Below are 72,089 nucleotides of genomic sequence, written 5' to 3'. Positions count from 1 at the left end.
GGAACATGGAAAACAGAGTGTTACACTGGAGTTGTTTGGCTTAAACACAAGGATCTCATTGGGAGATGATTTTCCCATCTTTCTACCCATCTTTCCCTAGTGTGCATTTTGTCTTAAGACTGGCTCCCCTGACAAGTGGAAAATGATTATCTGAGTTCATACCCCTGAGAAGGGTGGATTCTCCTTTTGAGACCTAAAAACATCTGCATATGTTCTGAGGACAGCAAGTGGGTCACCTACTAATTTTTACATAAATGAGAGAAATACAATTACTCTGTATCCAATGACAATGATGTTGAGCATCTCCTGACTGCAAGGCTGGTGATGATGAAACTAATGTTTGTGTGTCCAGAATAATTAGATTCATTTATGAGGGAAGAAGGAAACAAGAGATGCTGGTTGGGCAAAAACCAATATGCTACACACAATTTTCAGTGAGGACTTAAAGCACAGATTTGACTCAACAAGGGGGGCCATTTGTGAATATAGCAAATTATGACAGATTAGAATGGGCAAAGGGGTTCATTTTACTTGATATAAGATGCATTTCTAGCTGTATTTTTTTTTAATTTAAGAAAGCTTTAATCTACTGTATCTGTCACAGTTCAACTTGCTCTATTCTATCAACCAGTCTATGACTTATCTGATATATGTTATAATGGAAGAAATTAGGGAGGAGAAGGAAAACACATAGTCAGAAGACTATAGATAAAGGCCCACCCTTCTTAAAATATAACTGAACCTATTATCTAAATCATTCATTCCCAAAGTTTAGCTGTACACTAGTTTGAAGAAACAGGGAAACTTGAAAGTTAAGTCAACGGATTGGATTAAAAGGTCAGGGTTCAATGTCTACTTCCGTAGATGTATGGCTCTATAAGATTTGTGAAAACACTCAGTCTCCCTCAACGTCCTTGCACTGGTTTCCTAGGAGTTTCTTAACAGTGTACCACAAACCAACTGGTTTAAACAGTGGAAATGTGTTCTCTCACAATGTAGTTGCTGGGATTCTGGGCTTAAGGTATTGATAAGGGCTGTTTCCTTCAAGACTCTAGGGAAGCATCTATTCCAGGCTCCTCTCCCAGCTTCTGGTAGTTTGTTGGCTTCTGGTAGCATGATTCAAACCTTCAAATAGATTTCTCTATGTATATGTCTCTCTCCCAATTTTCCCCTTTTTCAAAGGATGCTAATCATACTGGATTTGGGGCTCATCTGACTCTGACATGACTTCATCTTAGCTAATTATATCTGCAACAATCCTACTTCTAAATGAGTTCACATTCTGAAGTACTGGGGTTATGTCTTCATATGAATTTGGGCTGGGAGCACAAATCCACTTAGAATACTCCTCTTCCTTTCCTGTGAAAGAAGTTTAAAGTCATCTAACTAATAGGAGTGTAGTAAAAATTAACTGGAGAGTTGTATATAAAGTTTTTTTTTTAACTTATAACTGCTTTTCAGTACACTTTAATGTTATTACCAAATGTATTCACTCTCATCTAATCCTTGAAGTAATTATGGTTTTCTTGCCTGCCATCTGCATTTAAGTCATACAAGCATTTATAATTACTCTTAATATGGTAAAAATATAGAAGTTTCAAAAAGTATATATCATCCATCTGTCCTTTGTTCTCTTGGGGTTTATTCCCTCCTGCCTACAGGTGGATCAAGTATGTCTGATGGGCATCGTTCCAACAAGCATGATCATCTTGTGTGAATGGTGGACCTGTTCAGAGAGAGCATCTCCAGTGGAAAGGGTGACTTACTCTTTATTCCCATCCAGCACTCACATCTCTTTCTTCCTCCCTTTTATTCACTTATTTTTGTCCTGCTTTTAGCCAATGGTGTCCCAGATGATGGGACTCTGCACTGGGTCTGTGACCAGCAGGAACTGAATCAATGCTGAGAACAGGTTCTAATAGCTGAGCGGGCAGCTTGCAGGTGGTAATGACTTTCAGTCACAATTTGTGCGAGGCTCAATGCCGTGCTTCAGCGCTCTAGTCCATTACCAATTTTCCTGCTCTCTCAGTCTATTACCAATTTAACTCCCCAAAGTTCCCTTTCGCACACTCCTTTTTGCTCTAGCTTTCTTTCTCATTCAATTACAGTGACTTTCGTCAGGGTCTGAATGGAAGTTCCATGTATCACAAGGCAAAATTAAGTTACTGTTCCAATGCCACCTGCGACTTCAGGCATTTAGATTGAAAAAGGTTTTGACCATTCTGTGGCCTTGCATCTTTATCACAGAAATGCAATATTTTGGTCAGCTTTTAAGCCACCTGATTTTATACTTCTCACTCAACAAAACAGGCAGAAGGATGGTGTAAGAAACACTTTGTGTGTTTCTAATAGTTGTACCTAATAATAATAATAATAATAATAATAATAATATTAATAGCAATCCCCTCCTTACCCAGCATCACCAATTAAAATGGAAATGTGATTAGAAATGTGAAATTAAAGACAATCATATAAATCAAGAGGCATGCATGTTTTCAATAGATGTACATTTTTATTATGAAGGGTAAAATCACCTCAAGCATTAATCCAAAAAACAATTTTCACCTAGTGGACACCTGTAGTTTGTGTACATAAGTGCTAATGGTCCCCACACATTTTGCAAGTTTATGGGTTATTCACACTTATCATGTAAGAAAAGAGTTATGTGAGGTTAAGTGGCCAACCCAAGTCCCATCACTGTAGATAGAGAAGCTAAATTTTGTTTTGAACTCCTGGCTGGCTTCCCTGGAGCCTCTGCTCTACCGCATGCTGATACGACCTGGCATCTCTACTTCTGGCTGTATTACAGAGGCACAGCACATACAACACATTTAATTCTACCTCATCACAGTACTTTCCAGCCAGGGCAAATGTGCATGTGTAAGAACCTTCAGTACTTTACTTGACATCTCTCCCCTTTAATTCATCCTGTTGTCTAGAAAGACTGGGCAAGGCAGGTCCAGATGAGATGACCGCATCCTGTGTCACTGTGAAACCAATGTGCTGCAAGCATCCATTCCAGCTCACCTTCCAAGAAGACCCAGAATAACCAAGCCAATTTTACCCTGTTTCTGACTCAGCCTCTGCCTGCCTCTCCCATTGACTGCACACATATTTTTTGTTCTTTTAGTGGTACATAAACTCAAATGCAAATACCATTACTGTATGTATGTATACATATATATTTATATTCTGTTATATTGCTTTTATAATAAATTAATATCCTTATGAAGCAAAATGTTAGTAATATTTTATGCCAAATCTGGGCTTTGGGGACTTTTGGAAAAAACGAGTACTTGAATATTGTTGTCCTATATTTTATCCTGAGAACTGATAAACTGTATTTTTTATTAATGATGGCACTTCTTCTCTAACCTCCCTGTTTTTTTTTTTTTAAGTATAATGTGATTTAAATCTATCCTTTAGCTAAAAATAATATGGGTGGTCGGCAAGAACAGACACAACCTTCTGGCCCCTATGAATTTTGACAGTCATGTGCTTATAAAATTTATTCAATATGAATTTAAAGCATTAGAAAGATTTTGACTTATAAGAATTTAAAGACTTTTCATGCTATTTTTTAATTAGCCTTTCCTAGTTAGTGGTAAAACAAACCCAAAGAGGGCTACAGAGGCTATCTAGGTGTATGCATCCTAAGGGCCCCTTGGCATGAGTTGCCATTTTCCAGTGATTATATGGAGCTGGAACATCCTTAGGAAGCCTTGAAAGGGACCAGTGAGTGGGGAAATGCTAACCACCTAGTTTCTTTCATAAGTATTTCTAAACAGGGGCTCCACAAAAGACTAATGTTCCTAGAATCATTAATTTTCTCCAGTGAGTGGCTCTCTTTTCAGGGAATCACATCTTCAATGATACTCAAGAGTTTACACGTAAGTAAGTCCTATGCATGCTCTAAAGCAAAAAATACAAAATCCACCAGGATTGGTTGGTTAAAATTGGAATATTTTCTTTTATTTGTATTTTGTGCTTCATGGATATTTTATCTAGTTCTCATGACACTACCTTGAAATAAGCCAAGGAACACTATAAATAACTTTCCAAAAACCAGAAAGTGAATGAATAGTTATCTTGGACTCCACTCTGCTTGATTCCAGAGCCCCAATTTTGTACTCTCTGCGTTATATAACTCAGTAGGCTGTCCAAAATTTTTAATGCCTTCATTGACTTAACTTTTGCAAATCATTTACATCACAAAGTACACTGTGGGGGCCACCATTTCAAATCCACAATGAGAAATGAAGGCAGAGTCTTGGAAGCAGAGAGTTCTGTCAAAGTCATCTAGGTGAACTCTTGCCTTAGAGAAAGCTCACCAAACCATTCCAGACACACTGTCAGGGAAGGAATTAACTGCTCTGCTAACTCCTCCTCTGCTTAACCATGCTTGCTACCCCCAGAGTTCCTCCTTACATCACTTGAATTCCCTCCAGCTGCAATTTATGCCCTTCTTCTCTTGTTCTTGCCTCATCAGAGAGGAAGAACAGCTGGTCACCATCCTCCATGTAATCACACTTGGGATAATGAAGGCAGTTATTGAGTCACCCTCCAACAATTCCAGCCCAAGTCTTGCTGCACAGACCTAGTTACTGGGGAACTGACAAGGAAAGCAAGCAGAGGGAAAGACACTCAAGCACATTCACATCCACTGGAAAACTTGAAGGCGTGAATATTGAATCTCATTATTTACTGCAGCTAACATTCTCTAATCACTTGAAATCTGTAGCCCGTTCCATGAAGGCCCAAGATATGAATTTTCATGCAAATTGTTTTATCTTAGTTTGAGGTAATTAAGTCAAGAAATCCAAGGTGAAGGAAAAAAAAAAGTTTGGACAGGGGCCAGCAAGATATTTGATCCAAGGCACATGTGTCTGAAATTAAATTTGGAAGTTCTGCTGTTCTGTCCTTAAATCATGATGGCAAATGAAGGGAAACCTTCTTTGTGCTAAGAAAGGGAATATGTAGGCTGCTGCCTTACGGGAATTACAGGGGACAAGGATAATTCCCAGAAACTACCCAGACTGACTGAAAGACTGGCCCAGTGGAGTGAGGGAACAAGAGTGGACAGCTCCCTATAATTACCTCGTTGGAGTTCCTGAGAGACTGCCCGTGTGCCCTGTGGACTTGGGCAGGTACAGTTGGTGGAGTGTGCAAGAAATAAGGCAAAGCCTAAATGGAGTGATTTTTAAAGGGAACCAACCCCCTTCAGAGAGAAATCAGATATATATCATTTCATTCACTGTAGCTTTAATTATTTTTTGATACCAATTAAAAGTTTTCTGAAACTAAGTGTCTATAATTTGAAAAATAATATTCTCTATTAATTAAGTCAACGGAATCCTGAAAACATGGTTTTGCAAGAATGGGACTCATATTAGGCTCCATTCTTGATTCTAGAAAAGTGGAACAGTGGTCAGATCCTTTATTAATTCATTTATCCTTATATCCAGTCATCCACCAATATGATAATAATAATGGTATCTACTCTTAGGGATGAACATATGTGAGTTGGCACATGAAGTTGTCTAAACTGAACAGGTGTTAAGTATTATTCCCCCTTATTATTATACAGAGAAAGATTCATAGGCATTGAGGAGGGCAACCAGGAGTACACAAAACTTGTGCTTAATGGAAAAAGTTCTTTTAGACAAGATCTCAGAACAGCAGCCATTTCCATGGTAAGTTTTTCAGAAGGACTGATGGGTTTCATAAAGGAGGTAATGATAACTATTTGGAGTTGGTTAGAGCACATAAAAAAATATTTTCTGGGCATTAACCCTTTTAAAAATATATTGATCAGTTAAATTGTACCCTGATCAGCATCCAAATACAAACTAGATTTTTAAACTATTTTGAATAGAAAATAATTTGATTTTCATTTGTTCCATCTGGAGACAGGTGGAATATGTCATTGGGTCACAGATGGCTATGAGTAAACAATAAAGACGTTGCAAAGAGTAAGATCAGTACTGCTGGTGTGAAAGTCTCAAGGAAAATTTCATTCATTAGATACAATTTTTTTAATATTTATTTTTTAGTTATAACTGAACACAACATCTTTATTTTATTTATTTGTTTTTAGGTGGTGCCGAGGATTGAACCCAGGGCCTTGCACATGCTACACGAGCGCTCTACTGTTGAGCTACAACCCCAGCCCCAGTTAGATACAATTTTTAAACAATAGATTCTGACCAAAATAAGACTAAGCTGTCTTAGTTGGTATGTATTTTACTAAAAACATAGAAGATAGACATATAGTGAGGTACCACTTAAACATTGTTGTATACATCTCAGAAGGTCCTTTGGGCATTTCCAATTAATGTTTCAAAGATTAAATATACAGAAGACACATTCACCAAAAAGAGTTGCTGCACAAGTCTATCGCCCTGAGGGGAAGTAAAATGTTTTACCTAAACCAAATATAAGCAACAGAAATGCAAATTATCCTGTGATTGTCTGTTTTAAGTCTTAGGAAAATGAAGGTTCTTTCATTCTTCAGCGGAGCTTCCAGGTATTTTCACTTTGCAGAGCCCCAGTAGGCATTGTGACTGAACAAGGGAAGTCTGCTGGACCAGGCAGGTCCACTTCCTGTAGAGGTGTGTGGCTGACTGTGATGGCTGACATAAGAGGGATACAGGCAGGGTGCTGGGTCAGGACAGTGCTTTGGGAAACAACTACTTTACTACTTGTAAAGATATTGGATGCAGTGATCAGGGAAAATCATCTGTATCCAATCTCCTTATGAAGAATTTTAGGATGGAAAGGGTAGGGAGGATGAGAGGAAAGAAAGAGGTTGGTTATTGGGTCACAGAAACACAGCTAGCTGAGAGGAGTAAATTCTATAGCATGGTAGGATGACTATAGTTAAAATAATTCAGGGTGTATTTCAAAGTAGCCTGAGGAAAGGATTTTTGAATGTTTCCCACACAAAGGAATGAAATGTTTTTGTGGTGTTGGTTATACTAATTGCCCTGATTTGATCATTACAGAATATATATGTATTGAAAGTTATATTACACACTGTAAGTATGTCTTTCTTTATTTAAAAATGACATAACTAGAGACTGTCTAAAGTATAAGTCCTACAATTCTCACCATGGTCGTGAGCATCTTGAGTTTCCTGCCTGTACAACTTCTTCTCCCACTGTTTCACTTTCTCTGTGGTCCAGACATTCTGATATTTTATGTCTCTTAGTCAAGCCATGATCATGCCTGGTACGTTTTGAATGTTTCCTTTGCTTCTTCTTTTTCCAGATCGTTAAACAACTGACTCTGCATGATAATTCAAATAGCAACTTGATTGATACTTCTCTCAACCATGGATCTAATGCTTTAATGGACCCTCTCAAAGCTTCGTCATCACTCTCTGCCTTATGACTCCATATAGTTTTTTCATAGAATTTGTTACATATTTTCTTTCTCTAATCACATTTTTAATAAAATCAATGAAAATAAAACTGATGAAAATGAATATTAAGAAGGATAAGATTATATAAGGAACCAATCAAACATGAATTAACAGATGAGTGAAGTCTAGTAGAGAAAGAAGAAAAGGCATGGGCAAGGATGGGAGAGAAAAGACGGAGGGAAAGGGGGGCTTGTGATATGAAATTGGTTTTTATACATATATGAGTTTGTTGGGATAAACCCAACTGTATATTCATAAAACTCTTATTAAAAATAAAAAATATCAAAGTCCAAAAAGAACAAAAATACTATGTGAAATTTACGTGAAAAACATTTACATTGACAAAAATTATTTCAGTGTAATAAAGTCAAAATATAAGACATAATTTAACTTCTCTATAGAGAGTAGATCAAAAATTAATTTGGTTTACTTGTTTGTTTCAGAAAACACATATATTACAAATTTATTTTATGTCTTGGCTTTTGATTAAATACCAAAGTCAAATATTTTATAGTCATAATGAAAATGAAAACAAGATAATCAATTAGTCATTTGCCCATAAATATTTGTTTCTCAAGTAAGAACCAATAATGATTTCATTTGATTTTGCTCTTAGGTTTCTTTTCTCCTAGCAATACATTCTCAAGACAGCAATATAAAATACATGTGTTAGAAACCTGTTTTTTTTAATTGTTTTTGTTCTATTTAGATATACATGACAGTAGAGTGTATTTTGACATATTATACACATGTGGAATATAACTTATTCTAATTAGGATCCCATTCTTGTGATTGAACATGACACAGATTTTCACTGATGGTGTACTCATATAAGAACATAGGAAAGTAATGTTTAATTCATGCCACTGTCTTTCCTAGGGAAAGAATAGTAGTTCAATGGATTAGAAAAAGGGGAATGTGGGAAGTGGGTAGAATAGGAATAAATACCTGTTTTAAAAGCTGCAGTACAAGCATCCCCAAGGGTGTCTGTAGAATAAGTACACCGAGTGTACATTACTTCATCTCAGGCACACATTATGTGTTTATTTCCTGCCCTACCCCCCAACCTTCCTCAGCAAATGCTCTTTATGAGAATAAGGCCTCCATGTTGATGCTCACTGCAGCCTTCCCAATACCATCAAAGTGCTTGGAAGAGTGACACCTCAATATTATTTTCTGGCGAAATGAGTTTTGTTTGTTGTGGTTTGCATGTGTGAAGAGCTTAACTGCATTTTAGGACAGTAGATGGTGTGATTGAGCTTTTGCTTAAGTCCCTTTCATTTTTATCTCTAAAATCAGAAGCCCAGAGCTTACAGAGATGGAAGCAGATTCATCATTCTGTGTTCATGAAGGTGGAAACCAACTGTACACGTCAGCTCTGGCTATTCTAGCTCAGGTAGCTGGTTCTTTTCTGAGCTATAACAGCACCATGATTCTAAGCAACCCTTGATCTTCTGAAGGTAGAACTCAAGGCAATCCTAGAGATCAGAGCTAGAGGAACAATTATAGATATGCAGATAATCCTGAAATTCTGGAGGAAAGCTTCACAAGGACACAGTTAAAGAGATTCACACTATTATTAAACCAATATTAGTAAAAATATATATGATAAAATAAATTTTAAATGCATTTTTTAAAATCTGCCAAACCTGCAGGTATAGGAAGCAAGTTGAACTAAAAATAAATAAATAAGTAAAAAGTAAAAGAAAAGACCAAATTGATACTGGCAGATAAGAGCTTTTGGTATATAATTCCTTTGAAGATCCAGAGACCATCTTACCAGTCCCTCTTGGTGTATCTAAGGGAAACCCAATGCTTTTAACTATATTATCTAACTAGATGTGATATTTTATTTTATAAAATTGACTTTTTTGAACATTAAATATGATCCAAATGAGAGTAAAAAATACTTACAGAAAGTAAAATTATATGTATCACATATACAATATAATACTACATGATCTTTCCTATTACCACAGTTTATTAATACTTGAAAAAATGTTTTATTTCACTGTTATTATACTGCAGTGATGTTGGGAAATAGTTCAATCACCATTTATCCCTTGATTAATTACTTAAAGTTAATTCATTCGATAGTTATTAAGCCTCTTGTATGGCAGTTACCAAGGAAAATCCTGGGCAGATATATCCTTATATAATCAAAAAGTTCATGTTCTTATTGAAGGAGACAGACATTAACTGTAGAAAATGGCATTAGATAGTGATAAATCCTCATAGAAAATAAAATGCCTGAAGTGACAATGACTGGGGAGGTAGAATGGTGCCCCTCAAGGTAAGATTGAGGCTTGGCCTCCCTGGAATTGAATTGATACTTGAAACCTGTAAAGAAGCAAGACAGAGTGTTCCAATCATAGATTCAGTAAACACAGTCTGCGAGGCGTACTGAGCTTGGCCTGGTCAAGGAGCTCAAGAACAAGGTGCCTGCAGCCTAGTGAGCAAAGAACAGAGCAGCTGCAGATGATGTTAGAAGTGGGGCAGAGGCCAGGCTGTGCTAAGTTTGTATCATTAGGCAGTTTAGGTTTTATTTTGAGTTATTGAGTGGTTTTAGCAAGGTAGAAATTTTACCTGATTCACTTTCTTCAGAATGTTGTTCTAATTAGATTATAGAATGATAAGATGGAAAGACCAGTCTTGGAGACCAACATGGGAGGTGTTCAGGTGAAGATGAAAGGGGATTCAACTGAAAAGTTGCAGTGACAATGGGGGCAGTACCTCTAGAATGTACTGAGTTCAAGTGCACGGAGATAAAGAGGATTAACTATTGGGTTCTGTCTTGCGCATCTGACTTGAGTTGAAGGTAATATCATGTTTTATATGCAAAAAAATGGAGAAAGAAGCAGCTTTGATAGTGAAAATCATCTTTATTAATCATCTTTATTCTTAATAAATTTAGGAGTAATCTTTTATAGTTTATGGATCATATATGTATGAAGCTTTTTTTCACCAGAATTAGCTAATTGTAAATCATAGAATATAGTTCGTATTGAAACCCATGAACTTGGATATGATCACCTAAGAAGGAGTAGAGAGAGTAGAAAAGTCATACCCAGGAACCACTTAGGAAATATGAAACATGTAGAGGTCAATTTAGAATAAGAATACACAAAAGTAATTCTGACCAGGTACTACCAGCTGGATAAAAAGGAGATCTTTGAGAATGTGTAACCACAGGAATTGAGAGAAGGCTTCAAATATATGGAAGTATTTATATCGGTGTGTAGAAATACTGGGGACAGAGATTTATACATTCTTATTTACATAGTTTGGAAGTCACTGTTGACCTGGTAGTGTATTTGGAGAGATCAACAACTTAGGTACACAAATCAAACTGCTCACTGAAATAGTCTTAGAAATAGAGAGAAAGGTTAGATTCATTAGCAAATAAAGGATAATGATTTGTATTCATAAATAAAATCTCAGAAGGAATGATACAAGCTGAACACAAGAATATCTGAAGGAAGTATTCAAATATAATTCCTCATTATGACTTCTCTTAGACGTAGGGACTATGTACAAAGCTCCTGGGGAACAGACCTGGTCATCTATTTCCTTTCTGATAGAGCTCAGAAATGTGGTCTTTACTTCCCATTCACGAGGAGCTGTGACTTCATGACACTTTCAATCCCTATTAGAGGGACAAAAGCTAAGCTGAGAAGGATATTAGGACAATAGGTCTAGAGCAGAATTTTCCGGGTCACCCAATCTAGTGGCATCTCTTTTAGCAGCATGTCTGAGGCCCTCAAAATCAAAAGAAACAATAACTGTGATCCAACAAGAATCTCCTTTATTTTCTAAGCAACACAGTGCTGGGAATGAATGACCCTTATATAATCAAAATAATCTAATTTGGCTTTTGAGCAATTTCCTCAAAACTGTCTTAGTTCAGATCAATTGTGTAAAGCATGCATATCTACTCAAAGCCCTTAATAGAGTAAATTTCTCTATTTTTTCCTAGCATTTAGCCCAAGGTTAGATATTTGATTTATAATATAACTAAATCAGCTAAGGGACTCCATATCTATCACTTTGTACATTAAGATAAGAAGAAACCACCTGTGGATATAAAATAAGCTTGATAATCTTTTGAAAGGGTCACCAGATAGAATATAGAATGCCATTTAAATTTGAATTTCAGATAAACAATTTATTTTTTGGAAAGTGTGTCCCAAATATTATATGGGATGTACTTAACTCTGAAGTATTATTTGATATTTATCTTTCATTCAAATTGAACTGTGTATCCTTTACTTTTATTCACTATACCTAGCAAGCCTACCCTGTAAATTACCCAGTATTAATATCTATATCTTCTGACATTTACTGTCTAGTGCTCATTTTACATAAGACTCTAGTATTATAATGTCCATCATTAACTTAAAACAAATAATGTATTTCAGTCCTAAAATAATAAATGAAAATGCACTTATTGAAAATTATATTAAAAAGGTATAGCAAATTATTAAAAATGTGGTATTGGATAGCATAATGTTTTGGTTTCAGGAAACCTTTAAACTTTAAATATTATTATAGACTTGAAGAACTTTTATTGCTCAATATCATTTATCAATATTTTCCACACTAGAAAATAAAACAGAATTTTCTTTAAGGGTATATGTATATTTTTAAGTATATATTTAGGACTGTGAATATAAGTAAGTGGTAGAGCATTTGCCTAGAATGTATGAAGCCCAAGGATATATCCACCGTACAAAAAACACACACGTGCACACACACACACACACACACACACACACACCTCTTTGTTTACATTCAAAATAATGAGACTTTTATATATTGATATAAATAGTGTAATTTTTATGGAAACAAGGAAAACACTAGGAAAAGAAATGGCATCATTTTAGATATTTGTAAATCCTGTTAAATGACTGCCTTTATGAGGGTTGAATCTTCTGATATATAATTAATATCTGTTTAAGAAAAGGAATAGAAACCAGAGCTCCACTCTCCACTCCTCCACTGCACACACCAAGGAAAAGCCACATATTAGCAGGAAGGTGACCACCCACAAGCCAGGAGGAGGAACTTCATCAGGAACCACACATTGGCACTTAGAACTCAAACCTGTCCTCCAGAATTGAGAAATAAACATTTGTTGTCCAAACCACCCAGCTTATAGTACTGTGGGAGAACATGCCATCCCAAAATATGCCTCCTTGGCACAAGGATTGGTGAGCTGAAGGCAATTAAGAAGGAGCAGGTGCAGAAGAACCCTGTGCTCTTGATTTGCCTAAAATAGGAATGCATTTTGAAATACAGAAGGTATCCCACCATCCTTTCATCCCTTTCTACCAAGAATAGCAAAGGTCAACTCCTGAAGACAATATTAGACCCTGCTGACCTGGAAATAACACCAGAAGAATCTACTATACTAATTAGATTTTCTCTGCCATGTATTTGCCTCCTCCCACCACCATTCCTGCAATTTGTCACATCCAAGGTCTCTAAAATTTTACTGCACTTTGTTAAGATGGTTAATAAAGTGGACTTGAAGTCACTTCTTTGAGACTTTTTTCTGTCATTAAGTATTTGAAAATATGCATATTAATAAAATTGTTTGTTTTTCTCTTATTCATCTGTCTTTGTTACAGGGGTCTATTCCAGCTCAATACTTATAAGGATTGAGAAAAAAAAAAAACCTATTTTTTCCCCTTTAGTATAATACCTCTAACCCTCAATAACAGCCTGATGTTGTAAGTACCACTGGTTTACTTGCTTCCTTTTTACAAAGGAGTAACTAAGACTGCCTTCTTCCTGTGGATGGAAACATCCCTGTTGTGTGAGATAGGAGTGTCTGAATCACTAAGAGCAGAACTGAGGGAACCTTGCCCAACCCTCCTGAACTGACTGGACTTACTCTTTTGAGGATGGTCACCTTTTTTTCCAGCAGTGCTTCAAATTCTAACCCTTTCTTTCCCCTCATTCTGTGGCTGTGCTGATCATACTGTTCTTGGCATGGCACCAGGGTGTTTGGAGCTTTTTGCCAAGGCTTTCTCCATTGTTTTAAGACACATCAGTTCTCTATAACATCATCCAGGCTTCCCTCCTTCCCCAAGGAGGGCTTTTCTATAGTACCTGTAACCCTACAGTCACAAAGGAAGAGGCTTCAGAAAACTATCACCCATCATTTTTATGTAAGGATTCCCAAAAGAGTAGCCTGGTTTCTTCCATTTTTACACTGTTAAGGAAGTTTATAAATTTCTTAATTTTTTTTTTATTTCTGTTACATTTGTATCTTCAGGTAGTATAAGGGTGGTGTGGGGGGAACAACTGTAGGCAGCATTAAGTACCTTTCACTTTATTATGAGTGAACACTAGCATGTCTATTCTAGCTGGAAAACTAAGCAAAATATGTAAATTAGATACTTTATAAAAATGGTTTTTATTTATAAATGAAACCTTAATGTGCAGATTTAATAACAGCTCTTTAAGGAATGAGTGCTATGCATATGGGAAAAAATCATCATCAATTTTGTTCAAATTATTTTTCACAATCCACTGCATCAGGACCACCTGCATGAGTATTGTGTTGTTGTTTAAAAAAAAAAAAAACATACATTCTTGGGTATAGATTGTGTTGGTCTAAGGTGGAGCTCATAATCTTGTCTATATTTTTAAATCTCCCTATGCCATTTGTAAGTAGAATATATCTTGAGTACCTCTAATCTAGATAATAACTTATTTCTATGTAATAATGACACAGAAGCCCTTGCATGACATTCTGTGTACCATGTACTAGTTTAGGCATTTCAAAATATAATTCATGCAATTCAGGACTTGCTACCTCATGTCCTGAACTTCACCATTTGAGACAGGAATAGAAGCCGGAAGATTACTCTGACATCTTCCTTCCACACTTTCACCCTAAATCAGATCATCAAACCTTGGAAGAATTTTCTGACCTTTTCCTGAAACGGAACATAAGACCTTCATACAAGGGTGGCTTCCCTATTCCAAGGGGGAAGGGGCATCTTTATCTCTGAGGTCACAAGGACATAGACAAAAATTTCCATAAGCAGGATTTGTGAAGTTCTCCCCAGTTCTTTACCATTCGATCATGGTGTTCAATTGTATTTTCCCACATCTATTTAGTTCTTAATCAAACCTAGCATAAAAATATACAGGTTGATCCCCATATTGGTCTCCATTTTCTAATTAACAATCCTGCGTCATGTAAAGCTTAATAACTATATATTTAACCCAAGATACGAAGGATAGATGATTCTTTTCTCTATAAAATCTTAACAGGTGAAGAAATTTCAAGAAAATCCAGGCAGACTAACTCCAGAGTCTGCTTTTAACCATTATGCCATTTTGCCTTTACCCACATGGAAAATGCTTAAATTAACAGATATGAACTATGGAATAACACAGACCATTGAAAAGCAATCTCAATGTCTCTTCTCACATTTTGAATCAAACTCTGTGCAAGATTCCCTGAATTTGGAACTCAAGCACTTAATGAATGTATGTTGATTCACCAAATACCTGAAACTGCAAGGATGCCTTCTAGATAATTCCCACAATGTTGGCTTTGGAGGGGTTAAGAGTAAAGGAAAAAATTCTAAGAGCCAAACCCATGATGCTGAAGACATATGTCCCATATACCAGTATGGGATATGACCACTCAGTGACCTGTCCAGCTCAGGATGGAGACATTAAATTTGTCCATGGCAAACCTTCCCTTCCTTTTAACTCTCTGGAGAGACATACACTACCTCACTCCTAACCAAGTTCAGGATACTGGAGCCACAGTGGTTTTTCCAGGCAAGGCGACAACATTTTTAGTTTCAACTACAAATATTTCGTAGTTGAACTGTTCTTAGGAGAGTAAACTAAAGGTAAAATAGAAAAAGAAAGAAAATTTGTCAAATAAACAAAATAAGAACCATCATTACCCTTGACTTTCTAATTTTAAAATATGAAGTAAATATAAATGTGGCCCATTTCTATCCTCTTGTTGGAGGGACTCTATTGTTCCAGCAGAGCAAAAGTAACCCACAGTTGGCAAAGGAAACTTGACTGTGGTAACTTGCTCCCATTTTCTAAACTCCACAAAATTCTATTGAATAAACAAGTAATTAAGTTATAAGGCTGAGTGCAGGCATAGACCATTTAAAACTTCTCCAGGAATATTCAGAGATTTTAGCTTTCAAGGAGAATTTACAATTGTTCTACCAGGAAGCTATCTTTTTGCTATAATTAAACCTGAAACAATGATAACTGAAAATGTGAGAATAATGGAATTTATACTAAAACTATGCAGTCTAAATCTAAGTTACCATATAGCAACTTGTGGAAACCAGACTGTCTTGGTCCACATCCAGTCTAGTTTCAGTTTCCTCATCTATAAAATTCAGATGATAATATTCTCTCTTTCAAAAAGGTCTGATACAGGTTAAACACATACACATGTGAAGCTCTTCAATAATGTTTGACTTAAAATAAAATGGTATATGCTATTAGTATATTACTCTTCATCAGAAAGATCTTAGCATACTCATCAAACACATAGAATCAAAAAATCATACAGGCTACTTGTAGAACAAAAATTCAAAAGTGGGAGCAGTCACTGTTGGCCTGAACAGTGATAAGCTTACTCTAAGTCATCTATAAAATGGAGAAAGATATGCCTTCTTTTCTGGCACCTTGAACTGTTGTGATAATCAAATGAAATGATGTTTGGGAAGATTTTATGGATTTATGATGCATGATAACTATGCAATTTCTCGGTGTTGTTATTACCATTGTAGGGGAAGACTCAAGGAGATAGCAGACCTTGAAGAATGAGTTAACAAAAGAGTTTTCCCCTTCAGGTGGAGGCAAGGTACTCAGTCATCTTTGCACTGTATCAGGGGGCATGCCACAATTTTCGTTCACTATTTACTATGATAAACATCAAAAGGAAAGAGAAAGAGAAAACTCACTCACCCAAATATGTATTCAAAAAGCTTTTCACTTATCCTACTGTTAGTATCCAGGACATGAAACTGTCACCTGCTGAATTACTGAATTGCCTATCAAATCCCTCAGGATTGTGGAAGCTGGTCCTCCATTTCAGTACCGGCCTCTGGGTGTTAACAGTGTAATCGATTGTCTTTGTAATAATCTCATCCCTACATTCTTCCCATTGTGAAAGGTCTCAAAATCCAAGGAAAACATTTAATGTATTCTCTTACAATACGTAAGGGAGTAATATACATAGTCATATACACACATGATACATATATGCGTGATTACATGTATATGATTTATGGAGATTTTTGTCAAATACCTGAAACTGCAAGGATGCATTCTAGATAATTCCCACAATGACACCTGTGGGGCTATTGAGAAGTAGTGGAACCTTTAAGAGGCTGTGCCTAGTTGGAGGAAGTAGGTCACTGGGTACATGACTTCAAAGAGGCTTTATGGACCCCAGTCCTTGCCTTTTCTCTCTTGCTTTCTGAATTCCACAAGTTGAGTATCTTTCTCTGTTACATGGTCTCATCACAGTGTTCTGCCTCCCCATAGGTCCAGAGACAGCAAGAACAAACAACCATGGACTGAATCCTCTGAAGATCTGAGCCAAATTGAACCTTTTCTCCTTATAAATGTATTATCTCAGGTATTTTTTCACAGAGGTGAAAACCTGACTAAGACAATCGCTATCACCATTATGATTACAATTTTTCTTTATAATGAAAATTTGAATTCCATTGTTTATTTTGATGTAAGATTTTATTTGCCATAACTCTCTGTGGTTGAGTAGTAAGGATTCTCTGTCAGGGGTTTTCTCTTGCTTCTTTGTTTTACCCTCAGTAGATTCTCAATTAAAATCATTAGGCTACCTGTACAATTGGAAAAATGAGAAATTATTCCCCATTTGATTCAAATGTATGAATTGTCAAGATCATTGTATTGTCATGTGTAACTAATAAAAAAAATCATTAGGCTATTTACTCAGTAAAGATTTTAAATTTCACAGATTTTTAAAATTGTTATTTGAAAGCTTTTTCCAAACTCATAGATACCTTAATGCATATGATGAGGAGTAAGGAACTAGGATCAAACCCAAATACAGATTGTTTAGAATTAGAGCTGGTGCTGATTTATCCAGCCATCCAATAGGCATGGCATGCATTTGCTGCATTTAATCACCCTGTAGCTTTTTAAAAGTTTGTTACCTTACTGTTCAGAAAAGACATTTCTGAATAACAAGAGATTATACTTGCTTTCTGTTGCTTTGTTCTGTACTCTATTTCTATGTTGGCTCATCAGGAAAAAAAAATGAAGAAAAAGTTGCATATTTTTTCTTTTTTCTTTTCTTTTCTTTCTTTTTTTTTTTTTTTTTTTTAAGGCCTTGAATAATCTGCTAGTGAGACAGCCAGAAATTTTCCTGGGTATAAAGTATTTTACAGATGTAGGGTGAATCCTTAAGAAAGTGAAGTTTACCACATCAACAGACTGCTTTTGGACAGTGTTGGATAGTAAACAGGCTTTGAAATCAGAAAATCTAAATTTAGCTACAAGGTCTGCTTTTGTTTTGCTTTCGAGGTTTCTTTTTCCCCCTCCATAACCACAGTTTCCCTAATTTCTCAAAAGAACAAATAAAAGATTCTAACATCATAGAGCTGTTTTAAGTTGTTATATGTGTATACCAAAATGACTTCTAAATTGTACAAAAGTTTAAAAGCTTTTATTTTCCTAAAGACAAAAGTTATCAGAAAACTTAACTGCACGACTTGACTTTGGAGGTTCTATGAAATGGTGAGTATCCGCCAGTGGTGTTTCTTACATGGGGAGGCATGATGTGTGTGTAAAGCTTAAAAGTTCAGTCTCTGGAGTTTTAAAAGACACAAATGTAGCATTTTGGGGACTCTGGTTTGAAACAGCAGTCTCCTGTTGGAACCCTGGCTGGCTTTGGAGACCACTTATTCTCCAATGGTTCCACTTGCACTACATTTGGAGATTTTAACAACTTCTATTCCTATCATGTTTGCTCAGTGAGGCAACAAGTAAGATTCAAGAGATATTCTATTCCCGAACACTTTAATGGTTTTATTGGGATGCTCATTCAGGATATGTGAATGAGCTAGGAAGATAAATCCAACATTTATGTTAGAATGCAATAACAGAATGCCTGATTATACAAAGATAGATAGAAACTTGCATGTACACTATTTTAATTAGGTCATGTATTTCATTATTCAGGAGCTTATGCTTGGTCATACTGAATGTCACATGTGTTAAAGGACATATATTGCCCCTTACTGTGGTATTGTTATATTTTGAATCCTTGTCCCTGATCATTTTCTGTTTTTTCTTCATTTCTACATTCCAAAGTAATAGTTTTGAGTCTAAAATACATCTTCTAATGTTCCTCAAAGATTCAGTATACATATTATCATCATATATACATTCAAAGTTGAATCAAAAACCGGGGTGGGGAAAAAAAAGGAGAGGGAAAGTTCAGATTGAGTCTGTTCCATTTGGTTAAATTCTCATTTTTGTTTTTTCATTTCTTATAAGTGACTTTGCCTTATATGGGAACAACTTTATATCTTAATGTGTTTGCATGAGTGTATGCATATTGTATGCAATTTCATTATCTCTGCTTTAAATATTTGGTATGAGATGAACACTACATTAAGTTTGATTTGTATGTTAACAGAGTAAAATTCCAGAAAATTGCATTCCTAAGTATTTGTAACTGATATGCAAAATAACATTAGCAATTTAATTTGAAACAACATCTGTTAATAAGTCCATCTATTCTTCTAGTTATCAGAGTAAGAAATACCTGTATGGTTACCAAAAAGACTGTATATAGCCTCTCATCTCCTGTAGCACATTTTTGCAATGTCATGCCCACAGAGCCCCGCAGAGGACCAGAGCAGACATGTGCTAATGTAAGAATTAGAAACATACTGTCTCTTTTGTTTCCCAATGAAATTAATGAGTACCAAATGAAAATTTCCATATCCTTAATCTTTATCATGCCAAGAGTCAGCTCTTGTCATTGTCCAGGTTTCTTTTTTAAACTTTTTTTGTAATGGGCAAACACATTGGCTATGAGGCTGAGAAAAATTTTTACAATACACAAGATGCCTGCTGTAGATGAATAGATCTTATAAAGAGCTGGGTTCTGCGGTCCTCCACATCAAAGCTGTGAGGTACTTCCAAAAATTTCGGTGCATTTTATGGTTATTCAGCAAATCTCTTCTCACAATAAATAGATCCCCCGTGCCGTTTATAAAGGCCGTGGCATTCATTTCATTCCATTTCACGGAGAAGGAGCAGCTTGTTGCATAGATGAAAAAGAAGTTAGCTCTGCTATCAGCTGCATTTTACCCTCCGTTTATGGGGTGATTGGAAATTTCATAGTAATGATCTCCTTTGGCTTATTTATTGTTGTTTTTTTTTTTGTCTATTGGGCAGCAATGTTCTTTTTTTCCCTCAAAGAGAACAATTTGAGGTAGTTGTTTGTTATGTATCATAGTATCATATACATGTTCTTTGTTTGAAATTTACTGCAAGCAAGACATCACTAAATTTTTTTCTTATATTCCCCCTCAATATTTTGCCCATAATAAATGATGTTTCCATTCCTTAATGGACATTATTTTCTAGCCTGTTACCTCTGGAGCTTTCTGTCATCCTAAAACTATCAGATAAATCCAAACTAGAATTTTTTATTTCATCTATCCTGTCATAATCTCTGATTCTGTACCCAGGTGTGTGTGTGTGTGTGTGTGTGTGTGTGTGTGTGTGTGCGCGCGCGCGCGTGTGCCTGTGTGTGTGTGAGAGTTTGGCAGTATTAAGAATAAAAATTCAAGACCAAACTTCTGACAAAATATTCCTCAAATGTTGCCAGTTGAGAGAATGGATAGTTGACCTTTAACAACAATAGTTTACCTCCAGATTTTTTAAAGATGCTCTCTGTCTTACTAAAGCAATTAAGATGGCCTGTTAAAGAATCCTGGCCCTAGACCATAACTCCTTGGCATGGCCTATTCTTTATCTGACCTTCTGTGGCTGCTAATAGCCCAACAGCAGTTACTGGTGCTATGGATTAAACCATGAGGATAAAATAATCTAACACTTGTGATCCCTCCATTTAAAACCTGTCAGGAATGATGCTAACTAACCAGCTGCTCTGCACATACAATTAACCTTGCTCGCTTAAGAGTCATATTTTCTCTTAAACATGGAAATAATTGCTTTAGGAATGCTTCTGAGTTAGACTTCTTTGGTGGACATATATTCCCTCTCTTTTATAATGTAAGAAGACTACTAAAAAAAAGTACAACTTCCTTCCAACATAGGCTTGCTACTTAGGCTCACACATAAACTGACATGTTATACCTACTACATTGCTATTCTCTCAGTACCACAAAGATTGAGGGATGCAGTGAAACTTCAAACTCATATTTTTCCCACAAGTTTTTGACTCCCCCAAATTATGGATTGTTCTGGAACAGCACTGAAATCTACCAGTTCAATAGAATTTTTTTTTCAATATAACTTTGAAAAAAATATTGACCAAATTTTTCCTTCAGGGCATAAGATGTCTGTTTTATTAGAATCTGTTAGGGATTTTGATTTTTGTTTTCTCTGCAAGCTTGGATTAATTCCAAGGAACAACTAAGTCACCATAGTGAGTATGGAAATTTCTTATTTACTGTTCAACATTGCAGAAAGACTTATTGATTTCAATGAGCAATTATACATTTCCAAACATATTTACATATTTTAAGGCATTTGTTTGATCATCTTTGTTGACAATCAGAGGGGGAAAACTCCTGATGTCTAGGGGTAAACTCTCATTTAAATTTTACCCATCAGATAGGTCATTCAAGTCCAACTTCCGCACAGCCCAGAGTTTCAAAGCAGAGTGCTTGCAGTGGCCTTCCCTTTGCCTCCTCTGCTCAAAGGAAGCTTTCAGTGCTAATGCTCCTCTGATTGGCCCAAACCAGTTTAACCTCTAGAGCACTTAGTATATCTGAAGTCCTTTTTCCGTCTCTGTCAGGAAGTCTCCACCACCTTCTGTCTGTGTCACTTAACTTTCTTCTGTCAACTTAGCCTTTCCTAAAATATAGACTTCACCGACCTGGTAACCAGGAAACATAGACCTAGCATGGTAAATTGCTATTTTCACTGCTGCCTCAACCTTTCCAGCTGAGACCCCGCCTCCCTGCCTTAGGACCTTCTGCCTGAAAGTCATGGGCTTGAGATGGTTTTGGAAGTTCAGGACTCTTACGGAATATAATGATATGATGCCCTCAAGTGGTAACATTTACTCTCCCAGAAAACTCAAAGTGCTTTACAACATGCATGTACCATTCATTCACTGGCCTCTTTGGCGGATCCTGACAGCTCATAAAAGCTAAGAGGAAGAAATGGAGAAGATGCTAAATGTACTTCAAAAAAGATAAAATGGAGAAGGATTATGCCACATGTCTCAAATTCCCATTTCTTAAAATATTGATTGGAACAGTTCTTGTGTACCGGTAGTTGGTAAGAGCGGCTGATTGTTTATGGCAATTGGTTTTATACACTTCCCAGAATTATGAGTCTTAAAAATTGCCATATTTCACAAGACCTAGATCCTACCAATTAACCACTTTGAACTTCTCATCTAAAAAATTATTCTATAATCCACATACAATAATCAGATGAACACAGTGATATGAGTATCATGTAGAATAGTAGAGATGCAAGAAAGAATCATTTTAATCCCATTCCATTACTCATGGCCCCAAGAGTATCTCAGAAAAGAGAAGCCAAAACTGATATTTGAAAACAGCCCAAAGCACTTGAATGACAGACTAACTTTAATGTGACAATGTGTAATAAATCCCTGAAGGAGCTAAAGATCAATGTTCCTAGGCTCTTGTGATCCTAGGCCCCAAGTCTTTCCCTCATCCTGTATTTCATCCTGATAAGTATATCTATTCTGGTTAAAACTACTGAAGCCTGCAGTCTCAGAGTCCTCCTTGAATCACACTTTCATTTTCTACTTAAATTTCTTGATTTACTGAGGGCCTCTTCAGTCTGTAACCTCCTTTCTACTGCCTTGGGACAGCCTTAGTTCAGGTCCTCAGCAGTTCACCTAACTCGTCTTTCCAAGCTTGGTCTCTCTTACTCTAAATGCAGAAAGTTATCTTTACCAAGTGCATCTATAGTCATTATTGGCCAAGAGAGGTCAGTTATTTCTTTCTTTTTTTTTTTTTCATTCCTAACAGGAACACAAAAGAACCCACTACTTTTCAAGTTATAGAAGATTCTTTAAGTTCCAGAACCACACCTGTAGCTTTTTCATTTCTTCCTTCCTCATTTTCTGTCTGTACTGATAACTTGGAAACCTTTCCATTTCCTTTCATTCCTCTGTTCCTCAGCAAAACCATTTTCTCAACTTTGGAATCCCCACCCACCCAACATATCCACTTTTGATGAATAAATTGCTCAAATTCTGCTATTAAATAGTCAGTCACTCTATTCTGCTTAAATTTCACTTCCCTTTGAAGTTCTCACTTCTCCAATTATTTATTTTTATTTATCATTTTTCTCCCAGTACATGACATACATCTTTTATGTAATCATATTATCATTTCTTGACTACATTGCTGTGTATTCCATTGACTATATACACTTGAAGTAAATGTGCTAAATAGATCCTATTTTATATGTGTCAACTTCAACATTACTGTATGTGGCAATAGGAAATTTTAAAAATACTTAATGTATGAATTATTTAATATAAAAATGAAATAATTAAATATTTTAAATATTCTAATGTATAAATATAGTATTGGGAAAATGGGTATCTCAATTGATGGCAAACAATATAATTTGAATTTTTTTTATATTTTATAAGTCATGAGTTATACATTGGAATTTGAAGCAGACTGAAGAACTTCAAAGTGAGGGATAAATTCTTGGATAAAAAGGATACATTGAGGATAAACCCCAAATGTTCAACAAATTCTACACATTCCTTTGGCTGATCTCTGAACTACCCCTGAGTGAGGAAAGGGCCAAGGACCTTCATCGGAAGCAGCAACTGAGATGGTGAAGTTACTAAGCAGAGATCTTTGTTATTACCCATAATAAGAGAGACAAGATTTTAGTCAAGCCAGATTAACTGCCTGCTATAACAAAAAGCAACACTCTTCAAAAGTTAAAAAGAGCTCAAATCACTATAATATATCATTCTTAATTTACAGCATCTGATCACAATTATTGGATTTGAAGAAAAAAAAAAGGAAAACAGGAAGAATTGAACCACGGTTATCAGAAGTAGATGTCCCAGATGTTTGAATTATCAGACAGACTGTGAGCAGTCATTATGATATATTCACAGTTTGAAAAGAAAAACAGTTAAAATTATTTATCAGCCAATTGCACCCAGGTAAATGTCTCCTTCTACCACATTGGTCTTGTAACCTCATATTTCCTTTGAGAAGCCCATCAAGATAAAATAATATGTGATGAATACAAAGTGTCTTCCATGTTATTCTTTCAGATGAGTGTATTAAGATGTATTCATTAAGTTAGAGGAAAATTAGTAAAGATGAAGAGTATGGCAGTAAACATTAAATACACATAGAACATGGCATACAGTAGGGGGTCCAGTTTGTATATTCAATCACTGTGGAATCACTAGATAAATAGATAATCACTAGATAATCACTAGATAATCAGTTTCCCCTTCATTATTAAAACTTATTGATAGTGACTATCAACAACATGGTGACAGTAAAGATTTTTGTCTCTTAAGGAATCAATTAATAGAGCAATGACTAAGATCTGTCAGGAAGTAAGAGACATGGTTGTATGAGTACCACAGTTTTGCCTTTCCTATTCTAGTTGCTGAACCATACACAAAAAGAATAGTAGAATGTCCTTTAATATCTATTTTCTAATGCAGAACAGATGACACATAAGGTACCAATCCTATTGTAATATATTTCTCCATCTCTCCCTGGCATATGGTGGAGAGAATAGTACATGAATTACCACTTACTGATGTTTACTCTGTGCCAGGCATTGTGTTAGACACATCATCAACTTTTGTTTACAATTTGTAAAATATAAATCATACAATTAAATAACGACATGTGATAATAATGAAGCACAGACATTTTAGACTATTTCTCTTCAATATTTCAACTAACTAGTGAGGAAATATGACCCAGGACAAAAGAGATGTTTAATTTTATGCACCAATTTGGCCAGAACACAGTTCCCAGATACTTGGGATACTATTCTGGAATTTTTGGTGAGGGTATTTTTGTATGAGATTAATGTTTAAACCAGTGGACTTTGAGTAAATTAGGTTGCACCTCCATTTGTGGACACTAATGTCTAGAACATTAATAGGTAATTCTCATCCAATCAGTCAAAGTCTTAACTACTACAAAAACAAGAGGAGATTCTGCCAACAGAGTGCCTTTAACTTTACTTGCAGCACGGGCTCTTCCTGTTCACCAGCAGACTGCCTTTGGTCTATGACTGTGACTCTTCCCTAGTTCTCCAGTCTATTGGCCTCCCCCTTAGATTTTGGACTTGCCAGGCCTCCAAAATCATGTACATAAATTCCTTAAAATAAGTCCCTTTATGTGTATGCATGTGTACACACACATATTATTGGTTCTATTTCTCTTCAGAAACCTGACACAGATTTTTCTTTTCTGATTATTATATAATCGTATGGCTCTTTAACTCTGCATTCATTTTAGACACAGTGGTACCAATCCTATTGTAATATATTTCTCCACCTCTCCCTGGCATATGGTGGAGAGAACAGTACATGAATTACAATGCATCCTTAAAGTTGGGGTGCTATGAAGAAAGGACAGCAAACAAAACATTCACTTGTTTGGCAATTTGTTACATGGCAACTTCCAGTTGGCATAAAACATCGTTCTGTGGGTCATGAGATGGGAATAGTCTCTCTATTTTGGGGGGCGGGAAGAGGGTTCTCTTAGACAGGCTATGGCTGGAGCTGGAATATCAGGTGGCTGGAATAGCTGAGCTGTGGGTGTGCGGGGGGTGGGCGTTGTTTCAAGGTCTCTCTTTGTAGTTGATTTGGGCTCCTTTTGGCATCCTCTCAGCTTGCAGGCCTTGAGCTGTGGTCTTAATAGATGGCATCTAAAAGTTTCAGGTGTGAGTATTCCAGGGACCAAATCTGAAGCTACATCATAATTTATAAGCTAGCTTCCCAAGTCATAAAATATCATTTCCTGTTGAACTTTATTGGTTGAAATGGTCAAAAAAGCACATCCCGTTTCAAAATTGTAGATCCCTACTTTTCAATGAGAGGAAAATAGAAAAAATTCTCAGACACATTGGAAAACTTGCATGTCCTTCTCTCTGTCCTTTCCTTCACCCTCCCCCTAACGGAAGATCCTTACTTGTCTCCCAAACTTAGTGAAGTTTTGCATCTCTGAAATCACTAAGGAGACCATATCCCCTTGCCTAATCAGTACTTCCCATAAGTGCTGGTCACCCAATTAGTACATCGTGCAAGCATTACATACTTAGTGAAGAACTTACTGTGTTCTTAGAACCTTGTAGGTGATATTTTTGGAGCAAATATCAACCAATATAAAACTGGTTTCCTGAGCACAAGAGCTTAGCATCTAATTGTAAAGTATATAGTTTCCCTTTCCTTTCTGAACCCTCATCTCTGTTTTAAAAACCTTAATAGTTGTGGGTGGCCTAGTGACTATTTCGTACTATGCCTGTGATTCTACACTAAATTGATACTCTCCAAACACAATTCCAAAAATGCTTCATGCCTGTAATTTTATTAATTTTGCTTCAGTGAGAAAAAAATGAGGTGGCATTAACTTCAAGATACCTAACAATTCTTTGTCATTCCACTCAACAGTATAACCCAAAAGGTAACTTTGGCAGCTTTAAATCTGGATACCATACAAATGAATAATAAAACAGATATGAGATTTTTATTTTCTTTTTCAGTAACTTCAGACTGAATAAACTATATTTTTGGTGATATCAAAGAAATCAGGCACATAAAGACTGAAAAGTTATCAGTACTCTTGCACCCTGTGGATGGAGGAAGTAAGCTGCTAGTCATGTCTGGGCAGACAATGTTTTAATACACTTCCATTCCTATGTTTTCTATAAAGCAAAGAATCCACAAATACTGAGGACATCTATATCCCTGCTGTGGCCAAGAAAGCCTATATGGGTGTCTTTTTAAGATTTGTGATCTCTGGCCTTCCCCTACCACCTAAGAGGAGAAACACTTGTGAAGGCCACAGTCCCTAGACAAAGGCCCAAACAAAACAATTTTTATTTAATCATAATATAAAAAACCATATCCTCTGTCTCACAACTACAACCATGCCAACGGGGCTCCAGTGTAATAACAATGAGCTACAAATGAACAAACACCAAGACATGGATTTCATTTAAGAAGTTCACAGGGATATCTGAAGACACCCAGGGAGAAAAACAAAATCAAAAGCAGCAAGGACACTTAAGAAAACTGCAGCTTCTGTCTCCTACAGGTATAGCAGGAAACAGCCCAACTCTCACCCAATTCACCCATGCTCTCACAGTGAAAGCTCATTTTTCTCAGCTCCTCTATCATAGGTCCAGCTTTCAGTGGAAAGCAGAAGAAGGCACACCAAGACCCTGGCCCCTGAGCAGAAAGCACTTCGGAGAAAAATCAAGGATCATTTTGTGAGAGTTGTCAAAATGAACAAATGGGCAAAAGTAGTTATAATAAATATGTGAAGACCTATAAGAATAAAAGGTAATAACTGCAAGGATAGATGAGTGCTGTAAACAGAGGTATGGATAGTGAAAGAATCAGAAGGAAAGCGCAGAAATAAACTGCAACATGAGTGAAGAATTCCTCAGAGAGGCTCATCAGCAACTGATCATGGTCAAAGAAGCAATGACATTGAAATGAAGCCAACAGGCACCTCTCAATCTGAAATGGGAGAACCAAAGAACAAAAACACACTGAGCAAAACACCCAAACTGCAAAGAGTGTATGATAACTCACTTGCAACTGGAATATCAGAAAGAGATAACAGAGCTGAAGACATTTTAAATAGCATGGCCAAAAATTGTTCAAACTGCTAATAGACACCAAAGTATAATCCAAAGTATAAGCTCAGAGAACAGTAACAGGATACATAACACATCCACAAAGACAGACAAAACAAAACAAAAGTATAAACAAATAAACTCTTAAGTAAGCATATGACGTTCATCCTGCAGAAAAACAGGGCAATGAGATAATTTAAAAAAAAAGAAAAAAAGCCAGAGGGCAAGGTTCGATGTGTGTGGGGGGGACACTTCACCTATAGATGAGAGGGGAAGAATTATATCATTGTCCTAAGAAACAATGCAAATTTTAAAAAAGAATAAAATTTAATATAAAAAGTGATGAAAGAAAAAATAACCAGTTTGAATGTTATATCTAGTGAAATAATCCTTCTTAAGTGAATTAGAAATAAAGAGATTCTTTGACAAACAAAAGATAGAGGAATGCATTAGACCTGCAGACCTGCCTTGCAAGACATGCTAAAATTTCTTTATAAAGAAGAAAAATTTATAAAGGACAGAAACATGAATCCATAAAAAGGAAATAATAGTGAAGGAACTGATAGTGTTAAAATTTAAAATAAACATATTTTTATTCTAACTTGATCTATGAGATAGCTGTTTAAAATAACAATAGGAACAATGTATTGGGTGATGACACCATGTGGATAGATAAAATGAATGACAGCAATGTCCTGTAATGGAAGGGAGGAACAGGGAGCACTATGTTACCTGCATTGCTTGTAAATGCTATCATGTTACTCAAAGGTGAATTTTGATTAAAAAAACTAATATTTTACACTTTTGTACAACCAGTAAAAAATATTTAAGAAGAAATGTAACTGAGGTGCAAACTGAGAAAATAAAATAGAACCCAAATTTTGAATTAGAGTCAGGTAGGAGAAGAGGAGGAAAGATTCCTTTATATATCAGTCAGGATGCATTACATGCCACCTGTTTTTATAAATAAAGCATATCATAAACAGAGTTAGGCTAATTCATTTATATTTGTCTATGCTGCTTTCTAGCTACTATGCTGAGTCGAGTGGTCACAACAGACCACATGGCTTGTGAAACCTCAAATATTTGTTATTAGGCCTCTGCAAGAATAGATGGTTCATCTCAAATAAATTTCAGAGCTCATATTCAGATTTCATTAACTGCCCCCCTAAAGATTGCCAATAGCTATTTATTCCAGGCTTCAATGCAGAATCTTTCACTGATTTAGTTCTTATTTCCTCTAATATCCTTCAATGTCTTCTATAATCTTGACGGTCCTGAAGAGGACAGGCCAGGGGCTTTGTAGAATTCCCTCCAATTTAGACTTAGAGTCATTCATGACCTTTGACAGGAATTTTGGAGGTGACATGTTAACCTCAGTGTAGCACATCACATGATTATTTTTCACAATATTGGAGATTTTAATGGTTTTTCACCTGAAAGCTTCTATTTTCCCACATATCTAATAGGCAATTTGTGGGGAAATATGACATTATGGAATGGTATCATAACTTGTCAAAGCATCAACCAACTAGTTTTTGAATCCAGTAATAATGTTCTAACTCCAGCATTGCTTCCATATTTTTATTTATTATTGTACTGGAAGAAAGATCCTTCTTCTTTTTTGATGTGTGTGTGTGTGTGTGTGTGTGTGTGTGTGTGTGTGAGACAGAGAGAGAGAGAGAGAGAGAGAGAGAGAGAGAGAGAGAGAGAGAGAGGGTCATAATAGACTTGAAGGGTTTAACTTGTTTTCAGTGACCTATACCAAATATTGACATCATTTTGATTTCCATATTTTCCCATATTGGGTAATAGGGACTCCTTGAAGCTGACTTCCGTGTCCTTTGCATAGGCTCTAATCATTCTTAGAGTATTTCTGGTATATTAACATGTTCCACACACCTGGCCTCCCTCCTGGATTTACCATTTTCCTCAAGGATTCTTAGTTGTTTTTTTTTTTAACTCCAAAGTGGGATTTAGAAACTAAGATGTGAGTACTAGGTTTTCAAATTGTTAGTGGTTTACCAAAATCTCTCAGCCACTCAAGATACGGAGATGGAAAGCACACACACTCACACTTACACACACAAACATATATGTCAGTATGTCAGTGCATATATATCCTCTTATACATGTGCATATATATGTCCATGTGCATTTGGGAAACATAAGTATATTTTGAAATTTTCAATTCCAACCCAAAACGTCTGGGCATATTTAGTCTTACTCATTCTTATATCAGAAACATCATTATTAAAATAGTTAGAAACTTAGCTCCTGTTATCTTTAAAATATTTATTTATCAAGTCAAAAATTAAATAGTCAAACTAAACCCTTAGCCATCCTAACAAAAAGAATGAGAGTGAAAACTCAAATTACTAAAATTCATGATGAAAAAGAAAATATCATGATAGACACTATGGAAATACAGAAGACAGAAACAATTTTGAAAATTTAAACTCCAGTAAAACATAAAAACTTGAAGACTCCAACAAATTTATAGAGGCATATGATTAACCCAAACTGAGTCGGGAGGGTGTAGACAATTAAAACAGATCAATTTCAAGCAAGGATATAGAAGTTTCCATTAAAAGCCTACCAACTAAGAAAATCCTGGGACCACACAAATTCACAGTCAAGTTCTACAAGACCTACAAAGAAGAATTAACACCAATACTCCTCAAATAATTCCATGAAATAGAAAAGGAGGGAACCCTTCCAAACTCATTCTATGAGGCTAATATCATCCTGTTACTAAAACCAGGCAGAGACACATCAAGGAAAGAACATTTCCGACCAATATCCCTGATGAATACAGAAGCAAAAATTCTGAATAAAATTCTGGCAAAGTGCATTCAAAAACATATTTTAAAAAATAGAGTGCCATGATCAAGTGAGGTTCATTTCTGAGATGCAAGTTTGGTTCAACCTACAGAAATCAATAAATGTAATCCATCACATCAATAAACTTAAAGATAAGTATCATATGATTATATCAATTGATGCAGAGAAAGCAATTGACAAAATACAGTGCCTTTGCATGTTCAAAACACTAGATAAACTAAGGATAATAGGAACATATCTCAACTTTGTAAAAGCTATCTATGCTAAACCCAAGGCTGACTTCATTCTAAATAGAGAAAAACTGGAACAAGTCAGGGATGCCCTCTTTCACCACTTCTGTTTGACATAGTCCTTGAAACTCTAGCCAAAGAAATTAGACAGATGAAAGAAATTAAAGAGATGCAAATAGGAAACAAGACTCAAACTACTCTTATTTGCCAATAACATGATTCTATACTTAGAGGGTCCAAAGAACTCCACCAGAAAACTTCTAGAATTAATAAATGAATTCAGCAAAGTAGCAGAAAATAAAATCAATACCCATAAATCAAATGCATTTCCATACAACAGTGATGAATCCTCTGAAAGAAAAATTAGGAAAATATTAGCAATCAATTTAACAAAAGAGGTGAAACACCTCTACAAGAAAAAACTATAGAACACTAAAAAAAGAAATAAAAGAATACCTTAGAAGATGTAAAGATCTTCCATGCTCTTGGATAGGGAGAATAAATATTGTCAAAATGGCCATAGTACCCAAAGCTCTATGAAGATTAAATTGTGATTCCAATTAAAACCCCAACCTCATTTTTTATAAAAATTGAAAAAGCAAACATGAAATTCCTTTGGCTAAGGAATAGTCAAAGTAATCTTTAGCAGAAAAAGTAAAGCAAGAGGCAACACAATACCAGACCTTAAACTATATTACAAAGATATAGTAAAAAAATAGCTTGTTATTGACACAAAAATAGATAAGTAGACCAATAGTCCAGAATAGAAGACACAGAGACAAACCCACATAAATAGTTATCTCATAATAGATAAAGGAACCCAAAATATATATTGGAAAAAAGATAGCCTCTTAAACAAATGGTGCTGGAAAAACTAGAAATCCATATGCAGCAAAATGAAAATTAATCCTTTTCTCTCACCATGCACAAAACTCAACTCAAAGTGGATCAAGGACCTAGGAATTAGTCTAGAGACCCTGTACTTAATACAAGAAAAATTAAGCTAAAAATCTTCATCATGGCAGATTAGGCCCCAACTTCCTTACAAGACTCCTAAAGTACAATAAATAAAATCAAGAATTAATAAATGGGATTATTCAAACTAAAAAGCTTCTTTCCAGCAAAAGAAACAATGAGGGAAAGAAAGAGCCTACATTTTGTGACCAAGTTTTTACCACACGCACATCAGATAGAGCACTAATCTCCAGGATATATAAAGATATAAAGGACTTTGAAACTTAACACCAAAAAACAAACAAAACAAAAAAAAAATCAACCCAATCAATAAATGGGTTAAGGAGCTGAACAGACACTTCTCAGAAGAAAATATACATTAAATCAACAAATATATGAAAAAATATTCAACATCTCTAGAAGTTAGATAAAAGCAAATTAAAACTACTCTAAGATTTCATCTCATGCCAGTCAGAATGGCAGTTATCAAGAATACAAACAACAATAAGTGTTGACAAGAATGTGAGGGAAAAGGTACACTCATGCATTGCTAGTGGGAATGCAAATTGGTGCAACCAATTTTTGTAGGAAAGCAGTATGGAGATTCCTTAGAAAACTTGAAATGGAACCACCATTTGACCCAGCTATCCCACTCCTCAGACTATATACCAAGGACTTAAAATCAGCATACTACGGTGACACAGCTGCTTCAATATTTAAAGCAGCACAATCCACAATAGCTAAACTGTGGAACCAACATAGCATTCCTTCAATAGATAAATGGATAAAGAAACTGTGGTATATATACAAAATGAAATATTACTCATCATTAAAAGAGAATAAAATTATGGCATTTGTAGGTAAATGGATGATGCTAGCATGAAAATATCATGCTAAGCGAAGTAAGCCAATCCCCAAAAACCAAAGGCCAAATGTTCTGAGAAGTGGATGCTGATCTATAAAGAGGGTGGGGTGTGTGGGAAGAATGTAAGACCTTTGATTGGGCCAAGGAGAGGGAAGGAAAGGGAGGAGATGATGGGAATAGGAAAGATGGTGGAATGAGATGAGCATCATTTCCCTAGGTACATGTATGACTGCACATGTGGTGTGACTGTACATTGTGTACAACCTAAGAAATGAAAAGTTGTGTTGCATTTGTGTACAATGAGGGCTGGAGATATAGCTCAGTTGGTAGAGTACTTGCCTTTCATGCACAAGACCTTGGGTCAATCACTAGCACCACAGGGGGAAAAAAAAAAAAAAGGAAGTCTATTTGTGTACGATGAATTGAAATGAATTGAAAAGCTCTCTGCTATCATGTATAACTGGTTGGAACTACTAAAAAAATAAATTAAAAAAATAAAAACAACAAGTGGCTCAAAAAACAAAACAAAACAAAAAATAGTTAAACTAACTTCTGAATCCCACATATGATATTATTGTAAAAGGAAAATCTAAAACCAATGTTTGATATTTGTATACAGTCCTTTTATTATGGGGAAGGTTAATTTACATACGCAAAACTCAACTTGATGGGTTTTGACTCCAATATAAGCATGCCACTGTCAAGTTGTACAACCTTTCTGCATACTGTTCCCCTTTGCAGTTAACAAATCCCTTGAGACAAATACTATTCTAATTTTGTTTTCACCACAGATTGTTTTTGCCTTATATGGAACTTCACATAAACAGATACATAAGGGATATTACTTTCTGTGTCTGTTTTTTTTTTTTTTTTTTACTAATCATAATGTTCAAATTCTTTTGTATTGTGACATGTATCATTATTTTGCTGCTTTTTTTCTTGATGAAATTATACTAATTATTTTTAAGTTGGTTCTCTTTGTTGCTTTTTATTTTATTGCTAAACATTACTTTATCATATGTATATACTACAATTTATCTATTCTTCTTGGGATAGAAAATAATTGTATGGCTGTCATTAGAATCCTATATCAATGGAGATGCAAAAAGAAGAGTTTCTAGACCTGTGTCTGTCACTAGTTGTCTTTTTTTTTTTTTCCTCAGATCCAACAGAGATGGAGAAAGGGACAAGGAGTACATTTATCTCCTCCTCCATATTTGATTCTAATTTGTTGGCACTTATGTTTGGCTTACCCTCTATTCTAGTTCAAACCCCAATATCACCTCAGAAACAAAATTGTTACCACACACAAATAAAAGTGAATGTTTCTAGAAAAAGCAATTTGCTGTTTAGTAAAATCACAGGAACTCAGCTTCTCACAGACTTAAACCTTTGAACACTTTCTTCTAAACGTACCCTGTCAACATTCCTATTTTCTAACTTTTATCACACTTTCAAAGGAGAATAAACTGTTCCTAGCAAGAAGGCTTAACATTGTGTTAACTAAACATAAACAGGTTTAAAATATTTACATTTTCAATGCACATTTTCTCTGGAACTTAGTGTAATATGAACTCTAAGCCCTCAGAGAGGAATGTAGCAGAGTTCTGCAGCACTTTCCGAACTTATTTGAACACAAAACTTTTCCTTTCCTCATTTATAGGGGGACCCACACACCCACAGATCAGGTTCTGTAGAATTTCTCTTGTAAAGGCTGCTTTATGCCAATCATGCCCTCCCGCTTAGTTATTCTACCTTCAGAAGTAGGATAACTTTCTCTCTGTTCCCTGATTCGATCTCTTTGCTTCCTGCTCTTTTCTAGTTATCTGGGATGTGGGATGCCACAGCTTTTCAGACTTGTCCAGGGTCAGAATTCTAAGCTCCTTTTTTTTCAGAAAATCATTTGCTCACCTGTGTCCCCACTACAGCTAACTGACCCTCTTTTCAAATGAGCCATTTTTCTGGGGTGCTTCCATTATCCCTACCTTCCACCCTGGCTCTCTACTTGTGTCTGCATAGCTGCTTTGTTCTCCTCTCTCAAAAGCTTTATTGACTGAGTATCCTCCTAGGCTCTACTTGTAAACCACATGGTCAATGAAATAATTTACCTTTTAGAGATTGAAATAAAATTGGGTCATGACATCATCTCAAACCAAGTAGGCAATCACATTCTCTTCCTCCAGATTTCTTTGACTATCCATAGTGATTGGATTTCCTGGGTCTGTGGAGTTCCAGATCTCACTCCTGCCTCATTTCTCGCAACTCTTCTTTTTGTGATGAAGGACAATAATTGCGATAGATGCATTCCCTTGATCCCTGCAGGTCACGGTTCAAGTATCAGACCTCTGACTGACTGCCACCATTTTCCAGTTGAATGCTTTTCTTAGACTTTATGCATCTTAAAATCTTTACGAACATGTAAAATGAAACAAAATGAAACAATAATTCACATAATGGCAAGCTGTCTCCTAAAATTCAAGTTCACTGGTGTCAGGGTCCATAGTGATCACACCTTATTATGATGGTGATATTGTAATTGCATCTCCTAAAATAGTACAATTGCTTCTTCAAAAATTGCAATATCCAAAATGTCTTTCATTTGGCATTTGGCTTATTAAATATAGAATAAATCTATTTAATCATGTTATTTAAACATAGTAAATATTAAGATTAGGATATTAGGTATTATTAAACAGTACTAAAATAATTGTTTTTATCAGTTATATTAAAGAGAAGAAAACTAATGAATTGTTAAGTATTTTCTCTTTTTCAGCACCCGTTGGCTGCATACATTTTCTTTGTGGTTTTAAATTGAAGCATGAAGGAGTCATTTGATAGAGTATCATGGTTAAATTATGATTCAGGAAAGCTCTTACTCACACAGTGGATTTTTATGAGTGTCTTAATTGTGGAGCTAATGCAAGCTATAGATTTATGCTGATTAAATCCAGATGGCTCACTCTCTTGGTCCTTAAAAGTTTAAATTGTCAGTTACTGATTCTCCTTTTCCTACTGTGTATTCTCAGTAACAATATCTTTCTTCCTTGTTTTGAAAAGATATTCTACTCTTTTTATTGCATTTGGTCTACATTGTGTGCAAGTTAATGTTTTAGTTAATGATTTTTTAAACTCATGGTAAAAGGACACATAAAGTATATATTGTAAATATTTGAAACTGCCCTGAACACCACAAGCTCTCATGTTTACAAAAAAAAATAGTAAGATTATATTCCCCATGTGGTTCAAACTAATTATTTAATTTAAAGAATAAGAAAATCAACTTACTAAGCAACCCAAAAGTGTCTGTGTTTGTGTTGACAACATTTAATAAAGTGGATTGAAAATAAATTCTCAATGCTTCAGCTAGTTTTAATTTTGAAAAGTGTATATGTAAAGACATGGAATAAAACAAACTTAAAAATGAAGAGGATCCACTACCTAAAATGAATTTTCTAGGCTGGGTGTGGTGGCACACGCCTGTAATCCCAGAACCTTGGGAGTCTGAGGCTGAAGAATTGTGAGTTCAAAGCCAGCCTCAGTAAAAGTGAGGCACTAAGCAACTCAATGAGACCCTGTCTTTAAATAAAGTAACAAATAGGGCTGGGGATGTGACTCAGTGGCCCAGTGCCCCTGAGTTCAAACACTGGTACCCCAAAAATTAAAAATTAAAAAATTAAAAAATATGCTTTGACTTATGAAAATTGAATTATTAAATATATAGTTCATTTTGCTAATTGAAATTTTAATTACTGCAAAACAGCTCTTTTTTCTAACAAAATTCTTTAATTTAACGTCCTCTGAAATTTATTTCAGTTGTGTAGTGTGCAAAGTTCAGTCCAGAGACTACAGAGGGGCTTGAGGGGCTAGACAAATCTTCTATTAAAATTTTGTGCTTTGAATATTATAACTTTAAATAACTTTGAAATATTTTAACAATATGAAGACTCTCTCAAGGCTTATATATGAAAGACACCTTCATGACAAATTAATAAAAAGAAAACTAGTACAGTGAAAAAAAATTAAAAAATCAAAGTAAAATGAATTGTCTGTCCCTAAGTGACTGCTGGGTGATAATACTGTGATAAGATGGTAAACTTTGACAAGACATGATGATGGGGACAGATTTACTATCACTAGTCACTAGTGTCTCTATCCTAACTAATGTGTGGAAGAGTCAGAACATGAGATTCTATTGGCAGTTAATACTACAAACAAAATGAAAATAAATAAATAAATACAGAGAGGATAGGTAAATGAGAAATTTGGTGAAAATGAAAACGTCACCTTTCCCCAGTCTAGAATTCTGATAAATAATTCTATAATACAATTGCCACTGTTGAGGATATCTCCCAGGATCCTAGGGACCCCACAGTAGACTAAGCCCTATTTTCTTCAACTGCCATATAATATCTTGCCAATTGCTTTTGCCCAAGTTGTTCCCTGCAATCCGAATAACCCACACTTCACAGTTTACATCCTGTCTCTCCTTTTGGTACCTGCCGTGTTCTTCAGAAAATCATTCCTATTTCCCACAGGAAGAAGACATTTTCCATGTTTTAACATCTCTAACTGGTCCATTCTCTAATGGAATGCAATGCACTCTGATTCATACTCTCACATTAGGTTTGCTTAGAGCAGCCGCATATCAGTTCTCACTATCATTGGAGTTATTGACGCACCCATTCCATCTCTGTTACCTGACAATAAGTTTCTCCAAATGGTTTCTGATCCTCATCATCTTTGTGGCAGTCATAGCACCAGAATGATTTTTCCAGATGGCAATTGCTCGTGTGTTTATGAAGTGCATAATGTTCTAGCCCCTTATGAAGGTCACCATGACCTCTGCTGAAGATCCACAGGGCATTCTCCTATTAAATCTATACAGTTAATCAAGGAAGGGAGGGAGCCCTATCCGTAATTCATAACCTTTTTCCATAAGAGCAATAGTCCACTAATTTGACATGATGTCAAAGATCATTTGAAAATAACAAAATTAAACTAAGTGCAGAGTGAAAGAATTTTTTAAAATAGTAGATTTTTTTATGAAAGGCCCACCATCTCAGTAAATTCACAGGTCAGAGTCTCTTTTATCTGCCAAGAAAAGGAGAAAGGTATGTAAACCTTTGATGAGATTAGGTTTAGAGAGAGTCATTTTTAATATAATTAAGAGGCAGTGCCAGGAATATTTGATATCATAATTGTCAGTTAGCATGAGGCTCCAATGATTATTCATTATTTATAATACATGTCTGTTTACATAATTATCCATAATATCTGTTTACATTAATTGTAGGCCTCTCATGAATTCCTGAAGGTGATTCTATTTCTTATTGCTTTACAATGTTCTGGGTATAAATATGTAGTATTTTGTTATGCTAAAATATGCATAAGAAGAAACTATTGTAAGGGAATAATTATCACCAGAAAAAAACAAGCTAAAGCTTGCAGTTTTTGCCATTTTCACTGAAGCAGAATACTCTAGGAAAGAAATATGCAGCTTGAACACCAGTATCTCACTCCAAGCCATGTTGTGAATCACAGTCCTCCTCTTGTTCCTATTTATATTTTTACTTCTATTACTTTACAGGCTTGGAATCCTGGAACACCAAAAATCCTCCCTGCTCAGTTCTGAAACAGAGAAAAGGAATAGTGCCTGTAATTTGCCAAATGCACCCTAAAATTACTACTATATTTCCCATTTTCAATTTCAATTAAAATTTTGTTTCCTTTTTAACCAGCACAGTGAAAAGTTATGCTGGTTAATCATGATAAATTATGTCAAGTGAATAAAGTTTTTTCTTCTTTCCTTATGCTCTAAATCTGAACTTTGTTCTTGGAATTTTTCATTTTGTGTGCAATGACAAAAATCCAGAGTTTGACATTCTTAAAAGTTGATGTGCAGAGGTAAAGTTGAAGGGCTAAGATGTAAAACACAGTAGACTTGGCTCTGCTTCAAGAGAAGGAAGGCAGAGTGTCAAAATGCTACCCAGTTGAAGACTCCTGTCCTCCTCTGTTCTGCCGTGTCATATTCTGCTTGTTGTGATTTACTTTGAATGATTCTGCAACATTTCTTTCCTCAATATTTTGTGACCTAACGTTTTTCTATTTTTGTCTTTCACTGAAATGATGTTACTGTACACTACTTGCTATGCTTTGAATATAAGGCATTTTATCTCATGCATTAACACAGGAGCTTTGGACCCCCTCCAGAGCTCCTGTGTTAATGCAGGAGGTAAAATGATTAGATAATGGGAGCCCTGACTATCTGTGCTGGCTTAAACAGACTAACAAGGTGGTGACTATGCGCAAGTGGCCATAACTAAAGGAGTTGGTCACTGGCAATATGCCCTGGAAGGGTTTATATTCCCCAAAGCCCCTCCCCGCTCTCTTTGCTTCTTGACTGACATGACCAAAAAGCTCTACCACACTCCTACGCCATGATGTTCTGCCTCATCTTGAGCCCAGAACAATGGAGAAGGCCGACCATGGGCTTACCTCCAAAGCCATAAGCCAATATAAACTTTTCTCTTCGGAATATTTCCTGTCAGGTATTTTGTTCAAAGAAATAGAAAGCTGACTAACACAGAAATTGGTACAAAGAAATGAGGTCATTGCTGTGACTAACCTGATGGGGTGATTCAGAAGCCTTTGAAAGTGGTTTGTGGGAGGATTTTTAAAAAGTTTGGGGATGCAAACTTTTAGAATGTTGTAAACAAAGCTTAACAGGCTATAATGATGGGCGCTCACAAAACCAGCATGCTGATGGAAAGGAGGACAGCAAGACTGTGCTCCTGATATTTCAGAGGGGAAGTAGAAGTCCATTGAGAATTGAACCAGAGCCCATTTATGTTACCTGTCAAAGAACTGTTCTATATTTTGCCCATGACCTGATATTTTGTGTGAGGCTGAATTTAATAGAGATGGACTAACTAATCTAGGAGAAGAAATTTCAAAGCCACACAGCATTCATGCTGTGGCATGGATTTTGGTATTGGCTTTTAGCCAGTTTTATGGTGAAACAGGAGGAAAAAAATCAGAGAAAAAAAATATTAAAAACTTGCAATTTGGCCAAAAAAGTGAGTGTAAAACTGGGATTAATGAAACTATGGTTGTTGAAGAGATTACAGTCACTAAGGAGATGTTAAATACTTTGCACAGAGACAATAGAAAAGATATCTTAAGTATATCTCAGGAACAGGCAAGACCACACCATCCATCAAAGAATCAAGGGTATAAAAGTAAAATTCCTTTGAAAAGAAGGTGTTGGGGTAGCCTACTTATGCAGGAGGGCCTAGGAAATAGTTTCACAAAGCTCAGCTATCTAGGCATTCAAGTTCCCAGGGAACTTACCTACTGCTACAGCTGGCAGCAGACATTGACATTGTCCATGTGGTTCCAGTTCTACAGGAATGCAGAATGCTGGATTTGGGGATGGTGGTCATGAAAGCTTTCACCAAGATTTCAAAGGGATGCCTGGGAGGCCAGGTAAAATGTAGCAGGCCAGAATCCTTGTGGGTTGCCCTGAGAGCAATGCATGAAGCTGTGAAGGTGAAGCTGAAACTGGAATGGAGATGCCAAGAATTAAGAGATGCCAGAAATGTGGACTGTCTGCCAAGGAAAGCTGCTGGCTGCAGAGAGTCAAGCTAATACAGAACCCAAGTGTATTGCAACTGGCAAGGCCAAAGGGCTGGGCTGTCCAAGCCCTTTACAGATCACATCTTGCTGCCATATGTCCCAGATGCTGAAAGTGGAGCTACAGTACCTGTTTGCCCAGCTGAGTTTCAATCTTGTATTTGTCTTATTGCTTCTTGCTATGTCCCTATTCTTCCCCTTTAGAATGGGACTATTTACTCTGTGTCACTGTATATTAGAGATGTGTAACTTGCTTTTGGCTTTAGCATGGGCTCATAGTTAAGAGATTGTGCATTTGAGTCTCAGAGGAGACTTTGGAATTGGACTTTGGGAAAATACTAGAACTATAAAGACTATGGAAACTCTTGGAGATGCACTGAATACATTACATTGTGAAATGTACCTGAACGTTTGGGAATCAAGGAGGAATGGTATGATTTGGATATAAAGTACCCCCAAAGAACTCTTGTGTTAATACAGGACTATTAAAATATGATAAGTCTACACCTAGTTTAAATGGACTAATTGAGTGGTAATTGTAGCAGACATGACCTGGATGAAGGAGATAAACCACTAGGCACATGCCCTGAAAGGGTTCATCTTCTCAGCAGCCCCTTCCCTTCTTCTTATTTGCTTCCTGGATGTCCTGAATGAAACAGCTTTCCTCCAACATGCTCTTCCACCATGATGTTCTGCCTCATCTTAGGCCCAGAGCAATGGAGTCAGTTAACCATGGACTGAATCTTTGAAATCATGAACCATAATAAACTTCTCTTTTTCTAAGTTGTTCTTGTCAGGCATTTTGGTCACAGCAATAAAAATCTAACACACAACTCCTTCATCTGTTGCCTCCACTAAATGACTCGTAGAAATGAAAAGTCTCTAGAATTTCCCCAACTTGATTCTTTTAGAATGGGCCATTCCCAAAGAGTCTACTGTTTCAACTGCATCTCTTTTCTTCTCCTGAATTTCTTCAGAAATTCATGCTGTAGGCTCATTTGCCTGGAATGGCCTAAAGTACTCGCATTTGCAGGAGAAGCCTGGAAATCTTGCAAGAATGTTCTTACCTTTTAACTTCCTGGTGCTTCCCATTTTCTATAACCTTTCAACCATAAATCCCTTAAGTGAGGAAAAGTAAGTGCATTTGTTTAGCAAACTTTCTCCCAGCCTAATTTTTCTAAAGCAGGATGAGAGGCACCTGACTTGTGTCCCCAACAGGAGCTTGAAAGTTCTTGCTCACTGGCCAGATAATGTTTTGTGGGATAACAAGATAATTATTTTTTCCTCTTCCTTCTATTTTTTGTCTTTCTCAAGAAAATACAATCCCAACAACATTCATTCTCCATTTTTCCTGATCTCTCATACATAGCTCTCACTGAGCAACTTTATTAATACCCACTTACTCCATCCTATGTCTTTGACTTCATCCATTTTTTTATAGAAATAAGACCAATTCCTCGTTAGGTTCAAACATAACCTGGAAACCATGAATTTGCCTTCAGAATCTTTCACAAAAGTATGGAATATTATTTTTGAAGTTTTTATCATTATGACAGTAATATTGGTGCTAACCAGAAGTCTCTTCATAATAAAATATAAATTTTATTGTTAATAATGTATATTTTGTAGAACATTTTTAATATTCATTTTATTTTATTTTTTATGTGGTACTGAGGATTAAACCCAGTGCCTCACACATGCTAGGCAAGCACTCTACCACTGAGCCACAACCCCAGTCCATATTTTGTAGAAATTTTTTTCTGCTAAAAAGGAAACAAGAATTAGGTAACATTATGTTGACCTTTTCTTTTTTCTCTCTCTCTCTTACACTTTCATTTTCTAACTTTTTTTGGTGATTTTTTCCCATAGTTCTCTTTATCTCCTTTCCCCTTCCTTTATTTGTAGTGTGTTCACTGAACACATATTTATCAAGCATTTTCTATGTTGTTAAATTTAATTTTTATTTTCTTCTTCAAACAACAATTAATTAACATTTCACAGGAAGCAAATATTTTGATATGATTTGAGGTGATGTGATTTTGATATGATAGAGTGATAAAGAAAATATACATGGGCCTGTTTTCAATGAGCTTCTAATTGCATGATGAAGACAGTCATTAAACAGACAACCAGCAACCACATATATGAATACATAAGTAATAACAGGTATTAGGGGAAAGACTAATAACTATGGGAAGATTTATTGCAAAGTAACTAATTAGAGATTATTTGTTCAGGGAAATCTCTATGAGAAGATGAAATGTGAACAGAATTATGAAGGACAACAAGTGGTCAGCTAGATAAGTATGTTCTAAGCCACTTGGACATCTTTCCACCAGGCACAGGGACTATTAAAATAAGAAAGATACTCTCTTGGGTTAAAATTATACAAAACTCTTCTCTTCTTTGCAGCACATTCAAATATCTAGATTTCCGAACTTAACTCTCCCCTTATGTTGGGCAACTCCCCACAGAATTCTAAATAGATGATTTCAAAGCTTATCAAATCAAATTCATCATCAATTTCCCCATATTATTCTCTCAAAACTTATGGGTAAACATAGGGATAGATTGACCATGTCTGCTACCTCTCTGAATCTTTTCATAAGAATATATTCTAAGGTATATGAAAAAGCAAAAATTAACAATAGATCTATGCATTAAAAACTAGCAATGAGCATATGTTCAATATGAATAAACCTTTTATCAGTGCGGTGAATGTTAATGGATTGAGAAACACATAATTCTACAAATGCCATATGCTTCAATACAACTCAGAACAGGATGTACTCTCAAAGAATTTAGAAAATGTTTTGCTTTTTTCTACTTCCCATTATGGCTAATTATGGAATACAGAGACCAGAAAATTGGATGCTGTTGAAGATAGAAGGAGTAGGTATTCCCTAAATTTCAGTTCTTGAGAAGATGACAAATGCATTTAACTCTTGTTCGTCCAGAGAACCTAACCCTGACATGAGGAACATGCCTTCCTTCACACAGCAGCTCCAGGGTAGCCAAGAATTTGTTGGGCATTGCGAGCTCAGAACTGGTGCACACAATCTGTGGAGTGTAGTGTCCTATCTGCTTCACTACACTGGCCTTCTGTCACTCAGCAGGTCAGCAGGCTGTCCCTCAGTGCCTTTGCACTGTCTGTGCCCATCAGCCTGAAATGCTTTGTGCCCATATATTTGCAGTCTTGTTTCCTGTCCCTGGTAAGAGCAATAGCCATTTCTGGACTGTGATCTACCTTTAGCAATCATTATAGTGTCTGCAAACTAATAAATATTTGTTAAATGTTTTCAAAGATAATTGAGTAGATATAAGATGGAAGAAAGTGTAGTTATTCATTAGACAGTGCAGGGTATTCAAGATCCTGTATAAGTAGTACCTACAAGTATCACAAATGAACATGACTGTTTTGTGTTGTTTTGTTTTTTAATCCATGAAAACTTGCAAGTCCTAAAATTCATAAAAGAGGATGCCCTGATAAAAATCATTTGCTTGAAAAGAAAGAAAAAACAAAACACAAATTCTTAAAAATGCTGGCTAAATGTTAAAATAATCTGCAAGCACATGTATTTAAAAACACATAAATTCAAAATAAGGGATCATGTAGACAAAAGAGATGAATAATTTAGAGAATGTAATCAGATTAATATATAAAAACAACATAAAAAAGAAATATACAATAGCAGACTGGAAATATATTTGTGGTCATTGAAGAAAAGAATTGGGATTATTAAAAACTGAAATAGCTATAAACGACAATATGAGATACTACAGATACTACAGATACTGCAGAAGCAAGATGAAAATAAACAAATAATTGCATAAAAGAGATAAAAGAACAGAGGAAAGATATTTACAAAAAGTAGAAGTTATAATAGCTGATATTTCTATAGTGTTAGACAATAATTAGTTTCTTTAATTATTATTGATATTTTAACTTTTACAATAAACCCTGAGAAGTTGGCACTATTGCTATACCCATTATCTGATGAGAATACTCAAGCACAGAGAGATGAATGTCCCAGGAGGTAAATCTTGCATAGGAAATCATTGCGTTTGTGTCACAGTACCCAAGACGGACCTATTCCACTAGATAGAATGTTAATACACGTAAGTTTCTTTTTGCCAATTCTATGGCCATTTAAAAATATGTCTTCTTAAAAACACATTTTCTGTATACTTATTATTTGTCTAATTTAAACTGGCAAATAGAGGTAATAGCCACAAATATCATTCCTAGTGCTGTGTTCCTTCCTGCACGTCCTTATAATTTTCATATTATTGTCTGTGTACTGCCAATCCTTTCATCTTAAACATTTCTAGAATCAAGTTGCTTCTAATATTTCTGTTTTATATAGTAAATACTTTCATTTTCTGATCCAATATTTTCTATCAAGGCCACGTGTGATCCACTCTGGTCATCTTATTTAAAAATATATGCTCTTCTTGGGGGACTTTCTGGCAGGAGAATTGAATAAATATAATTTCAGTTATAAGAATCACTCCTCTATTCTCTTGAAGAGAATTTTTATTTCTATTTTTCCTTAGAACTAAAGTATTTAATATCAAATGTTTGTTTTCAGCCAACAATGAATCTGTCAAACTATAATACAGAAAATACTTAAAAAGAGAATGAATGTGATATATTGTTTTGATCTGCTGAAGGTATCAGAAAGAAATCTAGAATAATTAAGAGATTAGCTATACTATAGAGTGAAAGAAACCTCTCTATTTGAATGCAATGAATATGGCGTTCTCTTTCTTGCTACTCTTTATTAACCCTAAAATAAACATTTTCACTCAAATGCGATCTTTCTGTCTTCTCAGTCTGGGATGTTTGCTGCCAGAATGATGTCTAGATAATTATTCAAATGTGAGGCAGGATTTTTTTGCATATGCATGTAGCTCTTACAGTTAAACTGTCTTTTTAGACACTCATCCACTAATTTGAATGCTACTGGAATCTAGAGAGTTTCATTATTAAGTTTCAAGGGAAATCTTACTATTCTTGTTCAATAATTAATCATGAAAAGAACAAACCCAGATAACTGATTCTTTATTTTAGAGAAAATTTCTATGAATTATAACATTCAATTGCCTTTAAAATGAAATAAATTAATTTATCCATTTATGCAAGTTTTTGAAGTAAAAGAAAAGGTCATATTAAAGAATTTAACTCATTATTCTGTCTTTGCACCAGTTTGATAATACCTGTGTCAGAGAAGAAAATCAATTTTATTTAATTTTTGAAATGCAATTTCTTCTATCTAAAAATATTGATGTTTACTTGAAAATTGTGAAAAGCTACCTGAATAATCAGAGGAATGGCAGCCTCCTGGGAACAGGAAAGAGTGAAGGAGAAAATCGTAGGTTAAGACATGTGGCTTCCCTAATCCTGATGTGTCCTTGACGTCTTGTTTCATTTATTCTTTTTCAGTATCCTTATTAAATGTAAGCTTCCTGATGACAAGGTATGTTTTGTTCTATTTTATCCCAAGTACAAAGCATAGTTCAGTGTAGTGGATAGTGCTTAGTCCACAGTAGGTACTTATCAAACAGTTGCTGAATGAGTGAATTTGCTTCAGACTTCCAGGAACCAGGGCTTGGAAATCACCCTTCACCACTCACTAATTGCATGGCTTTGGATGAATAGTTTGATCTTTCAGAGCCTTGTTAATTGAGGATGAAAATAGCTTACACTCAGAGCAGTGTGGAAATGGAAGTGACAGAGTGTCAAGTGCCTAACTCCAATCTGGGGGCTTGTTAGTTGTTGCTCACACTCTGCACATGCTTGCCACTGATTTTCAAAATGCATCACAGATGCAAAGAGTAAGACAACATGCACAGATGATGTCACGGAAAAGGATCACCATGTTACTGAGAGGCTGTCTCCTCTAGGGAATATATACTCCCCATGGATGGACAACATTTGTGGCTCACCTTAGTCAAGTAAAATCTCACTCATTTTCATTATATATATATATATATATATATATATATATATATATATATATATCCACAGTGGTACTTTTAAAATATATATATTATATTTATATATTTTTTAATATATATGTATGTGTGTGTATATATATATATATATATATATATATATTTTTTTTTTTTTTTTTTTTTTTTTTTAATTTTCTGAGGTACTAAACCCTGGCCCAGGAAAGTTCTCTGCTTTCATTCAGAGGGAATTAAGCTAGTCACAATCAAATCTTCCTCCATAAATAACCAATTTAAACCATTATCCCAATTAAATATCATTCTGAAAGCAATCTTAATCAATGTAGACTTGATAGACTTCCTGAAGAATTGCCTAATTAAACTCTCTAAAACATCAAATGATTCTGCCTAGTCAACCCAGTGAAGACAGGAAATAGAGGAGAGGAAATTTTGGAAATTAACCATCTGAGAGCATAAGAAGCAATGAGCGTGCATGCTGACTCACAGGCATGGCCAGAGCAGAGAGGTTACGCAAATGAAGCATTTTGTTTCCAAGAACTCAATATTTGAGGGTCATTTTAATGCCATTGTCAGTGTATTTAATTGACTGATGTCAAGACTCCTATGCCTAAACTTGATGTTTTATCTAAGCTGACACATAATTAATTGTATTAATTTGAGGTACTTATGAGGTACCATGTGATGTTTCAATACATGTATGCATTCTATAATGATCAGTGCTAGTATAGCCATCATCTCAAACACTCATGGTTTTGTTGAGGTGAAATAGAAATTCTTCTCTTCTAGCTATTTTTAAATACACTTTATCATTAACTGTATTCACCCTATGTGCAAGGAGAACACAATAGGGTGAATATAGTTTTTACATGGAATATAGAATTTATCACTTCTATCTAACCATAACTTTTTACCCACTTCTTCCATTAACCTAACCCTTACCTTCCTCAAAGCTTGATAATCATCATTCTACTTTCTACTTCTTCTAATTAGATTAAATTATTTTATCTTATTTCTCTGTCTGGCTTATTTCAATTAACATTATGTCATCTATGTTCAACCCAGTCAAGACAATGTTGGGATCTCATCTTTTTGTGATTGAATAGTGTTCTGTTGTGTAAACATACCATACTTTCTTTATCCATTCATCTATTGATGGACACTTTGCATGAAGCCTTTCTTTACAATGACTCTGACATGAGAACAGGAATTGCATGGTTCTATGTCTCAACTCCTCCCATTCCTGCTCTCTCATTTTTTTAAGATCCTGATTTTCTGTAAATACAGAGTTTTGCTTGCTTTTACATATTTCATATATATGGTCAGGAGGTTGTTTGCAACACAAGGATACCCTTTAAAGTGGTAGTATGTGGAGGCTGAAGTCTAGCCCAGGGTGCTTCCTGTTCATATTGGTTGTCTATGGAGTACTGTCCATTCAGAGTGAAAACTGTTATTAATTTACAACAAACATACAATCTCATTCTATATTTTCTGTATTAGTTTTCCTGGAGCTGCAAGAAAAAAAAATTATCATATACCAAGTGTTTTTAAAACAAAACAAAAAATATTCTTCCAGCTGCCTGCAGCTGCCCCATTTCTTATCCTCTGGCATTTTTCTCTGCACTTCATCTCCACATGGGCTTCTTCTCTGTGTGTCTGTAGCATCCTTTTGTCTTTCTAAGAACATTTATGGTGTCATTTGGAGTCTTTCTGCATAACTGAGGGTTATCAACCTCATCTTATGATCCTTAACTTAATTATATCAGCAATGACCTTTTTCCCCAATAAGGCCACATTTACCAGTTCCAGAGATTAAGTCTTGATATCCTTGGGTGGCCATCATTCAGTCTGCCTATGTCCACCTCAAACTGTTTCCAGGCATGAGCCTGTTCTTAATGATGCCATGATAGATGAGCAGTTTTTCAGACAAGATGTTTCAGACACAGGTAGGTCTTAACTGCTATTTGAGATAGGGGATATGAATGTTGTGCTGTCAAATTGGAACAAAATGTATATACCAAGGTTGTCCTATAGAACTTTAAAGATGACATAAATAAGGCAGGTGCTCCCACATTTAGGACTCCAGACTCTGTGTTGGGCTTTTCACACCACATGAGGAGGGACAATCCTTTGATGAACCATGGCAGTCCTTGTTATCACCTTAATTTTATACTGCTTAAGTGACTTAGCTCAATTTCTTTTCTTTCCTAGTCTTTCTTATCTTTGAGGACAGGACACCTGGAGGCCAGAAGACCCTCTTCAAGTCAGCTGGCTGAAACTGGTTGGATCTGTGAGGGCTGCCGGAGTGACCACTAGACAAGCTCTGACTTCATCACAATCCTGTCTGTACCTGCATGCCACCCCCAGCACCATGACAGTTGCCAATTGCCATGACAACAAGTAGAAAGAACCATAAAAAGAGCAAAAAGAGGTCAGGGTCTAATTCCTAGAAAATCTCCAGCCTTACAGAATAAACATGAATTTATTAGCCTGTCTTCTCTCCTCACTTCTTTAGCCCTGTATTTATAATCTTCCAGCCCTGAGCAGTTGGGAAGCTCACCTGTAAGCCTTTTTCCCTGCTTTTCCTTTCAGCCAAAAATAAACCTTCCTGCACTGCTCAATCTGCACTCAATTTTATTAGGTCCATAATTCCAAATGGGAAAAAGTACCCAGGTTGGGCTCAAAAATGGGTTACATCTGTTTGCAGAAAAAAAGAAAAAAAAAAAAAAGCTCTGTCACCTGATTCTGGTAATATATCAGTGTTTATATACCACATGGTTCTGATGAGCCATCTACAATCCAAAGGCTTACAATTTCCTACCAATAGGGGGAAGAGAAAACTTAATTCAGGGAAAGATACATCTGTCAGGAACAAGAAATTAGAAGCAACAATGCAGCTTTTTGTTATAAAACCCAAGTTTAGGGGGGAGAAGGTGGGAGAGGGTATTTAAGAGTGTAGGTTACCAACTGACAGATAATTATTCTACTGGGTAAATAAACATAGATTTGGTAGGAAAATTAGTAGAACACTATAGTTAAGGAGAATTCCAGCTTTATTCATCCTTATTAAATGAATATTTTTTATGTTAAAAATGAGGTTATTGTCATTGACTAGAATTTTGAAAATACAACAAAAACGTGTTAAAAAAGAAAAAAAATATAAACATTGAGATAGTCCCTGAATGTATTAACTACTATCTGTCCGAAATCACATTACCCTGATCCAAGTATTTATTACCTCTTATCTGGATTATGATTAATATATTATAGCTGGGCTCCCAGCCTTCTGTTATTCTCCTACCTATGACCAGTAAGGTATTTGCACAATTGAGAACATATTTTCCTTCAGTTCCTATCATCTAGATATAAAGCCAAGTTCTTTAACAAATTCCTTACTAAGCCAGAAGTTTTTCATCTTCCAACTGTATACTTCTCGTGAACTTCATACGCTTTAGCAGAAGCTGTAGAAACAATTTCTTGACAGAACAATGATGTCCTTCACTGTGTGACCTCTGAACTTCATTGTTTCTATTTTCCGAAACACTCTATTCACCGGCCACCCTCATTCCTTCCTTGTCCCCCTCACTTCTTACCCCTCCTCTTGGCCAGAACTAGCACATTACCTTCTCCTGGGAAACTCCAGAATCTGCAATTATATATTATGTGGGACTTTACGGCACCCCACACTTATCCAGCCATTGTCTTTGCATGGTATTGTATTTGCTGCTCACGTAGGCATAGCACATTCCACTACTTATAGACCCTCTAAAGAAAAGGATTGTTTCTCTCGTGTGACAATACTGGCAATGCTTATGGTGTGGACCAAATCAATTGATGTATATCAAAAGGACATTGAATGTTAGAAAACAAAAAATTCCTCTAAAAGACATAGCATATTAAAAGCAATGACCCTGGATTCATTTTGCTTGAGTTTGAATGTCAACTTTTTCAGTCATTAACTTTTGACCATAGAAAAACTACTTAATCTCTCTGTGCCTCAAGTGTCTCACATGTAAAATGATAATAGTGTATGACTGTATAAGTTGGCTTTTCATTGCTGTGAACAAATACTTAGGAAAAACAACCTAAAAAAGAAAAGATTTTATTATGGTTTATGGTTTCAGAGGTTTCAGTCCATGATGAATTAACCCCATTGTTTGGGGCCTGAAACAAGGCAGAACACCACAGTGAAATGCTGGGGAGAAGGAACCCAGTTAGCACATGGAGGCAGAATCAGAGAGAGAGTGAGAGAGTGAGAAATGGGCTAGGGACAAAATATAATCCCAAGAGCATGTCCACAAGGATCTACTCCTTCCAACTAGGCTTCACCTATTATAGTTTCCTCCACCTCCCAAAAATCCATTCATGTATAACTTCATCAATGGACTAATCCTTTGATGAGGTCAGATCTCTGATGATCTAATCCCTTCCTCTGAACCCCACCTCTGAACACTGATGTATTGGGAATCAGACTTTTAACAGATGAGTCTTTGGGGGATACTTCATATCAAAACCATAATGATGACAGATTACTAACGAAAGTAGCCACCAATAAGTGGGGTTCTTGTATAAGTGCATCTTCCTGAGTGCAGGTTGAGCCTATGAATTAATTCTAATCAATAGAATATGGCAAATTGGTAAGGTGCCATTCCATTGATTATGCTATGTTATGTGGCAACAGGGATAGGATGGCATTCCCATACTGCATCACATTAGTGTCTGTCTTAGCAGACTGCCTCGAGAAAGATCTCCTCGAAAACCTGAAGAATGCAATCAGCTATGTTGAAAATGGCAATGGAGAGAGACAGATGGCAGGGACCTACAGATGGCCCACGGGAGCTTAAGATGGCTTTTGAATGACAGTTGTAGAAACCAGGGCCATTAGTCATAAAGCCACAAGAAAGAAACTCTGCCACAATCTGAATAAGCTCGTTAAAGGGGAAGCAGAGTTGTTAGTACAACACTCTGTCTTGCCAAAGCCATCATCCAACCACATTTGCTGAGGGGTTATTCTCCAGACACTGTCCTAATCTGATAAGGAAGCTGAGTGAGGAGTTAGGGGAGTGAGAGAAAGAGGTGCTGTATTGAGGAGAATTCCTGGAGAAAACATTACTCTGGTCTTATGGCCTTTAATGATTGAATGAGTTCTACCCAAATTGTTGAGAAAAAAAAAAATCTGCTTTTATCAGAGCTTATTGGTCTATATGTTAATTACATCTAAAAAAATAACTTCACAACAACATCTAGAACAATGTTTAACCAAAAAGCTGGGCACCATAACCAACCTAAGTTGACAGATAAAATCAACCATCACACTTCCTACCCACTCAGCATTAAATTCTCTGTGTCTCTGTTTCCTCATCATTTAAAACGGAACGGATATTTGTTTCTACCATGTATAATTTTTGTGAAATGAAAGTGTTAAAATTTACAAAATACATGGAAGAGTCCTAGCATAGAAAACATGGTCCTTTAATATAGACTTTTATCAATTCTCGTGCTATCTGGTCCTGTATCTTGAGAGGTATTTCCTGTTTTGTCCTCTTTCATAGCTGAGATTATAAAGTCATTTCACTTCAAACAAAAATGCATATAATAAAAGCCATATGAGTAATTGTGATGATTAGGAATGGTTCATGTAAAACGTCATATGGCACAGAGTAAGCTCTTAGGAAAAAAAAAAAGACCCCCTGTGGCTGGCCTTTCAGCATGATGAGGGTACTAGGATATTTTTGTTTTTTTGTTTGTTTGTTTGTTTCTATTTTGTGGATATCTGTCGTATCCCAGAGAAGGAGGAAAGAGGAAATGCCTCTGACAGGAAATATAAAATTTAAAGGTCACAAGAATGATTCAAATATGGGAAACTGAAAGGAGCAGAAGCAATCTTGAGAATAAAACAAAAGAAACAGTATGAAAATCCCAGATCTTAATCATTTGCTCTGAATAGGATGGTGTAATTTAAAGTAGATTTATCTCATAGTCATCCATCAGCCAATGGAACAGAGAGATGAGAGGCAGGAGGCAGGGGGCAGAGTCACCTATACATGCTGCACGCCATTCTGCACCCCCACTCTCTCTCTTCACCTTCAAGACACTCTGTTTCTGCTCCTGTTTCTGAATCACCACATTATTCTACCAAATCTCCTGGCTAGACATTTAGAAGAGGGTATTGTTCGCCTGGATCTCTATGTTTACAGGTGTTAAAACCACCTGTAGGGACTTTAGTTGTCTCTGGACAGTAACCAGATCTTGACTTGTGACAATGAGATTTGGGACAGAGAATAAGAAAGAAGGAGGCATAGAACAGGTGATGGATAGCCTGACAAATTGAATGGCTTCTCTGCTTCATCAGGCCTGTGTCCACTTGTGGCTCTGGCATGGCCCCTTTGGGAAGGTTCATGTCCCCAAACTCTTTTTTCAGCCAACTATGATGTCAACAGCTCACCGTGGACTGCAAAGGAGTCAAGAAGCAGGACCTTGTTTGCCTCAGCCGTCTTTTTCTATTGTGAATTTCACATTTGTTATATTTGAGACTGATCTGTCCCTGGGCTTCATATGCAATAAATACTGAAGTTTGTTTTCTTTCTCTACTCCCAGCTTGTCTCATTTCTAAAAAGCTTGTGTAAAGCTGAAAGGAAACAAAACAAGTTTTCGATGAACTATGTCCATCCTTCAAAATGACTGTTTGTATTTCCACATCTGAATTAGCAAACTAGATAAAATTTGCCTCTAAAAATCCATCATCTCTGAAATTCCACAATCCTTCTTGATTGTTTAGTGCAGTAGAGTGAAAAGTGAAAATTCAGATTTCCTAGGAGAGTCATACAGCTTTGGATGACAATATTATTCTAAATAGCAGAGCTTTATGACTTCTCAACAGTTAATAAAAATACCCTGAAAAGGGTGAAATAAGGATATTAAACTCTGAAATATTTTAATTATATGTGCATATGTACGCAGTGTTTTCCTGTCTAAGGATCCATAATTTACATCAAAACTTCCAGGAATAGATACCTCACAAATACTAAATCACTGCTTTTAAATTTGAATTCTACCACAACCTCAAAGGAGAGAGCAGAATCTAAGCATATGAATAAAATCAGTCCTTGAAATAGCTACAACTACTCTTCTTACATGGTGCAGTCATAAAATTAAAGAATGCGTTTTGTCTTTTCATTAAACATAAAAGCTTTCAAGTGAACTACAGGCTGTTTTGATCCCTAATCAAAATATCATAATGCTTGCTGTAGAATGTAACATGTGCAAAGAATTCATCTTTGATGTGACACATACATGCTTCTTATTGTATGGAATTAATCTTTTTATATTCTTGGGGACTTCCTTATAATCTGGGATATTTCATCTACGATATTCTATAAAAATAGAGGAAATGGATGCCTATGATACTACATCAGGGATGGTGATTTACTCTTACTCTTTCTCTGTGCTTTTCCTACTCATAAGACACAGGCAGGTCCACGGTAAAAGCAAGTAAGTAAGTAGCTGACTTTCTAGATAGCTCCCAACCAGGTAAAGTTGCACACATCATGGGATGAACATCCATCCTTTAACAGTGCTGCATTTCTGGTATTTCTTACCAATTAATTATCAGTAAGTTGTGCCAAGTGTGAGAGGTAGATATAAAAATAAAAAGTGGGCATAGCATGCCTTTTACATGACATAGGATGGTATTAAGATGTGTGAGGGTATGTGCACACACATCTATTTCTAGTTTAAGAGTTTTCAACGGACAAGGGCAAAGCTCACCCTATTTATCTGTATAGTTCAGAGATGCTTAGTAACTCAAATACATAAGCATAACACTGGAATGCAGATGACATAATTTTCTTACCTACACATATGAATACACCACAGTGAATCTAACATTGTGTACATCCACAAAACTGAGACCTAATTAGAATAATATAAACTTCATGTTTGTATAAATTTATCAAAGTAGACTCTACTGTCATGTATAATTAAAAAGGGCAAGTAAAAAATTTTCTAAAAAATGAGTTTCAGAATTTTTGTAGATAAGTGAGGTTTTTCTATCACATTTTAATATTATAGGTTATTGCAACACATTTGAAATGGTATGATACATTAAATTGAGAAATTGATTCTAAGTGCTTAGTACATAATAATAATAATAATTTTAAAAACCACAATTGATTCCTTACCTTGGATTGGGCAACATAATTATATATCTTATATACACTTTCGCCTTCATTTTAAAAACTGTTCCAGAAAGTAGGCTAGAGTTATCTCGACTTTGTGAATGAAGATGCTTCAACTAAGAGAGATGAAAATTTGAAAGTGATCTCAGATCCTTATTGCTTTTGAATTTAGGAATCTGCAACTTCAAAATCTGTTTCTAACATTTGGCTATTCTTTCTCCTCAGAAATTTTAACAGCTCTCTCTTGAGAAGGGAAGAATGTATATTGGAGACTGGATTTATTACATAAGAGAGTAAAATAGAACACCAGGAAGTTCCATGAATGTTTACTATTATCAAATTATTATTTATTTACAAGTCCTCTAGAATATTATTGTAGACAGTATGAGATCTCCTGCATGCCAATCCCACCAGTCTGGTCATTGTGCTATTTTTGACAGACAACACACTATTTCCTCCTATGTTATTTTAAATTCATTTTGCAGTTGTTCATTTCCTTCAAACTAAAGAATACATGCATCCTACATAATAGGCTACAGAACCTTAAACATTTTTTCCACTGTGAATTTACATGTCAAACTTGAAATGCTTTAATTGTTAACTTATCTCAACATACCTTTTTAATTATCAAAACACTTTAATTCATCATGAAAACTTCTTCCTCCAGTTTTCACCTTTTAATAACTGCTTTTGCTTCTAAATTACAATTGTGGCTATAGGTTGTCCGAATATTATGAGGGGCTTCTGATCTACTATTTGGAAGCATAAAGGATTTTATACTCCATGCTCAAGCCCACACTCTTCTCCAAAATTGTTGTCTGACTTCCAAAATCTTTGATTATCTAATACAACTAACTGTCTCTCTTCTTTTGTGCTCTCATTAGTATTTCATTTTTCCAGGATATTATTCATTTACTAGGCAATGTAAAAATCAAACCTAAAATGTAGTTCAAAACAGCTCCAAACAATTTGTGGATTAAAGATAAAGAAAAACTCCATTTCAGTGAATTTCTGCATATCTGAGGCGCTCCCTACATTTTCCACCTTTACAGAACTGGACATGGAGTATTCCAACTGCCTGGTAACATGTATGTCTTCCTGACTAGATGTTAAGCACTTTGGAGGTCAGGGTCTGTATCGGTCCATCATGTATTCAAATTCCTGAGAAAGAAGGAGGTATTCACTAAGCAGTAAAAAGACCGAATGCATCCATGGCAACAAAACTTCAGGGCACATATTATTCTGTTTATGCAATATGCAAAGTATTCTGCTCATAATCATATAGATGTACTCCACAAAGCTGTATTAACCTCGACCATCTGGTCTAGGCCATTGTGACAGGTTTCTAATTGCACTTTTATCTCTATTGTTTCCCTTTCAGTTTTCAAAACAATAGAGTGTGTTCTAGCTCACTGCTTGAACACATCCACTTTCTACACAAAATCTTGCCTTCCCTATATCTTCAGAATCCTCACAACCTTATTCACCAGAATCTTCCCCCCAATCCCATATCTGTCCCATCATAAGACAGATTTCTACAAAGTGTTCTAAATAATCTAAGCATTGTCTACTCAGCCATGTAATCCCTTTCTCTCCTTATTTATTTCCCTTCTCACTTCTGCCTTTATTGTCTTCATATTTGTTTTAAGATTACCTTTCCCTTATAAACCATTTCAAATTTTTCTTCTTATACCAAGATTTCTGATAGTTCTCTCAAAATATCATATTCTAAGGAACAAAGACTCAGACAGACATTTTACCATTAGTGGAATTCCAACATAGAAACCTCACTAATCTTGCTGTTTGGACATTAGAGTGGGCATCAGACCCACTTAGAAGCATTAACTCTTTTACATGTCTGTTGGGTACCATGACAAAAATCATCCACTAGTCCAAACTTTCATCTTCTTATCTGTAAACTGAAAACAGAGATATTGTAAGAAATGAGAAAAACACCTTCTATGTATGTGTATATCTTTTTTTTTTTTTTTTTTTTTTTTTGGTACCAGGGAATGAATTCAGGGGCACTCAGTCACTGAGCCACATCTCTAGACCTTTTTTAGATTTTATTTAGAGACAGGGTCTGGCTGAGTTGCTTAGCACCTCACTTTTGCTGAGGCTGGCTTTGAACTTGCAATCCTCCAGCCTCAGCCTCCAGCGCCACTGGGATTACAGGCATGCAACACTACACCCATTTTTATATGTGTTTATCTTTAGTACTCCAATATCTGAGAGGCTCTAGTGGGGGAAATGAAATGAAAGTATTAACAGTCTATTAAGGGCTCAGTTGGTAGAGTGCTTGCCTTGCATGCACGAAGGCCCTGGGTTCAATCCCTAGTACCTGCCCCTATACACACATACAAAGAAGGGTGGAGATTTTCTCAATAGTTTTAACATAATACAGAATTTGTCTCTGGAATAACTACAAGTTCAATGATTTGAAAATATTTTTCAATCAAATACTCAAATTATAATTTTTGGCTTTATGAGGTCAAATATTCATATTATAAAATGTATCCAATAGTTTGCTCTGAAGGGATTAGAACATTGGAATGGTAACTCAATATTTTTGGCCCATTTCCAATTTTTTTGCTTTAATCCATGTATCTCTTAATGGTATGACCACACGTGAGAAGTGAAAAATAGGGGAAAAAAATTCAATTGCAGAAAGAAAAACAGGATTGAATGTGATCTTGTCTTGGGTTATTTATGTAACCTTTTACTAATTAGATATGTTTGAAAAAAGCACCATCACTTGCTTTTTTAAGATGACGGTTTCATTAAAAAGCCTTTCTGCTGAAACCTGGAATGCATTGCCAACATAAGCAGGTCAGAGTTCACAGTTGAAACTGCTCACGCAAAGCATGTCCCAAGCTACCAGAAAGAAATGGAGACAGTATTTGTGCATATGTCAACGTGTGTGTATGCCCATATATTCACACTTTAAATGGTGAGGTGAACAGGAGAAGGAAGAGCCAGAGGAAGAAAAGGATGTTAGAATGAGACCCAACTGTTGCAGAGTTCCACACCACTCCTGCAGTGATAAGGTGGTATAACCTCCAGACATTTAAGGCACCCTGAAGGGGCATAATCTTTGTAAAGAAAGTGAAAAACAAACCACATTTATCTTGGGTGATTTATCAGATTCATAATCATAAATCTCAAACCAGAAGACTCAGGGCATTTCTTTATCTTTTGAAGCAGCAAAACAGACCTTCTCTACCTTTTCTGTGTCTCCCAACTGAGATTGGGGGGCTGTCCTTATAGACAGGGATTTTCCTAGGAGATACAAGCCATAGCAGTGGGCCAGTGTGGGGTTTGGGGGCAGGGGCCTGCTAGAACAGCTGGCTTCCTCCTCTCTGTGTGTGTGGAATGCTGTGCATGATGAATGGTGTCCAGAAACTGTGGTGTTAGCATTGGGCATCTGACAAAGAATTGTCAGAATGTCTTTCACAAAGAATTCCAGCAGATTTCTTCATTGTTTTCTTTCTTTTTTTTTTCCCTCCTAGCTTTTGCTCCAGTAAATCAAAAGATGCAAAAAAATTGAAGCAGAATTTTCTATTATTTATTCCTTAAGTAATTTACTTATTTAGATCATTTTTATTGACTGTCCTTGATATCAGTAAATAAATATGCAAAATAGCTGCTGTCATTAAACTTACATTTTATGGTGAAAATAATTAGATACATTAAAATATGCTAATTTCCATGATAAAATACTGTGAAAAAATAAACTGAATAAGGGGATTAGGAAAAGGAGGGTGAGAATGATGGTTGGTTATTGAGATAAAGTAGTCAAGACAAGGCTATATGATATGGGAATATTTGTTCCAATTGCTGAACAGAATAAAGAAGGAAGTGAGTCAAGATTCATGGAGGATAAGAGTGTTTCACACAGAGGAAATGACAAGTGCAAAGTCCCTGGAACAAAAGCACATCTTGATGAAGTCGAAGTAACAGCAGACCAAGTTAGTAGAATCTTTATGTGTCCAGCAAAGCCTAGTATGAATGAGATGGGGAGGCATGTGGGGGCGGGAGAGTGGGGGGTGGGCATGGAGCAGAGTCATGAATTGATTCCTGCCTATTAAGGTCCAGAACAGGAATTGGGGAAAAAGTGGCCCCTGACATTCTTTAAAGAACCCTCAAGGTTTGGAACAGGGTAGGACAGAGACTATTGGTATTTTGATAGGAAAAAACATAGCAGCCAATGGATTGGATGTGGTGCACCATGACTTAAATAGAGGAATTAAGTTTGACTTTGAGTGTCATCAACTGGTGGTACAAATGTAGCCTTTGCTGAATGACTAAATATATTTTAACTTTTTAAATTTAAGTTTTAGTAATATCAAAACTTAGATGCAGAACTGAATTATTTAAATTATTTTTCTTAGGGAAATACTTATTTTGTTGAATAAACCTGTTCAACTCAGAAGAATGAAAACCACAGAAATTTCATTCAATTGATGTGACCTACAGGATATTCAGCCTCAGTTTTCTTTCTAAATTATTAACCAAACAATGTAGTATATTTAGCTTCTTTTGTGCTCTACTTTAAATAAAACCTCCTATTCATTAGATATGAATTAGAGTTGGCATTTGAAGATAAGAATAGAAAAGGGACAAAAAACACAGTTTGAAAACTTCATTGTAATGTTACCTATGTAAGTAGTGATTCTCAGCAAGGGACTTCTCTGTCCAAATATGGCTCATGGAGGTTATACTAATTGGTTTCTTTAGTCCCATCTATAAACATTGTAACTTCATTCAATTTGACCATGATAATGCTGTGGTTTTATTCAAGTAAATGTGATCCAGAGTGATCACTGAAATGCTCCAGAAAAGGTAGAAATTTTAGGACTGAATTCAGCTAAATATATGAAAGATGCAGGAAAGAAGGAAGTAAAGAAGGAATGGGAGAAAGAAAGATAAAGGAAAAATCTTTTTTCTGTCAAAAATATTTTAAAATATGCTTTTTCGAAATGAAAAGAATTTTGGAGATCAAGTCCAAGAAAGATATCCTTAATATAGACAGTCAAGGCCTGGGTTCCTTTGAACTTTAGCATATGAGTTTTATTCTCATGGTTGCAAATATCTATCTATAAATTTGTAGGTATTATGGTTTATATATGAAGTGCCCCCCCAAAGCTTATATGGAACACAATGCAAGAAAGTTTAGAGGTGCAATGATTGGGTTAAACTTTTTATGCTAATTAGTGTATTAATTAATCCATTGATAGGGATTAACTGGATGGTAACTATAGACAGGTGGGATGTGGCTGGAGAAAGTTACTCACTGGGGAATGCCATTGGTGTATATATTTGGTCCAGAATGAGGGCAGCACACCCCTCTTCCTGGCGCCATATTCTGAACCAATTTCCTTTGCCACACTCTCCTGCCATGATGGTCTGCCTCATTTCAGGCTCAGAGCAATGAAACCCGCTGTCCATAGATTGAGATCTCTGAAACTGTGAGTACGAAATAAAATATTCCTTCTCTAAAATTATTCTTGTCAAGTCTTTTGGTCCCAACAGTGAAAAAGCTAACTAAAACAGTGAGTGTCAAGAATGGTGAAGGGTAAAATGATAAGCAATATCTGTCCAAGTCTTCTGTCATGAAAACAAGAGTCTTACTCTAAAGCTCCATCCTGTAGAATTGTTTATATGTGAACATACAAAATTTGATCTCATAGTTACTATTAGCAACAGTAAATTTGTTTTTGTAGTTTTTGTTGTTATAACTGTTTTCTTTCTATTGTTTCACTTTTCATTGAACACCAATTCATATGCCAAAAATATATGCATGAAAAGTGCTGTTTATAAAAGAACAAATGCTATCTGTACCCAGATCAGACCCAGAGCATTGGCACACAAATACATTTTCTTGACTTTTCTCTGGACACTGTATCCTAAAGTGAAAATATGTTTTTTATGTGGGCACATTGCTAGTTGAGATGTCTTTAGAAATAAAGACACTGCAAGTCATATTTGAAGCAAACAGCTGTTGCCACAGATGTATAAGGGCTGAGTTACTGCTAGGGAAGGAAGACATGGGAAAAATATGATGACCCTATATACAACGGGATGAACTAAGAAAATGTACAATGGCCCAAACTCCTGTAAACGGACAAAGAAGCAGGTAAAAAATGAATAAATGGGGACGTTAGTAGAAAAATGTGGTTGCTTCCATTCAAATTTGCATCATAAAATGTGTGTCTTCAAGGGGATTGCATCAGGTTTGTCTCCAAAGACTTTCTGCATGTGTATTTTCTTATTTCAAAATATATACCCTGAAATAAGGTAATAATCAAAATGTGAAATAGTCCAGTAAGAAAATTATATATACTAAGGCTTGAAATCCAGCTCCATAACTTACTAGGTGAAGGTTTTATGGAATTTCAAATTCCTTATCAATAAAGTAGTAGTAATAGTGCCTACTTCATAGATGGGTATTGAGGTTTCACAGGATAAAATTGATATGACTAGAGAAAAAATTGTTAATCTGAGCATGTTTCCTCCAGTTGCCAAAGAGAATTGAATAATTTCCACATCAATTCTCACTCCCTTCCTTGGCTGTCACTGTGCCTCCTCAAGAAATGACATTCTTTCCTGCTGTTGAAAGGCAAAGATCTGCACTTAGAAATGGAATAAGAGGAACATTTAGAAGGGAAATAAGTATTAGAAGACAAAATAATCTATAACTTTATTCTGAGAAGGAATTTGAGGCTCCTGGAAACAAAGACTCATGTTAACATATGATGAAAGTATATTTTTTAAAAGGAAGGAAGAAATGCTTGTCTTTTTAAAAAAACATATTTAAGTGTCTTACATGTTTCTAAGATAAAGTGTATGAAAATGTATGTATATATAAACACACATACACACACACACACACACACACACACACACACACATATATATATATATATATATGCATATATTTAAGCTGGATTATGTTTCTTGGATGTCCATGGTCCTTTAAGATTAACTCTTACAGAGCCCTATTTTGAATGCTTAAAGAGATAAGAAGTAAAGGTCTTATCACAGGGACAGGTTTACAGCTGATGTTCAAAAATTAATATATTTCCCAAATAATGAACTCCATTCTCCTTGATTTATATTCTATAAAAGTGATTGTCAAGTAGCAATAATAGCAATGGTAGTAATAGTAAGTATATGTTGGGAAATTTCCAAAAGCTAGTCACCATTCACTTCCCCTCACACCAACCTTATAAGCAAGATAATAATTATCCATATTGTCTTCATGAGGAGATAGAGATTCAGAAAAGACCCAGTAAGCCAACAAATGTCACATATCTGGTAAGTAATATTAGTGAGATGTCAATGTTGGTACCTTGTCTCTTAATCATGGACTCTGAACTGCTATGCTATGGTTTGAGAAATGACTAGATATTGCAAAGCAGTTGTAATCTCCCAAGGTAACTACAGGTAGGGGATCAGGTCTCTAGATTTGTATATACAAGGAAGTTTATGAAAAATCATATTTTATAGCCTCGAAACACTTGCTAATTATAAAATTCATTCACCAAGAATCAGTCTAAATTATTTATGAAAGACAAATATTTGCAGCTCAGATCCTTTTTTCAACATTGGGTGGTAAACTATCTGGAGCATATGATTTGGCATTTAAATATAATTACCTTAGTATAAAGATGTTTTCACTTACTCTAATGAAGAAACAAAACCATAAATAATACAAAAATCTACAAGCATGTTGGACTTAAAAGCTGACTCCCTGGGCAGCTCTGGAAGATATAACACAGGACAGGGGTCAAATTGGATTAAGAAACAGAAAGCCAACCACTTGTATGATCAAAAGGTCTTGGCACTGTCCTGAGGACTTTAGCCAATGGCTACTTGCCTTTGGCTGCCCATTGCTTTGTGAATTAAATTACCTCTCAAAACTCTTCTCAGTTTTCTTATCTCAAATCAGAAGTGATTATCAATACTGAAAACATATTTTAGAAATACATGGAGATAAAAATATTTTTATGAGTGTGTGTTCCTTGTCTTTTTAAAATTATTTTCATTCACCTAATGTCTATTTCTAACCATTTGTTCCAAAGAATGGACATTCACAGACATGATAGCATTGTTTTAATTTTTTAACTGAAAGCTTTCAAGGAAAACAAAGATTTTCAATTATAAAAATTAAAATGGAAAATTTAAGGGGGAAAAAACAATTTGTTCATAGCTATCATTTATTGAGTAATTCAAAGGTGCCAGCAAAGGTCCATATTTACACTAGTCCCTGGCTCCAGTATAGTTTTCTGGAGGCCACAGGACATGTGATATCGTAACAGACTAGATACACAAGCAGATGTGAATCCTGCAACATTCTATTAAGAAAGATATTAAGGAGTTTTCCAAAAACTGCAAAATGCTGCTGTTCTCACTAGTTTTTGTTTGTTTGTTTTGGAGAATAGAGTTACTTTAATAAACAGATCTTACTTATATAAACTTGAAATGGGTTTGTAATAACTCTAAGTAAATTAGTAATACTTAAAATGTATTAGTTTTAATATCTACCATAGTATATTTTAATAGCTATGTCCTATATAAGCAAATATTTTTTAGGGTACAATAGATTTTAATAGAAAAAAGGGAACTTAGTTCCCCAAACCTGAGAACTACTGTTCTGAGTGACTCCAGTGAACATTTAATGGGGTCATTCTAGACCTGGGATGGCCCAAGAAACATGAAAACTCTCCAAAAACACAATTGTCAGGAGAATAAAATAGGGAATATAGAGCATAAAAATACAGCTGTGGCTCAATAACATAATCAAGTGATTTACAATTTTAAAAACCTAGATTTCACTTCCAGTTCTATTATTTTATTTCCTTGTTTTACTTAAGTTGTCCTTTGTCTTAGTTCTTTCATTTTTGGAAAAGACATTAAACTGTGACTACTTTTTAAAAAATTAATATAAAAATAATTGTTTTGGAGAATAATGGAGGCAAATAAGTAGCACATAATCCAATTGTGCTACTTCTAAACAGCTTGAATTCAGGGAACAAATTTCATCTCTCAACACCTCAGTTTCCACATCCACAAGAATATTGATATTAATAAAAATTACTGTTTCTATCTCAGAATTCACTGATGAGGTAAATATACTTGACATCACAATTGTCAATTGATTGTTATTATTATTTAATAAGTTATTGACAATGACAATAATATGTACTATTCTAATTAGATGTTGTTTTGGATAGAACCACCTCAAAATATGGAGGCTTAAAGCAGTAACATTCTGTTATAATTCACAATTCCAAGTTTTGTCCAGGACTCAGTTGGGTGATTTTTCTACTCTCCTGACTTGAGTTGGTTCATGTGTTTGAATGAGAGAGTGGCTATGGCAGGGACTGCATGTCCTCCTCTAGTTGGTCTCTCTCTTCACATGGCAGGCTCTCCTCCCTGGTCTTGTCATGTGACCATCTAGACCAGGAAGCCTTAGTCTGAGCTTCCTCTATGGGAGAAACTATGGATTGACTTTTGTAACTTCCTGTTGTGATTTAGATATTAAGTGTCCCCAAAATGCTCATATGTGCAAGAAAGGTTAGAGATGAAAAATGTCTGGATTATGGGAGATTTGACCTAATTAGTGCATTAGTCTCCTGATAGGGATTAACTGGGTGACAACTATAGGGAGGTAGAATGTGGCTGGAGGATTGGGTCACTGGGGAGTGACTTTGGGAGATATATTTGTCCTTGGTGGGAGGAGAAGGCTATCTTTCTCTGCTTTTATGTGGCCATGTCCTGAACTGCTCCTCTCTTCCACCATGATGTTCTGCCTCACTGTGGACCCAGAACAATGGAGCCAGCTGTCCATGAACTGAGATCTCTGAAACCATGAGCCCCAAATAAACCTCCCCTCCTCTAAAATTATTTTTATTGGGTCTTTTTGTTTCAGCATTGAAAAAGCTAACTAAAAAAGTCCTAACATTCATATTTTTAAAATTAAATCCCCATGTAATGGCATTAGAAGATGGGTCCACTGGGAGGTATTTAGGTCATAAGAGTTATTCTGTCTGAATGAGATTAGTGTCCTTTTAAGGGAAAGAAGACTGATATCTCCCTTCTTTCTTCCCTCTCCCCCTCCTTTTCTCCCTCTCCCCCCTGTCCCCGCCTCTCTTCCATGTAAGAAAATAGAGACAGTATCAGAATACAAGAGGATCTTCACCAGACACAGGATATGTTGACGCCTTGATTTTAAACATCACAGCTTCTGGAATGGTGAGAAATAGCTTCCATTTTTTAAACCACCTATTCTATATAATTTTTTTTCATACTTTTAATGATAGTAACCTGAACTAAAACAGTGGCTCAGAGTTTCAAGAGGAAAGCAGCAAAGGCAAGAGCTCAGAAATTCCAGAATTTGACTTTCTCTACATTCTACTGGTCAAAAGAGTCACAGGCTCAACAGGAGAGGATATGAGTCTTTCTCTCAAGGAGTGAAGAAGCATGCACAAATAAGAGTCATCTGGAGACCAGCTACCACAATTATAATTTATTTTAACAAATGTATGCAAATTATGTACAACTGCTACACACAATTGGGTGTTGGTAACTATTAAATCAGTGTTTCAAGATCTTTGCAGAGAGATTTACTGTCCAGATACCAGCTCTGAGAATATTAGTAGTTATACATTTAGAATATACTGTTAGTCGGTCCTGCATTGGAGGAACGGGAGCTCATGAGTCAATTGATGAAAGGAAATATGTTGGTCCATGAACTGTGATGAAAGGCAGGAACTTGAGTGAAAGGAAACCCAGGATTCAGCTCCTGGCTCTGCGTTGTCTTATTCTGTGACACCAAAGGCTGGTAATTTCTAAGACCGATTGAGTCACCTGTGTAAGTGCTGCAGGTGCTAGGGCTCCACAACACCCTCCTGGAGTCTGAAGTGGCTTACACAAAACAGCATAATTTGCTCAGCAATCTGCAGCCTGGACGGGACCCAGTGAGAAAAAGTTTTGTGCTTTTCCCACCGTCAGCTGGGATGGCTCAAAAGCCAGTGGCTGGAATATCTAAAGCTTTGTTCTCTCTGGACTTGAACAGCTGTGAGATGGAACAGCTGGAGTTCCTGAGCTAGTTTCTCAATGTCCATAGATTTAGGTTCAAGTGGCTGAATTTACTACACGGAGGTGCAGGGTTCTAAAGACCTAAGGGTGGGGAAGAGAGAGGGTCAGAAACTATAGAATTTATAGTGTTCTATTCATCACAAGTGAGTCAATTATTGCTGGTGTGAATTCAAGCAGTAGGGAATTATATCACATTTTTTTGTGAGAGAAATGTCAAAGAATTTGAAGACATGTCTTAAAACTTCACAGCTCAGAAAAGACGACATCTATCTTAACTAGTTTCCAACTCAATGTCACTAATAAATGTTCACTATACATTCATGTCCTTCTTCTCCTTACCTGGCTCACATTTTAGCATAGAAACTGCACTTCAACTCCCCCCATCACTGAAAAGATTCAGATAGTGTCATTTCAAGATCCTTTAGATCTTCCTGGAATCTTCCAGTGATCTACAAACAGATCCTTCACTGCTGGTTTAGGGATCTGCCTAATATCAACCTTCTCAGACAGTTCATGTAATCCTACAGAAGACATCACTTGAGGCAGATGAACCCCTGGTTCCTTTGCAGGGAAATCAGTCTCTCCCCTGCTGTCTGGCAGGACCTCAACTGGCTGCAGAAAGTGTGTTGGCTCCAGGATGTTTTCAATATTGAAATAAAACCAAAAGGAATAAGAAATGATGGTTCAGACCTGAACTAAGAATAAAAAGACATCAGAAACAATCATTGAGTTCTAAAGAATGTAAAGAGTCCAAAGTGGAGGCAAAGTATTAGTGAGTTGCTAGTTGAACAACTAGAACACTGCATAACTATGCAAACTAGGGGAATAGCTCATTCTTCCAGAGATTTTATCCTGTAACTGCTCTCTGCCTTAACTTGAAAGATTCAGCAATGAATCTTTCAAGATCCAGTTAAAATATCATCATCTTTAGTTTAATTGATGGTCTCAAGGTATAACACTTTTTTTTTGTTTTTACCTTTATAAGTATATATACAGCCTTTCTTTATCAAAACTTAAATACTTTATTTTCTTGTTAATTTTCTTCTACCAGGTTATCAGCCTCCTAGGACAAAAACATTCTACCTACAGTATTTAGTTCATTATCCCTTCTATGATACACACTGCATAAATACTTATTGGATGAAGGAGAAATGGCAATGCCAACACCATAAGTCCCTTTTAATTTTTTTATCATGCTGCAATAACAGCAAACAGGAAAACAAGAAACCGAATGCTCTTAAAACATTATTTTATCTTTTAATGCAATGTGGGTTTACATTAATTAATTTTATCAATGAATTTTGAAAACATAACAATGAAATTATCAGGTGAAAACGCCAAGCACTAGATATAATCCTATTTCTACTCTTCACTAGAAAAAAATAAGAGTCGAATAGTTGGCTTCATGAATTCCCTATTGTGATTACAGCATAGATAAAATATTTATAACTCTTCAGGGAAGAATTGGCCAGTATGGTGACAAGATTTGAAATTATGTCCTGTGTAACTATTGAAGGGCCCATGAGTTTGTTTTTGTTTGTTTGTTTGTTTTGTTTTGTTTTAAGAATGAAAAAAGCAAGATGTAAATGTCCAATGATAATGAATTTAATTGTGTAAAGGACAAGTGGAAGAGGTGGAAGAGGGTCCTAGTTTTTGGTTAGACTCAGAGAAAGAATACTTACAGAATTTAAATAGATAGAACTGAAAGAAGTCATAGAGAAATAATTAGAATTTAAGCTTTGGAACTGAACAGAAGAGTTTAAACTTTCAGTTCTGCTTTTTACTGGCAATTTTGTTTGGATACTGACTTAACATTTTTGAACCTCATGTTCCTCATTTCCAAAATGAATACTATAATATAAACCTCCTTTCTGAGGATATTTTGAAGGTTGGAATTAAGAAATGTATAGTATTCAAACAAATGCCTAGACCACAGTAAAGCCTTAATTGATGTGAGATGGGATATGCTAGACTTACAGTTGATTTTCTTTTTTCTTTTCTTTCTAAGTTTGAGAATTCAAACTGCAAAGGCAAGAACATGCACTTCTCAGATTCCCTGGCCATCATCTGTAAGAGAGCAGATTTTGGATGAATGATGGCTGAAGGCTCACATTTTCAAAACAACAGAGTATGACCAGTAAATGCATGAGATAAGGAAACATGTAAGAAGACAGACATGGATCCAAGGCAAAAGGAGAAGAAAAAAATTTTTAAGGATTACACACTACCATATACAAGTATCTTTGCTCAGGATTTGCTCATCATTTGTTGTTGAAGGAAACTTTCAAGTGCCAACAATTACTCTTTGCATTAAAAAAATTAGAAAAGCTGAGATTATGTGTTTTGTACAAATGATAGGAGTACAAATCAGACTCATCAACTGAACTGAAAGAACTCACACTGTAATTGAGAAGATTAAGAAATAGTAGGCCTTCTCTGAATTCATTCTTTCTAAACATTTATAATATACAGAATTAAAAAAATAAAAAGACTAATCTGGCAGTATAGTAACTGTCCGGATAGGAATAGGAATATCACTTCTCTGTCTCCAGATACATAATCTCCATTAATGTGCCCTTCACCTGTTAGCCTTCTTTGACAATTAGTCCATATTAGTGAAACATGCTGATTTATTTACAGTCAGAAGGAAAATACCATTTATCAAACATTTACTTTAAGTTCCATCTAGGCATAATGCTTTTGCAAGTTTGGTAAATTTCCTTTTCCAGAATATTCATTGTGGATATTCATTGCCAACAAAGATAATTTAATGTTCTCTAAGCTGCTAACTTCAAATTGGGACAATTGAAATGCCTGGCTTAGTTAGGATAAAACACTAAAATATAGCAACTCTGATACCCATGTTTTTCTCCTATGCCAGGAGGCAAACTGTCACAGTCAATATTCTTGAGAGTGGGGAAGGTAAAAATGCTGAAGGGATACTTGATGTACCTTTTTCTATTACCTTTTTCTATTGGGACAAGTAGGAAGATGATTCCACAAATTTGATCGGGTAATTACATTGTAAATTGTCAGAACACCAACTGTCTACACATAGGCACATGTATTCTCACTTGGAAAGATACTGTGTGGTCAAATAAATCTTTCTGGATTGGCAGGCAGTATGTATGAACTTGGACTCTGATTGCTATGTTACATGTGTAAATAATATTTCTGAGGGTCATTTTTTCCTATCTCTAAATGAAAAGCTTAGAAGAATAAATTTTGAAGATGCCTTTAAGCTAAAAAATGTTATTATTCTCTGTTCCTTAAATAACAAAACCAAGTTCAATGTATGGCATTTGAATTATGTGTTTTTTTTCTACAAAAGTGGGTGTTCGGCACTCTCAGACAATGGAAATGTCATTGACAAATAGAAACATTTCAGTTCTCTTGAGAATTCAGTTAAAACTCCAATTTTAGATTATACATTTTGAAGATAATTTTAACTAATTATATTTCCTTTAACTGAATATTTTGGCAGAAAACTTAACATGAAATTTAACTTGGAGTATTTTGAAATTAAGAGCAGGTGACACAATGTTTTCATACCTCAAAATAATTTTGATAGGTATTTTGGCACAATTTGCTCAAGAAATGGCTTTAACATTAGAGCAAGGGAATTGCTAACAGGAAGGTGTCCCCTAGGAGATATATTAAATAATTTCAGGCTTAACAATGTTGGAAGAGAAGTTGTTTTAGAGTATACTTATTTTAAAATGCAAAAAAAAGAACTTAAAGGTGTACCCTGGCACCTTCTATCCCAATGGAATTTAGGAATCACATATTATTTTATCCTTCCCCTTTTCTACCATGTCTTCAGAGTATCAGAAAACCCAGTGACTAGAAACCCCATCTCCATTTTTCAGTGTCTAAAGCCTAGCAGTCCTGTCGTAGGAGATTAGGCAGATCACGCTAACACAGCATTTCAAAATCCATTCCAGAGTCTGGATGTTTACTTCTGGAAAGGGATTGGTCAGTAAAATACCACAGCTGTCTTCTAAAATGCACCCGGGTGACTGAGAAAGGAAGTCCACACCCCTGTAAGCATTTCGTTAGAAATGTTTCAGTTAAGTTTATATCACATACATATTAACTCATATATACCATATCATGTAAATTTTATATCTACATATAAAACTGACAACATAGAAATTGACTCAAACTTGCTTGATCCATGGTTTTAAAAATGAAAACATTAATAAACAAAGTGTGTAAAAGTATTTTATGGTATGGGTAAATTTAAACTTAAATGAACAAACATCTTAATTCCCTTAGCTATCCTCATTTTTATAAGATTTATTTTAAATCTATTATGACTTAATTACAAAATACATTAAATAATGTCTTCCCTTCTAAATTTACTAATAATTTATTAATTTGATAAAGGCATAAGGTAGATCATTATAATTAATTAATTAAGCAATAGTTGTCTATTTTACTACAAGCTTTGCATTGGTAATCTACACACTAAGTATGCTGGGTTAGTCTGACTTTAAGCATTATGAAATTCATTATGGAGCTGAGCAGAGGGTAAGGATGTGCCTCTAAATTTGTATGGCCACTAGATATTTCCTAAAGTTAAATAAAACTTATACATGCAGTATAATTTTGAAATAGTTAAGCAGTAATTCATGAACTATTAATCCACTGGAGTTTTTGGAATGCATCAAAAAAGATCAGTGTACATACTTTGAGTTTATAGAAATTTATTGAAAAAAGTAAACCTTAATTTCAAGGAAGAACAGACTATAGATTAGCAGAAAGGAGGTGAGCAGACATCATGTGAACTGAATGAGGAGTGGAGCTGTAATCATCAGGGGGATATGTGGGGAATGATGACAGTTTAACCTGGTACATTTGCTCACACTTGTCATCTGCTCAAACTCATGACTCAGAAAGGATCAATAACAGCCACTTTCTTTTCTTTAGTTTTTCCTATGCTATTCCTAGAAACTTATGTGTCATAAAAACTAAGAATATTCTCTGTACAGTTAATATAAGTTACCTTTATCACTAACACAATAAACACACTCACTCAGATGTATACAAGCACACACATGTACACCACATCCACATAAACAAATTAGCTATTTGATTGATGTTCCCTGAATTTCTTCTCTGGTACATTTTTAGACTTGATATTTGTGACAGGCTTTATTCTTATGGTAGATAATTTTTTTTTCAGTCTCTGATAATAGAGTAGAAAGAACTCTTCCATGAAATGAGCTTAAGACCAAACTCTTCCACCTGACTACAAAACTTAGGCAAATCACTTAAACTCACCAAACTCAATCTTCATCTTTAAAATGGAGCCATAAAATGCTTTATGTCCTAAAATGAATGAATATCTTACAATGCTGTTAAGGATAAAATAGAGTGATATCCATAGAAATTAATGTTTAATGATAAACATTAAAATAGTAATGAAAACAACAAATTGCAGCTGATAACCAAACAAATGTGAAGAAATCCCCAAGTTAACACACCAATTATATGGTCATATGAGATAAACAACAGAGAAACTGCCTTGATTCTTTTATTATTTCGACACATTCTCTTTGCTTTAAGTAGAATCAGGTTGGTCCTCTAGTGTGTAAGCAACCAAGGTGCCAACACAGACAAGTTTATACAATCATACATGAAGTGGTGTCTATTTCCACAGGTATCATGGACATCATTGTCCTTAGGATCACATCTCCTATAACCCACCATTAAAAAAATATGGTCAATTTGGGCTGGGATTGTGGCTCAGTGGCAGAGCACTTGCCTCTCACATGTGAGGCACTGGGTTTGATCCTCAACACCACATAAAAATAAAAAAACAAAATAAAAATATTATATCCATCTTAAAAAAAAAAAAAAAAACTGGGCACAGTGTCGCATGCCTTTAATCTCAGTGGATTGAGAGGCTGAAGCAGGAGGAACTCAAATTCAAAGCCAGCCTCAGCAAATTAGAAAGACCTTAAGTAACTCAGTGAGACCCTGTCTTTAAATAAAATGACTAGGGATATGACTCAGAGTTTAAATGCCTCTGAGTTTAATCCCTGGTACCAAAAAAAAAAAAAAAAATGGTCCATTTATGTTCCCAGCTCATTCTACGTTAACTATCACCAATGAGAGGCATCATCTTCATCTGAATGTAGATTCAACTTTTGGAAACTTGTGAACATCAACTGTAGTAAATCCTGGCAAAAGACTGGAGAGTTTATACTGAACGATGGAATTTAGTGTTGAAAAATAAACTCAAAACAATTGTAGTATGTGTGTGTATTTGCATTAGGCTTAAAGAGTGGCTCAGAAGGAATTTTGAAATTGTTCTCAAGAAAAAAAAGTACTGGATTAATTATATTCCTATCATTGTTGTAGATATAAAATATCCCTGGACATGAGGAAAATGTTACATGATTGTTTTCAAAAATCAGATTTATTATATTAGCTTCATAACTCATGCAATTCTCCCATATTAACAGAATTGGGTGGGGGTGCATATTTTAAGTTACACAGACAAGTACTCTCACATGCACAAATTCTCAGTCATCTTTTTCTCTTATTTTCCCAAGATTTACCCTGATTCTTAGTTTTTGTACTCAAATAATATATGCTCAATGACACTGGGGAGCTGACAGGAAGGCGTACGAAAGACAAGAAGCAGTCAACATTCACCATCAGAGTCTTGTAATGACACAAATCAGTTTGTACAATCTCTGTTTATAATAAATCTGTAAACTGGATACTCTCCTCCTCTCCAGATTCCTCAGACACTCAGCCTACAAAGC

This window comes from Callospermophilus lateralis, chromosome 8, assembly GCF_048772815.1.
Source record: "Callospermophilus lateralis isolate mCalLat2 chromosome 8, mCalLat2.hap1, whole genome shotgun sequence".
Classification (NCBI taxonomy): domain Eukaryota; kingdom Metazoa; phylum Chordata; class Mammalia; order Rodentia; family Sciuridae; genus Callospermophilus; species Callospermophilus lateralis.
This window is presented reverse-complemented; position numbering follows the sequence as displayed.